The sequence below is a fragment of the Populus trichocarpa genome, chromosome 9, assembly GCF_000002775.5.
Source record: "Populus trichocarpa isolate Nisqually-1 chromosome 9, P.trichocarpa_v4.1, whole genome shotgun sequence".
NCBI classification, from domain to species: domain Eukaryota; kingdom Viridiplantae; phylum Streptophyta; class Magnoliopsida; order Malpighiales; family Salicaceae; genus Populus; species Populus trichocarpa.
Window position 1 is genome coordinate 4,079,139 of NC_037293.2, and position 71,525 is coordinate 4,150,663.

Below are 71,525 nucleotides of genomic sequence, written 5' to 3' on the forward strand. Positions count from 1 at the left end.
GTGTGAAACTTCACATCATCAAATTGCAGACTAAAAAGGAAGAAAAACAAAAACTAAGTTTCACCCATTGTTTCAAATACTATAGGGTATAACTAAGATTCAGGATCCATGTACCTGCCCTGTTGAAACAATGACAGGATCGTTCATCAATTCCAGGGATATTGGACAGCGGAAATCATCTGGTATAACTGGTGTCTTGTGACTTCCATCAGCAAAAGCTTGTCCACTGCCACTTGGGGGAAGATTCTTTTCTCTTGCTGGAGCATCCAAGTTTGGGTTTTCTGTTTGCACAAAATCTTTAATTTTCTTCAGAAGCATTGACATCTTCTCAATGTTCTCCCCGGGATCTCCACCAGTGGCAGCAACCATCTCATGCAAAGCTAGAGACTCTTGTGTAAGGTCAGCTATTCCCAACAACTGTAACTTCTCAGACAACCTTCTGAGGACAGCTAGATCTTTTGCTGAATCATCAGTCTTGTTGTAAAGGGACAAGAGATCTTCATACAGCTCAACATCAGTATCATCGGCCCTTCCTTTGGCTCTTCTAAATTGAGAAAGGACAAGCTCAACCTGAAATCAGTGTTCGTTTTTTAAAAAATAAAAAGTAAAAAGAGATGTACAATAAAACAAATACAATAACATGGATAAGTTAATGCAAGGAGCTGTTGGAACCACTCATATTCTTGTTAAACCACACATCCAAGACAAAAAGCAGGTGTAGTTTTGAAGTGTGATTGGATCATCTTAGGATCTTTTAAAACATACAAAATTTTGAAATGGTCAAGAAGAAAAACAGTGGTATCTAACTAAGCTCCTTTGATGTTTATGATACCCAAGAAATGACCTCAACTAAGCTCCTTTGACGTTAAGGACAGAATATTAAGTTGTTGAGTTCTGGGTTATCAACGTCCCCAAATAAAAACAAACACTAACAATTCTCTACCTGTTCCTTAACTTCATCAGATATGTCAAGGCTTTCGTAGGAAATTCCACTTAGAGCTTGCTCCAATTTAGCTGTCACCTCATGGTATTTATTCATAATTTGTTCCCTCTCTAGGACCTGAAAGCAAAATAAACACAGTGATTTTAGAAGGAAAAAAAGAAGAAGAAGAAAACTAGGCATCTTGATGGGACCATGAAAAACAAAAACACAAACTAAATAGCATTTTGGAGATGTTACCAAATTTTGCCTCTACTCTTTTGCAATAAGAATTACAAGAGAACTTTTGTCTAATAACACCTAGGCATGGTAACATTTAGCTAAAAGATATTAAACCATGCAAAAAAACACAAATGATATAGAATGTGCATTATAGGTTAGGAATGAGGAAGTGTATATGCACACTAGCATTGAGGAAGTGGACATATATGTAAGGATAAACCAAAAATTCCAATGCTTAAAACCATTCTATTAATGAACCACATCAGCTTATAAAATCTTTAGACACGTTTCTGCTGAATATTTTGATACATTGCAGTTGTCAATTGAAAAGAAACAGACACTACCATAAAACATTCCTATTTAGAAATGCCGCAGCGCTTTCTTTCATGGTTGACAACTTTCTAGCTCCCTTTTTCGATTTATTTATTTTTCCTGTAAGACAAATTGTCTATGAACCCCCATATCAAAGTTCCAGCGGCGACTGATTAGCGAAATGCTGGGCATAACCAGGTCCAACACAATAATTTGCCAAAAAAAAAAATCAATTCTGTACTCTGTAGTTTATGCAGTATCAGAAGATTCATCTGAGTTGTACTCATGATCAAAATCCAAAACCCCTATGAACCAGCTCCATAAAAAGAAATCAAGGTCACATCAATAGAGTCTCTAGAAAAACTGTCTAGCTACACAACAAGTTAATGTTTCTTTGTTGTTGTTGCAGTAGCCCATGAATCATCATGCATCCCTGCAACTTCCTCAACAGGTACAAAATCCATAAGGACAAGAAACATAAGAAGAGACAAAGTCAATGACTCAGACTCGAATAAATGCATCTCGATGGAATCTAAGAGAAACAAACATCAATGGGAACAAAAACAACAGACATCTAATTCCCAAATATCCAAAACACTTCTTTTTTTAAAAAAAAAAACCCGAACTAACTGTGTGGAGTCGTCAACCATACGGATCCGTTTTCGTCATTCCGCGCGATAATATACAAAATCCAGGTCAGTATCGATAGATTCTTCTACCCTATATATATATAGAAAATGAGAAGGAATCGTTAAGAAAAAAACAAACAAGAGGAGGGGGGTACAGACCATGTAAATCTTGCTTCCTTCGCTACCAAATTTAAGCAAATCTTTAGCGGAATCCAAAGCTTGTTTGAGCGAAACAAGAGCTTTGAGAGTTTGTTGAGGGATGATGGAGTCTTTGCTGTCTCTAATCTCTTCCAACATTGGTGTCAATAACTTCAACCTCCTAGCTAGATTGCAATACTGCTTCTTGACCGCGCATCTGTAATCTGAGATCGAAGCTATCTCGTTCACTGTCTCTATCAAACTTTGCACTACCAGTCCTCCGTTCTCCTCCTCCATTATTATAACCCAGATAACAAAACGAACCGGATCTCTCACTGCACGCACCGTACTACCAGACGATACTCCTTTGCCTTGCTCAACCGGATTACTGAAATATTAATAGACCAATACCCATAATCGTCAGTCAGTCTACATGAGAGAGAGAGAGGGAGGGAGGGAGGGAGGGAGACTTTTTTTTCTTTTGGAGCGGCTAGTGTGAGCTAAGCCGGGGTTGGGTTGGGTTGGGTTTATTTATTCGGAATTTGGCTTGGGTTTAATGGATTTGGTTGTGGTCTAATGTGGTGAGTGAGGCTTTTCTGGCTTGGCTAGTCAGCTTGAGCTGTACAGAGCTGGCGGCGTTTTTATTTTATTTTTCCATTTTCACCATAAAAAAAAAAAAAAAACGTCGGGGGTCTGGTTGATTCGGTTAAACAAACGCCAAGAGAAACACAAACAGGGTGGGAGAGGTGACAGTGACTGTTGTTTTATACGGCGGCTAGGTGAGATAAGAAAAGTTTTTTCACGATAATTTAATTTAATGCGATTTTTCAAAAAAGGAAATGCGAGGTGAGGTGGGGGGGAATTCCAGCTAATATTAGGGATGTAAGAAAAATTCGCCTAATCTATAATATTTATATTATTTAACCTGATTTGATTTAATTGGTTAAGATCAAATAATATAAATACTAATAAATTAAAAAAAATAATAAATAGATATTGCGAGTCGGATGCAGGTTGGAATTTTTAAAACCCACTTAACCCATCCTAATATATTTAACCTAAAATAAATAATCTAGTTTTCGGTATAAATAATTTGTTTTCTTCTCTCTTCATTTGTTTTATTTACCGTCTTCACACTCATAACCCTCGTAACCGACTCTCATTCTCTTTAATCTTTCCCTTCAATTCTCTCCTTTATACTACATGTACTTTTAATTAATTATCAATTTTTTGTCTCTTACTCATATAATTGATTTTCTTTGCGAGCAATAAACTTAAAGTTTCTTTTGAAGTTTGATATGAGAAGTGAAAATGTATTCTATAATTTCAGTTTTTTTTTATTAGTAACCAGAAAATCATGAGAAAACAAATAAAAATTTCAATAATCCCTATTGAACTTTTATTTTTTTAATCAAATCAAAAGCTTAAAAACACTTTTATAGTTTTTTTACTGCTAGTCTATCTTTATATCATATTACACCCTGTATGTTAATTGTTTAGGATTCAGAAGTGAAAGAAATCATTTTATCTATTAATAGTGGGCAAATTGGTGTATTACCTAATCATGCGCCTATTGCAACAGCCGTTGATATCGGTATTTTAAGAATACGCTTTAATGACCAATGGTTAACAATGGCTCTGATGGGCGGTTTTGTTAGAATAGGCAATGAGGTTACTGTTTGATAAAATGTTTGATTATAATTTTTATTTTTACAAGGTAACTATGGTAGTTTTTATATTATCCTTAATATATGCATTTCAAGATCTTATCTAGTTTTAGTAGTTACAACCTAATATTTTTTTAAAATCATAGAGGAATAAAGGAATTAATATGCTCAATTCGTGAATATTTTTAATATTAAAAAAAAATTAGCTTGACCCGATATATCCAACCCGCTCGGATACCAAAAAATTTTGAATTATATATATTTTTTATATTTTTTAAAAAATAAATAAAGAGAGAGAAAAGTTGGAAGAGGAGAAAAATTTATTCGAGAAAAAAACACATTTTTTAAAGTAAACAAACCACGCCATTGAAGATGATAAGACTAATTAAGGGATTATTTAATTAAATTTGATACTATAAAAATAATTAATTAATTTTGACAAATCACAATAGACTTAGTTCTTATCACTTTCCTTTTTTTTTTTTTTTTTGCCATATTGATAATTGTTTTCCTTTTATGTATTGCAAGTCTAAACACATAATAGAGAAACAATTACGTATATTTGGGATAACAGAAGATAAAACGTTGTTTTAATTTTGTCAATTAATTAAGTCTCCTAGTGCTAAAAACTAAGGCATGTATTGATATATTTTTAAAACTATTTTTCAATTAAAAATACATTAAAATAATATTTTGTATTTTATATTTATTTTTTAAAATTAAAACTATAAAAAACAATTAATTTAATATTTCTTCACACATAAAAAAATTTAAAAAACAAGTTGAACCTTGAAAATAAACACACTCCACAGCTAAAATACTTGACGTCGTGGTCGCTGACAAGTAAGCAAGTCTCAAGATAGACAAAGTGTGCACGACACAGCCTAGCCATCTACGACCCTTGGATTAAGCAATTTGCTGAAGATGCTGAGAAATGTCAATAACAGGACATGAAATGGCCTGACTTTTCACATCGTGAACTGATCAAAGTTCACACGTGAAGCACCGAAAGCTTCTGGCCCAGCAGATTTACCTCTGTCATCTAGATTCGAGCCTCAACGTGCATACCTGTCATCCCCGTAATGTCTTACCTGTCTACTGGGCTTATAGGGTATTCAGTGGGTCTGGAGATTAGTTGTGGTGCACGTAAACTAGCCCGGACATCCCGAATTACAAAAAAAAAAAAAGAGTTCACACGTGAAGATCCAAGGGCTATTTTTAATTCTTGAACACTTATAATTCTTAAAAAAAATATAATCTCACCAATCCGATTCCTGGAAAAGAAAGAAAGAAAGAAAAAAACCCTGATTAGTAGACTCGATGGCATGTTTTTTTTTATTATTAATGTGGGTGTCCGGACCAGTTTGCGTGTACCTCAACTAATCCTACGGACCCTGAAGTTAACGACCATATAAGCTTTCAATGGCCCTGAAATTTGTAAAACTCGAATTAATGACTTATAAATAGCAAATTTAGGGCTGACGCGATGACATATTATTTAATTGACTGCTAAAATAATTTAATTTTTTTTATAAAAATAGTAGGTGAAATAACATTATTCTAATCTTTAAGGCCACCCCATCAAGGAGAATTATAATAATGCCAATTGGTCCATATATCTTTAACACCAGAATAAAAGATTTAATGATCCCACATCGTGATCCATTATTTATTTATTTTTTCTGTCTTTTTTTCTAGAGGACTGTTCCATGGACAGGAATGGGTTCATGTGATGACCTGTCGCTATTATGAACTTTGAGCTTCTATGTAATAAGTCTTACATTTATATTTATTTTTTGGAAGCGATCACAGCCATAATTAAGCCATCCACTATGATATTATATAATTGCAAGAAATTCCTTTTAAAAAAATATTAATTTCTTTTTATATAATATTTATTATCTTATAGATTCATCGTTAGGTTGTATGAGCAACGCACTTAATACTTAACCAGGTAAATATTTACTCTTTAATTAAATATTTATAGCCATAATTAAGCCATCCACTATGATTATAAATATTCAAAATCATTTAAGAAAAGTATGATTATTCAAATGAAATAGGAGATTAATGAATTTTAATTTCAAAGAATTACTCTTTAATTATTATAATAGAATAACTTGCGAAACACTTCTAAACATTGTGACCCGACTCATGTCGAATAATATAAAACAAATGAATATCTGGAATCTAGAGAACGAATGAGAGAACATTGACAACCATGTGTATACGTGTGGGTGTGTGTGTGTGTGTGTGTGTGTGTGTGTAAATATAATATGCGCCGTCGCGTTCCTTTAGGGCCAGCACAATTTCAGCCGGCGCATGTGACCAGCGTCAAGAACAGCTAAGTGTATTTAAAAGTGTGTATTTAAAATTGTGATAGAGATGAGTTTTTAAAGTGTTTTTTATTTTAAAATATATTAAATAATAATTTATTTTTTTAAAAAAATTTATTTTTGATATTAATATATTAAAATAATTAAAAATTTGAATCTAAATTTTTTTAAAATATATAATTAAACAGCAATGCAAAATAAAATTTAAATAAAATTTTTGCCATTGTAATCATGTTTGGACCGCAATGAAAAAAAGGTATGAACAACCAACTATAGTTATAATAATATAAAGGAGGTATGATGACCATTAGAGGCTTACATGGTCGTTAACTTCAGGACCCGTGGGATTAGTCGAGGTGCGCGCAAGCTGGCCCGGACACCCACGTTAAACTAAAAAAATATATATATATATATATATATAAAGGAAGCAGACGACGTTTCACGCTGCGACTACATCTAATTTTAAAGTCAAGAAACGAATTATTGCATCGCGAAATGGACTTAGAACATGTTTGGGAACGCGGTGCAAACCGCGTTCCCAAAAAATTAAAATTTTTTTTTACTAAAATTTAATATGGTTTGTACGTTTTGGATCGTTTTGATGTGCTGATATCAAAAATAATTTTTAAAAAATAATTGGCATGCATTTCAGCAGAAAAAAATTATTTAAAAAACAACTATTACCACACTGTCAAGCTGAAAATAAAAGGATGCCTGGCTGCGTTATCTAAACAAGAAAAATTCATCAACACCCTTTATATTTAGCACTATGATCTTTTCCATTCAACACAACCAGTCTCGCTTTTCAAAAATCATGTTAAGGTTGATATTGAGAAACTTTTTTCTTTTTTTAATTATTTTTTGTATTTATCCCCATAAAATATTTCATCAAAAAAACTGCTCAAGGTTTCTTCATGTCAGACTTGAAAACTTAGCTGGATATATATAAAAGATATTTTTATTTATTTTCAACTAATATATTAGACTTCAATCATCATAACCAATTACCATAAACTAATTCGCGTGGCCAGACTATTGTAAAATAGGTGTGGATTATAACAGTAGATTTATATTTTTATCCTTAAAAAAAAAAAAACCAATTGAACTAGCTTAGAGGGATAGATTTGTATTTTCACATGATTTATTTGTAGTTGTTGAGGGGTATTTGTACAATAGGCCAAGGGCATTCTTGGTTTTTTAATTTTTTTAAAGCACAGACTCTATTGTCCTTGGAATCAAAATTCTCAAAGTATCTTTGTGAGGACAAATTCATCATTTCATAATGGTTTTTTAGCAATAATTATTTGTTCTCGATGGTGGTGTTGTCTTTTGATACATAAAACTAAAAAAAACAACAAGCTATTAACACGTGCTATTGTCGCCTTCAGGCAACATGTGTAGCTAACTCCGGCGGTGGAAAAAATTGTTTTGCCGTGTCATTTGATATATCTCGATGTTCTCTTTCTTCATAGACAACATGTGTATGGTGATTATATATGATTTGACATCGATTCAATTTTTTTTTCCTTTCATTTTTCTCTCCTCTACCTTGGTTTGCACACTTCTTATAAAAAAAATCACATCAGCCCTTAAATCTTTTTTCATTTTAGATTCAGTCCATATTCTTTTAATTGCAATCGTTTTATTTGAAAAACAATCACTTTAAATTGGAAGATTTTTTCAATTTTATCCTCCTTCAGTTTCTCACCTCTCAAATTCGATCCCATTCCTTTTCTTTTATTTTTTTTTCTTAAGATGACTTATAAATTTTATTTATTTCTTGCGATTTCATCCTCATTTTTTTTTTCATGTTTGATCCTTATTTTTTTTATTGCTATTTTTTAAATTTTATCCTTCAAAATTAAATTAGTTTGTAATTGGGCTCTTGCTTGAGCTCAAGTCTGGGACTTTACAGATTGCAAGATTAACCTTGATTTAGAGAATTTGTTTGGATTTACTTGGTTTTTCATGTTATTAAATTAGGATTGTTTTATTTTTGTATATATTATTAGATTAATCAAACTTATTAAACTCAATGATCCGGGTCTCAAATTTCTTTTGTTTATGTAGAAATCATAGTGTCGCCTTAACTATTTTTTTAGGATAAAAAATTTGTCCAACCCCAAGGCATTGCACCAACCACGTAACCACTAAAATAGGCTTATTAAAGTCATTTTTTTTTTGTTCTTTCAAATTAACTTTTTTTTAAAAAAACTTTTGACCTTCAATACGTGGTTTTTTATAATTGAGCTTTCTATTTTGTTTTGCTATGAGTTCCACGGTCACTATCCAATACCCACGTTGTGAGTTTCGTATAGTAACCATAGTTAATTCAAGTCAATTCAATGTGTCGTTATCTTAATATTTTTTAAAAAATATATTGTGCAATATGTCACAATTTAAGTATTTAAAAAGCTTTTTGGCTAGTACGAATCAAATTTTTGACTTTTTAATATTTTTATATTTTTTTAGGTTGAAAAAAAATAATTAAACTCGTGATCTAACACGGGTAAAAAAAAAATTAATTTTCACTAAAAGTAAATTATTACATGGAAACTAGAGCCTAGAAGACCCAAGATCCCTCGGAGTCTTTGCAAAGTCTCTGTAACATCGATTATTTTCATGATATTTCGTTCTATCTCTATATATTTTGAGTAGTGTTATATTAACAAAAATTTTATATGATTTCTCTGTATACAAACACATGTTACAGTCATTGTTTTATGAAAGATCAATTATTTCAATTAATAAGACTGACATTTTACCATTCATATGTTCAAACATAAGTTTATATAAATAAATTTAGTCTGAGAAAATATCTGTATATCACTTTTTCTATATTTCTCAATTTCATATATACCCTCCTAGTTCTTAAAGAAAAATAAATTGAGGCATTAGATTATGATGTCATGGGAGCTTTGATTGATGGAGTCTTGCTGCAAATAGAAGGTATGCGATGTGCTTTTCTTGCCCCAGTTAATTCATAGTTATTAAATCTAATTTAGGTTCAATTTGGTGCAAGGTCTAGAATACGTGTCAAATGTATTAATCTGATCAATAAAATTATTTATTTTTTTAAAAAAATATTATTTTTTTAAAAATATTATTTTTAAAAAATCAATGATTTTTAACCAGGTTATAGATTAACTCGTCAAGTCAACTACAAGTTGAACCTTTTTAAGACTCAGTTCATGATATTGATGAGTACACCGGGTGCTAAGTCAACTCACCAAGTTAGGGCTATTTTTAATAATAGTGGATTAAAATATTTTTTTGAATTTCAAATAATTATTTTTTTATAATTATCAATACAAGTAGAATAACTTGTTTTTTTTGTTATTTTATTTTAATTTCATCTTCAATTTTTTATTTAATCACTTTGTGGTTTAATTCTATGAGATAAATTTTTAAATTGTAGAGGAAAGATAAAATTAAAAGATAGAGGGATGCAATGCAAACCAAATAGAAAATGCATGGATAATCTCTAAGTTTTTACAATTTTTATTCGGATTCAAAATATTATTTTGTTTATTTGTTTAGCGGTTAAAGAAAGGAGAGGAAACTTGTCAGGAAATGATGAATGAGAAAGAAAGTTATTGGTTGACCACCAAATAAAAAATCTTTGTATCAATGATGAGAAAAGTTGAACGGTTTTGTTTGGTTTATTTTAGATTTTTAAAGTGATTTTTGGGTGTTCTGTGGATGTTAAGTTTTTTTTTTTTTGGTAAAACAAACTAAAATTGGGTTTTAGAATCCAAACACATGATTCTTGATGTTCCAATCACTAAATGTGACTGAAAAAAAAAAAAAAAAACAAGTAGGAAAGAGATTACTTGCAGTGGCAAGTGACATACCTTAAAAAATACAGGAAAGGACGACGTGTTGTTCACTCTTAATGGAAATAAAACCAAGCACAGACCTCAAGGTTATACAGGAAAGGACGACGTGTTGTTCACTCTTAATGGAAATAAAACCAAGCACAGACCTTGGTTTTTTTATCAAGGTTAGGCATTCGGGTTTTACTCATCAATATTTAACCTCTTTTATTTTTTGCTTTTTTAATATATTTTTACCCCTTTTCATTAACAGTTTCTATTTAAATATTAATTTTCTTATATTGCTTTTAAGTTGTATGGTATTTCAAAGACTTAGTTTGATTTGTATTAATTTCTTTCTTTTTATATTTTATAAGAAGTAATTGTATTTATATGAATTTTTTATAAAAATAAAAATCATTTGTTATTAACGACAATATTTAGCCGCTAAATAAATTAAATAAAAATATTTAAAATAAAACAATAGTTAATGTAAACATTGAATACACAACTATTTTTTATTTCTACTATAAATATCAACCTTTTACTTTAATATTTAATAAGTGTTAATAACTCCTTTTGGACTTATTCGTTCATATATTTATTAGTTTATTTATAAAGAATAAATAATATTTGTTTTTCAATTACAAAAATATAACACATGGAAGCATATCCATAATCTATTTTTTTTTCATGTTAAAAAATTTACTTGAAATCCTATTTGCAATGGAAATAGCATTTTGTGTGAAAAACATGTTTTTCTTTATGAATTTAAAAAAACACAAAATTTCTAAATAAATTTACAATATCAAAACATTTTTTATTACAAGCGAAATAACTTTGAATTGTATCTGCGGATATTGTTTTTAATAAAACTAGAATAAATACAACTACCTTGAATCAAATTCATTAGACAAAGTGAGCTTTTCATGTTTGAATGTTGTGAAAGTTATTTTTTAAAATATTTTTTATTTAATTTTTTAAATAAATTTAATTTTTATATTTATACATCAAAATAATTTAATAAATTTTTTTTTTAAATAAACATGGTTTTATACTCCATGGCCGCCGATCATATGGACAGCCACAGGCCCACAGCTTCAATGAAACCAGCAGCAAAAAGAATCAAAGAGTTAGGGGGGAAAAAGAGAAGGTAAAATAAATCAAGCAAAGCAGAAATGCAACAAATTCAGGATCAAAGAAAGAAGAAGGTGTTAGTAAGTTGCTTCAAACAAATTGGGCGATGTACAGTTTCGTGCATATTGGTTTTGTTAACTCAATTTGCTCTGACTTTAGTCCCCCACTTCTTCCCTGCTTCCTCTCTACTCGTCCAACTGACACTCTCAGGTCTCTCTCTTCACATATTTGGTATTGCATGAATTTTTTATTTTATTTTACTTGAAGACTTGAAACCTTGTTTGGTTTTTGACAGTTGTGGCGCTAGTGTTTGTTTTGGGATTAGGGAGATGGTGCAGGCGGATTGTTGGAGTGTATGCATCCGCTCCAGCTCTCGTTTTCTTTAATCTAATCTTTATTTGGGCTGTCTATATCTTCATTGTTAGACAAGGTGATTGCATTTTTACCTTTTCTTTGTTTCATTACTCGTTCATAATTTTCTGGGGTTTTGGGTTTTGAATTGTTGAAGCAAAATTTTTGTCGTGTTTGTGGGCTATATCCCTTCTATCTTTATAGTGAAAGAATTCATATCTGCACAGGCACAATTGTTATTAAATTTATCGAGTTTCATTACTTAGTTTTCGGGTTGAGGACAACTTGGAGAAATTGATTTTATGTCAAAAATTAATGTAGAGAGCTGAAGGATGGATTTAAAAAAAAAAGCTAAATGGTGTTGGAATGTGTAAGGGACTGGGGTTTATATGAGCTAAAGTTGGAATAGGTGTAATATCAGAACCATCAAGTTCTGGGGCGGTTCACAGCAGCAACTTTGGTAATGTCAGTAGCAAGTTTAGGGTTTTTAAAGGAAACTTTTCTAGAGTTTTTAGGATAGAAAATGTAATATAAATTCTAACAGGATTGTATTCAAGTTTTGGGGAAAAAAGGGAAACCCGTTAGGTTTCACAGTGAAGGATAGCTGAATGTTCCATTGGCACCATGGCTGGAGTTAGGATTGCACCGAAAATCCCAATTTAAGCCAAAAGCTTCAGACTTTCTTTTTTTAACTTCACTTCATCGAAGGAGGCTTTATAAGCCTACATAAATGTTCTGAACAATCTTGACACTATAAAGATTTGTATTCCAAAGTTTGACCACCTGACTATCTGGTGTGTTTAGGGAAAAAAATGCAAAGAATTTAGGGAGAAGGCAGGGATGCGGGGTTCAGGTTCATGCTTATGACTAAGCCTGCCATATGAAGTGCTACAAATGGGATAATTGATGTATATGAACTAATAGTGGTGATTGTGTGGGAATAAATCCAATTTTATATTTACTGAAACTAACTCTTAAAATTGTTAGCTGATTCTTGCAAGTTTATGACTTCCTTGTTTTCCTTGTTTTGCAGCCATTCCGTATTTCATCAGTATTGTGTTCAACATAGAGGTTACCCTGCTCATTCTTGGTGTATGTAGGTTGTTTTCTCTCTCTCTATCCCCCGCATAGTTTCACCTCTTATATTTATCTGGGACAGGGGAAGAAATTTTCTATCTGAAGTTTTTTCTGGTCATCTGATCATCAAGCCGTGTGTTCTTAATCGCAGTATCCTATCAAGTGATCCTGGTTTGGTAACTCATGGATCTTCAGATGCGAACAAGCTCATTGAAACTAAAGCTTTCGGAGTTGAAGCTCATAACGAGGTTATAAATTTTAACTGAACTACAAATGAAAGGAACTTCACCTGAGAGGAGATCATTTTTTTTTTAAACTTAGGAGGAGCTAGAGACTTAACCAAGGGGTATTGTATGGGCTACTTGCAATTTCATTTTATTTTATAATCTTGAATTCATCAAGATTTCTGTTACCATGTCTGTCTTAGCTACTCCTTTCCCGTTTTATTTTTTAGTTTCAATAACTCAAAAGGAGATGTGATAGCTTTGTGTTTTTTTATTTATTTATATTTGCCTCTCAATGCAGACAGAAACATGCTTTCAAGGAAATGTAATGGTTTGATAGGTCCAAGTAGCAGAAAGCTGGACAAAATGCTTTCAATATAATGTATCTTGATCATCAACAATTTAATGTTTCTTTTGGCTCCATACTAGTGTTGCTTTATATAAATCTGGAGCTCTCAGTTTCTCCATTAACATCCAATCACGCATTACTCAATTAGATTAAGCTGGTGGGCTTTTCTTTGTTTGAGCTTTTAAAGTATATTCCTTCACATTTACATGCCAGTATATTCTTTGGACTGTTATTGTTCATTGGCTTTTCTGACCCCTGGCTCTTATTTGGTCCTTCTTCTCTTCTTTTGTTCTTCTTTTCTCCCCTTCTCCCCTTCTTCTATTCTTCTTTTCTCCCTGACTCTTAACTTATTTCAAACTTTGATATTCAGTCACCACTTTCAAACTACTTCATGTTTCCAGCTCAATTCATGCATGTTTCCAGCTCAATTCATGCTTTACTGTTGCTTTGTAATGGGATGGTGCCTTTTCTATCACAGGGTTCTGCTCTACTCAAGAGGGTGAGGTATTGTAAGAGTTGCAAAGCATATATAAAAGGATTTGATCACCATTGTCCTGCTTTTGGTAACTGTATAGGTAATTCTTATCTGATCCACGCAATTTCCAATGTAACTTATCCATCATTTTGTTAAATGGATAAGAATACTGTGTCTCTCTTGTCAAATATCTGTTAGTTTATACACTTTGGAACTTTTTAATCCTTAATGTCACTACACTGTGCAGGACAGAATAATTATGTCCTCTTCATGATTCTTCTAGCTGGATTCCTTACCACCGAAGCTTCTTACATCGTTTGCTCGTCCCAGTGTAAGCTCATGCCTCCTTGATCTTGTATGGAATTGTACTTGTATTTCCTTTACATTTTATGTCTCAAATTATGACGATTACAGTTTTTCGACCGTCCCTAGGGATAGATCATGGGTCAATAATTCAGATAGATGAGCATGCTGGGTTTAGGGTGTAAACTCATCTAATCTGCTTATTTCCGTATCCCTTATTCAGTTTCCAGAGGATCCCAGATTCTAGGTGGAACTTGGTTTGAGGTAAGTCATCGTACAGCAGACGTTACTTTTACTGTTTATTGTCCTATGATTCTAAAGTTCTTTTAAGGAAGCCACTAGTGCCTCTTCTGTTTATGCATTTATGTATGTGATCCTTGGTAGACTGATCTAGCTGGCAGCTTGGTTGTTAGCACAATGTTATTCTCTCTTCTCCAAGTGATATGGCAGGTTTCCTACATGTTTCATCTAATTTTTCATTCTGTTATTTTCCTAAAGCTGTAGTAACAGAAAATGAAAAGAGCCGCTTCACATTTATAAATAATATTTTTTGTTTTGTAAATGTAGGGGGTGTTCTTCACATGGCATCTGTATTGTATATGCTTCAACATCAGGACTGACGAATGGGTAAGTTCATCTGTGATGCTATAAAAGAGAAAGTTCCTGATTTAAAAGTGCAACAATAGGACAGCAAATTGTGTCAGAGTTGTGTATCTGTGTGTGAAGGAAAGAATAGGGATTGAGTATTCAGCTCTATACTCTGTAGGTTTCTACATAAACAAGTTCTAATTGAGTTGCCCACCGCTCTGACTAACATATAGTTTGAAATAGAAAAAATAACCTGAGAGTAAATTGTTAGTTAAACACGTTCTGTTGAAGCTTCGCAATTTTCTGACTGATGTATGGAAATGCTTTCTAAAGTACACTGTTCATTTTGCAATATAGATATTTATGATTAATGCATCCTTCTTCAGATAAACTGGAAGAAATACCCAGAGTTTCAATTTGTCATTCAATCCCAACCAGGTATATATATTTCCCAATATTGTTACTGGTGATTAATATCTATAGCCTCGTGTGTAATTTGAGTTTTATCTTCCTGATCCAGGGGAAAGCTTTACTAGGGTTATGTTCAAAAATCCATATGATAATGGCTATCTTCAAAATGTGAAGGAGTTTTTATCAGTACACGGCTGATAGTGCATCGATGCGTGTTTTTCAATGTGGAGGGGTGCCCACTTCCTCCAATTGTTCTTAACTGAGATCCTGAGGTTTTGAACTCTAGTATTCATGCATATACTAGTTGTGAGACTGGAGGAGATACGGATTGGAGTTTCACTAATTAAAGTTCTTGGCTGCTAAGGGGAGATCAGTTTGCTTACATATTGAGTTGATATCCTTCAACCAATGCACAGACTGATGTAACACTAGAGTAGAACCTCCATGCATATGTTCCTTGAGAGAATTTAACAGAACGATGTCTTGACAAACCCTATATTGCTAAAGTATAATGTTATAAAAGTTCATATTTCTTTTTATCATATGTTCTATGATTAAATTTTTGCTTTAAAATTGATGACATAGCTTAGGGGATGCTACCCATGCCAATCTTTTATAAGTCTTCCTCGGGAATTATTTTCCTTGAATTCTTGAAGCGAATGTGGCCTTTAGCTAGAAATTTCAATGGCCTTGACCTCCGGCTGCTTTTCCTCCGTAGTAATGGTCACAGTAAGCACACCAGTCTCCATGCTGGCTTTCACCTGATCCATCTTTACTTTCTCAGGCAACCTGAACCTCCGTGAAAACTTGCCGCTGCTCCTCTCAATTCGATGCCAATTATCATTCCTTTCCTTCCTCCTGTTCTTTGCTCCTCTCTCCACCGATTTGCAGGATTCTAACTTCTTTCACCTCCACTTTCACCTCCTCGTTCTTTAACCCTGGAAGGGTCAGCTTTGAAAATGTGAGCTTCTGGAGTCTCTTTCCAATCGATTCTTGCATTGACAAAAGCTGATGTTTCTTGTGTTGAGGCAGGAACATTGGCCAATGGGGCCCTCGAAAGGATCCCAAATGTCTAAAGAAAACGGATCGAACACATTGGTCCTTTGGCTGCCGAAGAAGCTAGGAAAGAGGGATGCCATGCTTGAACTAGTGAGAAATTGTATGCTTTGCTTCGATCTGTTCACGACGAGAATGATTGGTTAGAACAAGCTATACATGTAGTGGGTGAGACGAGGCTTCTAGCTATATTAAAAAATCAAGAAAAAGAAAGAACATTCCTGTACTTCGTTGCTCTATCCTTGAATAATCACATGAGCTATAAATATTATAATCTACATCTATAGTAATAGACGGTCTCTTATTTTTATTCTCCAGTCTACTAATTTCTTAGGTGTAGCTACCTGATAATACAACCAAAAAAAAAAAAGAGAAAAAGAATAAGCAGCTGATTGGGCCTTGACCCAACCGAGTCCAACACGCTCGGTTGTGCCACGACTCCATCCTCTCCTTTTCTTTTTCATTTTTTGGTTAGAATAGTCTTATTTATTATTTATAAATAGTATTTAGTATGCAAAATTCATTCAGAATGAATCTCTGGCTTAATCGTACTATTTATGATTATTCATACTGAGTTCCACCTCCTCCTCCTCTCTCCTCACTTTCTCTCTCATCCCTTAACTTGATATAATCTTGTTTATTATTCATGAATAGTATTTATTATGCAAAGTTCATTCAAAATAAGTATCGAGTCCTCAGACACGATCAAATTATGCTCCACCCCTTCTCTCTTTCCCTCCTTTTTCTTCAGTAAAATAGAGAAAAGGTGGTGAAACTATTGATTACAAGCGAGTAATACCTTTTCAACTCATTTGAGTTACAAGGTAGATTCCTCCCTCCCCTCCCCTTCTCTCTTTTTCCTTGGCATTGTTTTAATATTCATAAATAGTATTTGATGAATAGTAATATTTACATGGTGCTATTAATTACTATCATGCGTAATATATTTTCAATATGTTTTCTAGATATTTTCAAAGCTATATATCTTTTTAATTTTGAGACGGGATAGATTTAAAAGATTATTCATTCAAAAACACTACACTTATCATCTATTCACTGCATAAAGAACACACATCTCTTCTTTACTCTTAAATTTCTACCTCCTTGTCACTTGATATAACAAAATCAAATGCTAACTTAAGCATCAGAGTATTTCTTATTCCATGAAAGACTTGTTTTACATGTACAACTATGGTCCAAATCTCATCAGTAAGGAAAAATCAATATTTTTCTATGAATTTTTTTTTTCTCTAAAGAAGCTAGTGATTGGAACTACTTTGGCATATAAAAAGGCCAAGAAAGTGGGAATGTTATTAAAGATGGTCGAGCTGACAGATCAACTTGGTGATTCCCAACCTAGAACCTAGTCCAGAATGAGTTTTAAATTAAACTAAATGGGAGTTAAAACGATCAAACTTGGTCAACTTGGCATGTCAATATGCATCATGGTCGACCTGATTAAAACTCGGTTTGACTTTTTTTTAAAAAAATCAAAATAAAGTTATTTTAACTTTTTTATTCTTTATACAACATTGTTTTAAATCCTGGTCAACCCGTGATCCGATCCTTGGATCGGGTCATGTATTTAACCAAATTTAATAAATTTGACTATATTATTCATATCCAAATTAATATATTTATAAGAAAATAAACTTCTTATAGCCAAATAAAACTTACATGAAAAACATAAATTTTGTACCAATTAATATTGAAAGTGATATATGACATCATCACTTATTATATAAATAAAATGATATCCTACGTAGGGTTTTCTTGTGATTTTTTTTTTCTTTTTTGTCTAGCCTTATAATATAATTGTATTGTTCGATTAAAGGAATATTTACCCCCCCCAAAAAAAAAAAAAAAAAAAACCCTTCCAGAAAAGAGATCCCTAAAAATTCAGAGAAGCATCATTTTGTATTCATTGCATCATTGATAATTCTGAAGATGAATTCAACTTAAATTAACTTCATATCTTTTGTTACTGTTCAATATCACCATAGAATCAATTCTCATTACTTCGTTGTCTAGTAATAAGACTTTTTCAAAGAAAAATGTCAACTAAAGGATCTCAAGAAAAAAAAGAAATTATAACAAGAATTTGTTATAAAATAAATAAATCAACTGCATATCATTCAACAGTTATGATATATTTAAATTCTAACTCTCTTTTTTTACACCTTTAACATGGACATCTATAACCACTTCCATTAATATTTTTTGAATTAAGCAATGACTAATTAATAAAACTCTCAATATCATTACAATAATTCATCCCGCGTAACACTTTGAGTGAAACTCAATACATTCAAGAACGATTATCCATTACTTATATGAAACCTATACAGAATATTGATGATAACAAGTATTAATTAATTATGTGAACTATACAGATTATCGATACCCAACTAATTAACTATCATTGGTTTAACTCAAATTTATTCAATCTATTTTATTAGTACCCTTAAATCATTATCGATTTTATACAAAAATATAAATTTCTCCATATTTACTAAAATTTTCAACTAAACAATAAAATTGACAAAATATAAAACGTACCTATTAAATAAGTCATTATTTATTTTATTAAAAAACATCTAAGTCACAAAATCGAACTTAATTTCATCAAATTACATACATAATTTTTTAAAATCTCAAATAAACTCTAACATGTACAAATTATATATTTATACAACAAATTTCTATTGGAAAAGGCTATAAAATAAGTAAACACAAACAAACTACATACACTACATCAAAATGCCAAGAAAATTAACATTTTAAAAATGATTTAAAAAAAAATGAATAGTTTTGCTTATATGATATGGGTAATCCTCAAAAGAATTTGATCTAGAAGAGGGATACTGACAGAATGAGTCTCAAGGTGGCCGAATTTATGAGGATGAGAGTTTGATTTGTGATAAAATAGGGAGGGGGGTTTACTGTTTTTTGCATAAAAAAAATAAAAGAAGAAGAAGAAGAAGAAATGAGGAAGAGAGATAGGGGGGTCGATTTCTAGGTTATAACTTAAAAAACTTTTGACGGATTCATCGATGAATATTAGCGACGAGTTCAATTCCTTGGTAATAATAACATGCTATTTTTTTTTTCATTTCATCATTTCCAACTGTAATTCCCTGGTATACACTAACAAAAACTTTCTGTTGATATATACCAAGAGACATAACAAGGAATTATTATGTTGGTAAATGTCACTTTAATTTATTGATGGTAAAAATTTCATCAGTATTTTTGTTTATATTTGTCAATTTTCTGATAGTGCTCATTCTCCTATGTAATAACCATTCACTATGCTAACTTTAACATGATCAATCTTTGCATTTTGTAGATATATAATGATGTGTTTTTAGAATTTAAATTGTAAAAATAACAATACTTTTTTGGTTTAATGTTATGATCTATTAGTAGTTTTAAGCAATAGGGTTTGAGTTTTTCTCATTATTCAATCCCTGTACTCTTTGAATGTTTTAACTGAAGTATTGCAAAATATATATATATATATATATATATATATATATTGACCGAGTCTCTTTACCTTTTATTTTGTTTTGTTTGAGCAAACCAAGAGGTGTAAAAGAATGAAAAGCCAAAAGTAAAAATATATTATTTTTAGCTCTTCAATCCTTGTTTTACATGCTACTAAACAAAATGTGAAAATACTCTTTCTCTTTTAAAAATATTATTCTTACATATCTTAAAAAAAAGTCAAAACCAACAAAGAGAAGCCAACAAAAAATATAAACTAATTAAATGCAACCATGTGAAAAAAAAAAACATCAAACTCTTTGAAAAAAAAAACACTTATTTTTTCCATTCCAATACAATTAGCTTTTCAAACGACTTTTTCTCATTGAAATATATATAAAAATAAAAATTATATTTATACTATTCATCAAAATGCCATGAATTTAGCTATTCAAAATACATCTACCTTTAGCATCCTTCCATTGTAAGAAATTAGTTTATGAGATGACATGGTATATGTACTCTTGAATGTGTGACACATGTCATATACGTGACCTAATCGATACAACTAAAAATCGATAAAAAATTAAAAAAAAAGTAACATTATGCTTAATAGTAAAAACCGGGTACCCATTAATTAAAAAAAATAAAAATAAAAAGAGAAATATAGTAACGTCCCTAGTTTATGATCTAATTCACAATAATCAGAGAAAAAGACACGTCAAAGAATAATTAAAAAGAACATCACGTCGCTTTAACCCCCAAACTGCAGAAGCCAAACCCTTCACGAAGGATTGATGATCGCTCAGGAAGGACCCATGCATGAATGCCAAGCTTGTCGAATTCTTAATTAGGTGAAGTATGCTGCTAAACATTATGCTCTCTGCAATTAACAAGACAAAGGAGGCAAGTTGTCTCTCGAGAGTAATAAATTGATCGACACACGTCTGATTCCAGGCGTCATTAACATCCATGGGTCCATGGAAATGGCGTACAAACCATTTCTTCTACAAGCTTACTTATTGTATTCGTAAAATTGGACTTGGTAGTTTCATCACTTTATTTTCCTGTGAAAGCTAAGGCATAAATATCTGTGATCTACCAATAAATTGCTGTCCGATTAATGAAGTTTTATATATACGTGGGCTAGCTCTTGATGGAATCCATCTTGGAATCTTCAAAGTTGAAGCAGAAGCTTGCTAATAACGTACAAGCTACTACCACCCTCGTACGTGTTCACGTCATTATTTAAGTTTAATATTGTAGTGTTTCTTTCCTTCTTGTACTTTTTTTTTTTATCAAAGATATTAATTTAGTTTTGATTAATATATATATAAATTAATCCAGGGATATTCATGTTATCGAATTCGAGGATGTATTAAACATCTTTGTAGTTTTTCTAGTCTGAGGATATTGAAAATAATTAATATTCTCATCTTTCATGATTTTCATAATATACATTTTACAACCTATATTAATTAGCATCTATTTTTTCACCATACACTATGTGTTCTTAATCTGTAATCTTGGCTCCTTTTAAGAAAATTTCCTGGCTCCATGCCTAAATTTCTATGTGATTAGGCATGTAAGAGATGTTTAGAAGTTTGATAACGGTTATTTATCAAAGTTTTTTTATTTAAAAAGTATATTATAATAATATTTTTTAAAAAATTATTTTTAACAAGACCTAGATCCAAAAGAAACTAATTAAACGAACTCAGCTAATCCTCATCCTAAATGATAAAAGCAATACTTAACTTGAGAGACTAACATAAATTAACTTGATGCGCTAATATTAATTAATTACCAAATCACTTTATAGAAGTTCCATTATGCTAAAAACTAAACTTATATAACAATATATATGGCGTTTTATTCTTGTGTTTCATTTACAAGTAAATTGAGAAGAAGCTTTCCAGAAAGTATGATACTGTCTTCTTCAGTGCTTTCGTGCATGTATGGTTATATATATACTTATCATTTGTAGAAAAAATGGTTGGACAAATTCGTAATAAAGCCATTTCTTTTTCTGGTTGATTTTTCTTTTCTTCTACTGAATATTGGCACGTCTTTATTTTTCTGGTAAATAGTTCTTCTAATGCTTGTAGGGGAAACCCATTTGTTATGAAACTTTTTGCTTGTATTCCAAAATTCAACGGTTTTTTTCTTGTAGTTCACTTCTGTTTTGATGTCCCATTCCATCTCTAGGGTTTGCCTACTGTTTAAGAATTCAGTATAAATCGAAGACCCGATAAGAAGATGATTTGGTGATAATTAAACGAAGTCTCCATAATCACAAGAAGAAGTGCTATGCTTCCATGGTTATTATATTATAAATGGGAGGCCAATGTTGCAAATTCTATGTTTGTGATGTTTGGTATTGTGATCTAATCGTATTTTTAAAAAATTATGATTTATTTTAGTTTTAAATTAATTTTTTTATATGTTTTTTACTGTTTGATATATTAATATAAAAAATAAATTTTAAAAATAAAAAATATTATTTTAATATATTTTCAAATATAAAATACTTGAAACTTGATCTCCACCAATAAAAACTTATTCTTTGCTTTGGTTTGGAAACCGCAGCTTTAAAAGTAGGTTCCGATTGTTTGTTGATTTAAAAGTCAAGGTGTCGATGAAGTGATTCTAAAGAGAAATGCTTTTGTGTGGGAACTGATTTGCTCTCCTACAAACTGTTGCTTTCAAGATTCACATGAATGGCTTTCCATGATCACTTTCCTTACGATTTACGAGATAAAAATTCAATATTTGATAACTCCTTTTTTTGACAATTTTTTCTTAAATAGCTCCATTGCTTTCGGTGAAAAGAAAAGGAATAAAACCCATACATACGAGCATATGAACTTCTTTCTCCCTGCTAGCTCGTTTTATATTAATCATCAGGTTTCGGTAGTAAGAATTTGAGATTAAAAGATTTATTTTTTCTGTAATTTTAGATTTGAGCCTTGTGGTTGCTAATATGATAGTCACTAGAATCTTACATGGTCGTTAACTTCAGGATTCGTGAGATTAGTCGAGGTGCGCGCAAGCTGGCCCGGACACTCACGTTAATAATAATAATAAAAAAGAATATAAGATCTAACATGCAAGTGCATATCTCTATTTTTATCTCAATGTTGCAGACATTTATTTATTTATAAAAATAAATCTAGCACTGTTTGAAAAAAAAAAAGACAAAACAAGTTGAATAAGATTTTTTTGATGAAATAACACATTTTGATAAATATCATGGTTAAGAATAATATATTTTAAAAAGTCATGGTTGAAAGTAATGGTATTTTTTTGAAAAAAATAGTTAAAATAAATTGATACATAATGAAAAGAAAAAAAAGAAGGAGACATAAAAAATCCACCAAACTCCAATAATAATAATACTATAATATCATAAGAATTACAAAAATAAAATCTAACAACACAAAAATTAAAAAAAATCATCAAGTATAATCGGTGTAAATCAGTCACGCCGTCCAAAAACAAAGAAATCTCTACATGTTAGAAAAGTATCAGGCGAGGATAAAAAAAAACACTTCGAGTGGTCATTTTATTACACATGTATCCGACCAATGAGGTTTTGTGCAGAAATCTAGCCAAAAGATACTACTTCTACTACACTCGGAATCCTAAGTTATTTGTCCAGCACTCTCCCTCTCTATACATTACGTGTCTGTCTGTCTGTCTGTCTGTCTGTGTGAGATTTATCATTTCAAATTATAATTTTTTTTAGTTTAATATAGTGTCTGGCCAGCTTGCACACATCTCGACTAATCTCACGAGCCTTGAAATTAACGACCATGTAAGCCTCTAGTGACCATCATATAAGCAATCATAAGGTTTCAACCTGAGACCAAGAGAAAATAAACATTTTAATCCCAATCAAATTATGAACTTTTAAACAAATGGATCTATGGAGGCACAAAAGATGAGTTTTATATATATATATATATAAAACATCATCATCGTTTCTAGAATAAAGTTTTTGGCATTTCTTCTAAGAAATATGTCGCCATCCTCGTACAGCATTGGCGGGATCATCTACTGCGTTATCATTCATTGTCTTTGGTAAAGAATGATATGCGTTTTTTTTTTTTTTTACTTTAGAAAATGTTGGTTTAATTTTATAACTTGATATATTTATTGAATGAATAACTTTATTTTCAGAATTGATTTAAAAAATTGAATGATAAAAAAAAGTAAATCTCTTTATTACTAAAACTTTGTTCTGTTTTGAGTGCAACTTCAATCTACATTTAGGATGAAAAAAACATTATAAAAAAGGTTTTTAAATGACGTCCCATGTAAGCTTTATTTAAAAATCATCGTAATTGTTTTTTAAAATATTTTTTATTTAAAAATATATTAAATTATATTTTTATTTTTAAAAAATTATTTTTAATATTAACACACGTCAAAATAATATAAAAATAAAATAATAAAAAAATTTAAAGTAAAGGAAAAAATAAAAAAAATAATTTTTTTAAAATATTTTTAATCACGGAAACAAATGGACTCTAAATATATTTAATAATATATTATATATTATTTTTTAAAAGTATTTTTTAATTTTAATTTTAACATTACAATATTAAAAAAATATTATTTTAATATCTTTTTAAATAAAAATTACTTAAAAAATAACCGTATGGAAATATAATAAAAATGATGGGAGCTTATTTATTGGCCACCAATACTAAACAACTGCTTCTCTGGCTGCCTGCTAACAATCCAACGGACAAAAGGAAACCACAGCGGGACTGAATGGCTGAGATGAGTCCGAGACTAAGATGTTTAGTCAAGAAAAGGACTCTTTCAAAGGAGAGAAGGACCAGGGAGCCAAAATTTACTGTTTATGGAATCTATCAATCAAACTGCCCGAACAAATATCTAACTGCTGCCCACACTCTCACTTACACACTCTCTCTCTCTCTGACACGGTCAGCTTCCGGGCAGCTCCAAACTCCAATACAAGGACTCTCTCTCTCTAGAAACAAATATAATAAAAATACTATTCGTACGACTACACCTCACTTTCTCTCTCTCTCTAGACTTGCTTAAAGAGTCCAACTTTTGTTTTGTTGCCCAATAACTACTTTTAAGCAAAACTGAGATAGAGCGGAGAGAGGGAGAGAGAGCTGCTTCTCGTCAGAGAAGGTGGCGGTTAGGTAGTGGTGCAGCTGCTCTCCGGTGAGCGGAGGGTGAAGTTCGCGCCTTTTTTTTTTATTTATATAGAGAGATATATATCATCATGGGTCAGGGACTGAGTTGTGCAGCGAGTCAAGAGCATGCGTTCTTCACTGCTGTGCAGTTGGGTGAATTCGACACCGTAAATGCTATGCTTGAGAGAGACCCATCTCTCCTTCATCAAACTACTTATGATCGCCAGTATCCGCTACATATTGCTGCTGCCAATGGCCAGATCGAGGTCCCTTTCTTGCTTTTCTTCTTAACCATTGATTTTGGTTTTTTGATACTGGTTACTACTCTTCTGGGCTTTTTATTTTGCGGTCTGAACTTTTAACATTTCTCTTGGTGAAAGTCTTTGCGTTTTGCTGAATGCTGATAAGAATGGATTTTGTGACATCTGTTGTAGATTTTAACAATGCTTCTGGAGCGATCTGTGGATCCTGATATGGTGAATCGTCACAAGCAGGTAATATTTTGGTAATCTTGTGTGAATGGGAATTCTCTTTTTTCTTGATCTTGTGGTATAGCTAGCACCTTTTGCTTTGTAGTGATCTTGATTTGTTGATTGTGAATGGTGATAGACTCCGCTTATGTTGGCTGCAATGCATGGCAAAATCTCATGTTTGAAAAAGCTCATCGAAGCAGGGGCAAATGTATGTCAAAGTTCAAAATCTCCGTCTCCTTTTTATTTTAGAGATCAGCTTATTCTTATTTGAAACTGTGAATTAGCATATACTGATAAGGTTATCTGTTTGGTTTTTATCAGATTTTGAAGTTTGATTCACTTAATGGAAGAACTTGCTTGCACTATGCTGCTTACTATGGCCATTCGGATTGCCTTCAAGCTATTATTTCTGCTGCTCAATCAAGCCCTGTTGCTGTTTCTTGGTAACTACATGTTTCATTCTGAAGATTTATTTGGTTTTTTATTGTTCTTTTCTTTTCTTCTCTTTTGATGATTTTGCCTTTTAGTTTTTATGATAATAGCTTCTGTGGAAATTGAAATCTAGGGGATATGCACGGTTTGTCAATATCAGAGATGGTAGAGGAGCAACACCATTGCATTTAGCAGCCCGTCAAAGACGGCCTGGATGTGTACATATCTTGTTAGGCAATGGTGCTCTTGTTTGTTCTTCGACAGGAGGATATGGGTAATAATTGTATTGATTTTCTCACTCATTTCATGCCTTTGATATGATTTGTTGTTTTAATTTTTGTTGATGTATTGCTGCTTACAGTTCCCCGGGGAGCACTCCTCTTCATTTGGCAGCCAGAGGGGGATCTCTTGATTGTATCCGTGCATTGCTGGCGTGGGGGGCAGATCGTCTTCAAAGAGATGCATCTGGGTATTACTTGATTCTATCCTTCGTTAGTTTAGAAGCTATAACACATTCATAATGTAATAATACTGGGTAACAAAGCATGTGGTTTTCATGTTCTCTGATGTATTCTAGAAATTGTTTTCCAATGATTTCAAATAGGCACATAGCATTGGGGACCTTAATGTTATAACAGCTGTTGCTTTATTTTTAATTAAGAGCTGGGATAGCCATCATATCTCTTGATCTAGGTCTTTTTTATAGCTTGAATGTTTTCTTATTTTTATATGGTCATCCAAATGCAGGAGAATACCCTATGTAGTTGCTTTGAAGCACAAAAATGGAATGTGTGCAGCCCTTCTTAATCCTTCATCAGCAGAGCCTCTTGTCTGGCCATCACCATTGAAGTTCATCAGTGAGCTGAATCAAGAGGCAAAAGCTCTACTGGAGTGTGCCTTGATGGAGGCCAACAGGGAGAGGGAAAAGAATATATTGATGGAGGCCAACAGGGAGAGGGAAAAGAACATATTGAAGGGATCTGGGCATTCACTTCCATCTCCATCACATTCTGCTGATGGGACAGATTACAATATATCTGAGGTAATTTCGATGCTTATCTGTACTTATGGAATCAATATATTTTTTTTTTCACTTCTTATCTGCTGATGGGACAGATCTGGGCATTCACTTCTTATTTTTTTTCCCTGCAATTTCCTGCGTTGGCCAAACTAGGAACAAGGGTAGCAGATGGCTTGACATTGTAACTGACGTGTCTATTTGGTAACATATATAATGCAGGCAAGCGATACAGAGGTGTGCTGCATATGCTTTGAGCAGGTTTGTACAATTGAAGTTCAAGACTGTGGCCATCAGATGTGTGCACAATGCACACTAGCTCTCTGCTGCCATAACAAACCCAACCCTACAACCGCATGCCTTAACCCTCCAGTTTGTCCATTCTGTCGAAGCACCATTGTCCGTCTAGTGGTTGCTAAAATCAAGAACTGTAATGATGCTGATCAAGACATTGGGGAAATTGGTTCACCAAAACTGAGAAAGTCCAGGAAGTCACGGAACTTCAGCGAGGGAAGCAGTAGTTTCAAGGGGTTATCAGCAACATTTGGAAAAATGGGTGGCCGTGGCTCAGGAAGGATTGCTGCAGAAAATGAGTGGATGGATAAGCCTTGACGATACTTGGTAGCATTTGGTAATCGAAGATTCCATTTGGCAATCAAGGATTCCTTGTAATCCCAAACAAGGGCAAAAATATCGAGGAATCAGTGTCGGTGCTGGACATAATCGGGTATATATATATATTATATATATTGAGAGAGAAAGAGAGAGAGAGAGAGAGAGAGATGGCCCCCTTTGGCAATGTAGATGTAAAAACTAAGCGAAGACGTGACTTTCAGGGTTTGGATTGGTAAGTTTGGTAATGTGATTGCCGTGGGTCATATTGTTGTAGTCTTTGTTTTACTTGAGATTGAAGTAGCATTCGTTATTATTTTGAGGGTCGGTCTGTTCTGTTCAATATCTGAATTGATAAAAGAAAGATTTCCTTTCTTCTTGGAAAGTAAAACCTCCTTTTTCTTGAATCACTGCTCCTTTACGTGTTCTGAACAAAAATCCAAGTGAAGCCTCAATTATGGGCTCTGTAAACCAAGGAAATATTATAGAAAAACTCTGTAAACTACTGGTAGCCGTCGTAATAAAAAAAATGATGTTTGGTTGGTGAAACCAGATGGTTATGTGTGAATCTGTGATAATGTCCGCGTTGGTCAAACACTCTTGGCAGGAGAAAACTCCGATGATATAAAGATAAATACAAAAAAAAATTCACGCAAGTCAGGGTGGTGGGGCAAAAGGGTAGGGACCCGATGAACATGATCTGACATGAGTATAGGTATGTGGACAGGATTCTGGGCCTATGAGAGTGAGAGAAGCCACAAGAAATTCACACACAGCTAACTTGCATTAAGGGACCCATAAATGGCTGTTTTTAATTATATTCTACTTGGTATATGTGATGATGACTCTTCAGACATGTACACACTACGAAGTACCTCATTTCTGCAGAAGCATTAACTATTAACTAATAGCAGGAGTTTTTTACCCCCTCCTGACAAAAACACTGTTAATTATAGCAGTATATTACTTCTATTTTTTTTCAATTATTTTTTTATTTTTAAACCTCAAAAATAAAATTTAAAGAGTTAAACTATTATTTCTTGTATTTTATTTTAATTTTATTATACATCACTAGGTTAGATTGAGAATTAAATTTCATAAATTATTTTGATTACTTTTTATAACGATATCTCGGTCTTATGATTGAGATCGCTGATTTTGATATCTTAACTATGGTTAAATTGGGTTGTTTTTTATTTTCTTTTCAAGAGATTATCTCAGACTCATGACTCGGGTCATGAGTCATTCAACATTGGATTTTATTTTGAATGGGTTGTTTCCGTCTCATGACACAAGTTGCGGTTTGACGAGTTAACCTAATTGACCCAGCTTTTTTTTAATTGATTTTTTTCTCTTAATTTTATCATTTAATATTATGTTTGATTAGAAATTAAATTTCATGATTTGTTTTGGTTTGCTTTTTATTAAGTTATCCCGGCCTTATGACCTGAAAATAATGCTTAACAAATTAACTTGGGTTGACTTGGCTTAATTTTTGTGTCATTGTTTTAGTTAAAATTTTTATAAATTTTATAATTCAACATTGAGTCTGATTGCGGAAAGAGAGAAACGGGGGGAAGAAAGGGGTTTTGGGTATTAATTTTGAATAAACTATAGATGTCATTTGCGATTCACGTGTCGCAGATGACAACTGTGAAATAAGTGTCGTAGATGGTATCTACGACTCGCATATCGCAAATAACAAACTTAATTTGTAAAACCGTGCTATTTTCTCAAATATTTTATTCATTTTATTACTTTATCAATTATTTTTCATTGTGCTAAAACCCCAAAAAACTCGGCTACCAACTTGCCTCCCGGATCCCTAATTCTTTCTTTTTCCTTGGTCCCAAAAACTTTTGGGATGGTTAAATGAGTAAATGCCCCGGTTTACACTCCTTCTACCGATGAGTAATATTTAAATAAATGATCTGCCTTTAATTAGATTACAAAGGTACGTTAATTTTAATGAGGATAATTAGATTACAAAGGTACGTTAATTACCTAAGGAGAAAACATGCCCCTCTAGGTTTGCATGTGGACTTCCATTATAGTATCGAAGCTTGTACAGTTAATGATATTCTTTTAATTATAATATAACCGATAAATCATGATATTCTAGCTTGTAGACTTTCCTTCCTTGCATATTTTCCAAGCTTGGGAAGGATAAGCAGGCATTGATATAGCTAGTTTGCCCTAACCCTAGCTAGCTGCCGATGAAGACGATAATTCTCAAAATTATCATTATAAATCAGTGCTTCTTTTACCCGGCAAATGTTGTTTTGTCTTGTCGTTTTTCTCACCAAACACGCAATATCTTCATTGGTTCTCTTTAAGCGTAAGAGGATGTTCTTGTTTGCTGTCAATCAGTCAAAAAGATCCACTAATTAATATCTGTCTTTTCTCTAACAAGTATTATCTTATGACCTTTGAGCAAGATTAGCAAAGAAATTGGGAGCTCCATTTGATTAGTAAAAGAAGAACAGAGTAAATTGTAGACCGAAGTTTCCAATCAAAGTAGCTGAAAGTTATGTTCACATGGTTCTGGGAACGTGTTGTTTACGCACATTAAGAACTAAATAGCAGCCAGTTACTGGTGGAATCCGCAATCAGATTAGTCTCGGCAGGGCGGCCATCAAGAATTAGACCAGTTAATTTCTGTTTATCAATTCTTCCACAAACTTAAAAAATACTCGGTGCCGTCGTAGAAAAGAAAAGACGTTCTTTTCTCACGCAGGCTGCCGGCATTCAAGCCATTGGTTAAAAAAAATATATATATTTCAAAGTAAAACTATTCTCTACAAGTTATCTAATAGTTTAAATTTTTTATTTAAAATAATTTTTTATATAATATTAGAGATTAATTAACCAATTAATTATAGGTTTAAATTTTATTATTTTCATTTCAATTAATAAAAATAACGTAAACTTATACAAGTATATAAGTTTTTGAATTAAGATAATTTTATAAAATTTTCATCATAGAAATAGTTCCTCTATGACTATGCTTTATGGCCATGCTTTTGGTAGGACGTTGATTAAACTCTTTTGGGTCAACAATGGAATATTATAGTATCCCCCCGAAGTCCCATGTTGATTAATTTCTTTAAAGAAAAGTAGCTGGCTTGACTTTTGTTTGGTCTTCTTGCAACTTTTATTTATTTATTACTTTCATGTTGTATTGTCGTATTTATTATGTTACTGCATAAATCTTGGTATATATATGGAAGGTCCCTTACACACAAGATGAGTAAATTAGCTATGGTTATCGTATCTTTGGCTATGAATACTTCGAAGGTGGAAATTAACCATTTCATGGCAAATGTATTTTACCTATAAGATATTATAAGATCATAGCTCGTATATATTTTTTTCTTAATGTTTTTATTTAGTTTGTTATTGAATTTTTTAAACAAAAATATTGTTAGATGCATGAAATTAGAAATTAGCCAATTTCCCTATAGGATTCTTTATTATTATCAGTAAGAATGAACTCAAGGTTATCAATTTTATTCTGGTTAATGATATATTTTGATTTTAGAGTATTTCATCATGTTATTTCGAGGTTGTATTGTTTAATATATATATATATATATATATATATATATATATAATTCAATATATATAGTTCCAATTCAAATTTAAAGATGAATTAACTTGAAATTATACAATTTAAATTTTAAACACAATGTCAAATATCTAAACATAATTTCAAAATCTAAATATTCCTATTAGTAACTACTAAATGGTTGACTCGTGCTACACTGCGGGTTGGATTAGATTTTTTATCATAGAAAAAAAATCCAAGCATAGCTAATGTTTTTTCTACTAGAAAAAGAAATTTAAACCTTGTGAGTTGACCATTTTAAGCTGATTTTCTAGTAGCTAATTTGTTTTCTAGCTAATCTGACCTGATTAACTCAACAGGTTCAAAGATAATCTAAATAATTGATAACATCATAGTTTGACTTAAAAAAAATTAAGATGACATTTAAAAAAAAATATTGAGAAGATAACATAATGGATCGAATCGGGTTAACCTTTTAAATTCATGATTCTGATTATGAAATCATGATAACCCTAAATAAAGCAAATCAAAATAATTATTATGCTTAATTTCCAATAGATTCATTCTTAAATGATGAAATTTAGAAAAAAAATAATCTAAAAAAAAACACAATAAAACGATTTAAGTCTACTTTAGTTAACGCGTAAAACTCATGACCCAAGTCATAAGACTGAGATGAAATTATAGAAAACAAACCAAAAAATGACAGTCTAATCATAATCAACCAAATGTTGAAAAAGTTGAATGATAAAATTGAAAAACCAAATGTCAATAGAAAAAACTCAAGTCAACTAGGTTAACCCGTCAAACTCGTGACATGAATCACGAGACAGAGACAACTATAAAGAAAGTAAACCAAAACAAATTATAAAGTCCAATCTCTAATAAACAAAGTGTTGAAAGATAAAATTAGAGAGAAACATAGATTTTTTTTTAAATAAAGCAAGAAGACAGTATTCATGGAACATAATTGACATAATGAATCTGGAACATCTCAGTTGGAATTTGGCTAAAAATTTTAGAATGAAATGAAATTCAAAGCAAGATGAAATTTATTCCAGGTTGTTTTGTTTTTTAAAATATTACAAGATATATGAGCCATTTCAAATAAAATATGGCATAATTAAAAACCTTGAGTACAATAATCTAAAACAAAACAACATTTCATTGTTCACATACTTTGTGTACACACTTGCAGTCACTTTTCATAACACACTATTCATAGGATAGTGAATAAACTTCTTTAATATTATGGTATATGTTGTTTCCATCATTTATTATTCGATTATGAAATTTTATTTCTTTCATGTGTTAGTATTGTTCACAGTTCACACACTTACAATTCATTGTTCATCATACTATTCATTGAATATTAAAGGAGATTTCTTCACACCTTAGTCCTTTTAGTTTTCAACATTTGCATTTTGGTCATGAAACTTTATTTTTTATATTTTAGTTCATAGATATTGAAATAAGAAAGAGAGAGTCATTAAAAAGAAAGAGATGTGAGAATTTTTTTTGCTAACCACATTGCGACAACAAAAGAACTAATCTTAATGTCAATGAATTCTTAATGAATATGAGAGTACAATGGAGGTGACTTGGACCTTTAATCATGAGAGAAAATAAATTAGAATCCGTTTTGTTTTGAATTTAAATTTTTAGACTAATTAAATTGTGTTTTAAAGTTGGAAATATAGTTAAAGCTCATAAAATATTTTGATGGTTTTAGATGAAAACATATTGAAATTTGAGTTGCCAGAAAACTCAAAACTAGAATTTTCAGTTATTCATGGTGATCGGAAATTGTTGTAATGGATGACACATTATTTGGCCAAGCATACAAAGTGTCGTCCACTGCCTTCTTTCTTTTTTTTTTGGCCCTTTAATTTTTTTTTAAAAAATTAAAACAAAACTCTCTTTAATAAAAAAATATTTACAATGATATTTTAAAAATCGATGATGTTATATTTTTCACATAAGATTAGAATTTTTATGGTAATATTAATAATTAACTTATAAATAATTATATATGAACCAAATATGCAAAGTTTTTAAAAATATTTCTCATGAATATTCAATGAGAATAAAATATTTATTTTTTTAAAAAATAATTTTCTCAAATTATTTTTTTTCATACGTGTCACATACGAATTACCAAGATATTATTTTTATTTTTGAATGACAAATCTTGATATGTTTTTATTTTAAAATCACACTACTAATAAAAAAGATATATTTTTTTCAAAATAAAAAAAATGGATAATAAAAAAGAAGTTTTGGATAACAATACATTTTTTCTAATGAATTTAAATTATTAAATTCTTATGAGTTTTAACTTTAATAACCATGAAATTATTTTGGATAAACAAATACATTTTTCTCTCTTAAATTTAAACTATAAAAATTCTTATAAATATTTATTTTAATTATCATAAAATAAAATAGAAATTATTTTACAAAATGACCCCCGCATTATGTTGTCATACTATCTAGTGATTTCTAAACCATTAATAAAACACTTAAAGAGATGGAAATTATATTGTTCATTCCCCCACAAAACACTATTCATTTTAATAATGTTTGTTTTTTTTTTAAATCTATATATATTTTTTAAATTTCAACTTCATCCTCTAACTTATGGTTTATTAAGGATTAAATTTCATATTTTTTTTTCAATTTAGTTTTTATTGAGTTATACCAGTCTAATCATCTAGATTACAGGGTTAACCCGATTAACTCAATTTTTTATTTTTTATTGATGTATTTTTTCAATTCTATTATTCAATATTTTTATTGATTGTGAATTAGGTTTCATGATTTGTTTTGAATTATTTTTTTCAGGGTTATCCCGATCTCATGACTCAAGTCAAGGGTTTAACGGGTTAATCCGAGTTGACTCGAATAAGTTTTTAGTCCTTTTTAATTTTAATTTTTTATTTTTTCCTTCAACATTGAGTTGATTGAGAATTGTGTTTCATAACTTGTTTTAATTTGTTTTCTATGAGGTTATCCTAGTCTCATGATCAAGGTCGTGGGTTTGGTAGGTTAATCTCGGGTTGACTCGGGTCATTTTTTTGTTTGTTTTTTTGTTTGCTTTCTATAAGACTATCTTGGTCTCAAGACCTAGGTCACAGGTTTGGTGTGTTAACACAGGTTAACTCGAATATTTTTTTTCTTTTTTTAATTGATTTTTTTAAAATTTCATCATTTTACATTTGGTTGATAAGGAATTGAGTTTCGTAATTTGTCTCGATTTACTTTTTATGAGATTATCTTAATCCCATGACCCGAGTCGCGGGTTTGTCAAGTTAACTCGGGTTAAATCATGTTATTTTTCTCATCCTTTTTTAATTAAGTTCTTTTCTAGTTTTATTCTTCAACATTTGATTAATTAGAAATTATACTTCATAATTTGTTTTGATTTACTTCTTGGTGGTTTATCATGGTTTTATGATCGTGGTTGTAGATTTGATAAGTTAACCCGAGATGACCCAATATGTTGTAATCTAAATATTTTTTTTAAAAAAAGATGTCTTGATTTTTTAATAAAATTATATTTTTATCAGTTGTCTGGAATGTATTTGTGTCTACCAAGTTGACAAAATCACATTGGATCAATACAAGCATGATTTTTTTCTACTAAAAAAAACTTTAACAATATCTAAATACTTTTTTATATTCAATTTTGTTTTAATAACTCGCAATGGAGCACGCTGCCAATCATGTAGTTTATGACGATAAGCACATGGCCCATGGCTTCAGCCGGAGGACAAGTTGGGCTGCTTAATTCGTGGGACCAGAGAACCAACTACTGTCCATGTACGGACAAGGCAGAAACCGGAGACACGGATGCATCTCCAATCCAGGACCATTGCACAGCAATCTCCTTGACACTCTCAATCCTGCCTTGTAGTCCCGCAAATTGGGAGCCTCACTCTAGTTATTATGCTCTTGTAAAAGTATCATAAGATAGCAGTAGCGCAGGTCAAGGCCTCTAGATTCATCCACTAATCGGTTGGTCTTGATATAAAAATAGAAAAACACACCTTAACAAGGTCTTACATTGCATTAATGGTGGCAGAACTATCATGGTCACGAGGAGATTGACATATTATAATCTCATGAAATCTCTGTATTTGTTGTTCAACACCAAGCAAGAGACCACCCTATAGAGAGAGATCAAGTGCATAGACGTGAAATTGATTTCTTTTAGCCTGAAACCAATAAAAATTACAAGCTCCTTTTTAGTTTTCTACATAGGACATGAAATTCAATCATCAATAGTGACAACAGGAGAAGGATTTTTTTTGTTTTTTTTTTGGTGTGTAGAAGGTGATTCAAAGAGAGGGTTGTCCACACATGCATGAAAATAGAACTGGTACTGCATATTCACCACAGTGCTCTAGTTCTTCATTTCCTCTCCTTTCAGCTTCGGCACTGCAGCTTTGACTTGGTCTAGGAGGAGCAACATGGTCATTAACAAATAGTGAGTTGGGTTCCGTAACAGGCTGAGCAAGTTCAAGCTCATCATGAGGTCCATGAATAATTGGGTCGTGATTCCTTCTACATTCACTAGATGCTCTTCTCTCCACAGCAAGAAAATGGCCAAGAGATGGAGTATTATTCACAACTTCGGCATCAGTAGTGTCTCTTGAACATAAAGAGAAAATCCATGTTTTGGATTTGCAGCTCTTCTTGTCTTCAACTACTTCAACTTTCCTTGCCCTTGTTGATTTTCTAGAGAGCTCTAGTATGTTGGAAACACCTATAAGACTCCCCAGTGTAATGCTCTTGTCATGGAAGAAAGATCCTGTAGACTGGAATCAATCATGAATAGATGAGCAATATTAACTCTAGATTGACAAGACATTCAGTTTATCTATTTAATTACACGGCCAAGTCAAAAGATTGAAAAACTGCAAACCAGGTAGCAGCTTCTACAGAAGAGGTCCATTAAGGACTGCAAAGCTAGGCAGCTGGGTTTTGGTTCAGATGGACATGTACAAGGTGATTGAATCCTTTCTTAGGAGTCTCTTATTCTATTTTTTATACTGTATTTTCTGCACTTTATTTCTCCTATTAGCAAAAAATTCAAGCTTTGATCCTAAAAATGGAATACTACATAGGATCTGAAATTGATGTTAACACAAATAGGACAACGGAAATCAATTGGCAGGCGTTGATTTGTGCCCTCTTCTGTAATATATATCACAAGGGATGCCTGATATGACAATTATGAAGTGCTGGTGCATTGAACTGACCACTGATTATGAAAGGTACCTAATTGTTAGTCATTGCACCCTATAAAAAGAAAGGAAAAGGCACTTCGAGAGCGAATTAACAAACAAGATTGATGAACAAGGTCACCAACCCTAACCACTACCATACTTTCTGGTATGGAGGAAAGAGATTTTCAATGCTGCATTATTACTCATTCAAAGAAAATGTCGAAGGAAACACTAACCAGTCTTCATTCAAATCAATGACATTGTTCATTAAGGTCACTTGCTATATTTCAAAATGGAGAAGAAAAATCAGGACACCAAAATCTCCTTGTCAAACCCCATAATTACCAAGAAAATTAAGGTATGTGAACAAACCAAACTGAAAAGAAAAGGGGAAAAAAATACGTACATTTTTATAGAAAAGACTATGAAAAAACGTACTGAAGAAAAATTTCACAGTAAAGTCTTGTCATTTTACTGACCTCGGTGTCTAAATCTGATGAGGAATCTGTTGAGGAACCAGTGAGTAAAGTGTTGAATGATATTGATCCAGAAAAATCACCATTTCTAGCTATCCCAACTCTCACATTCAGGGGGTGCAAACCCAGAGGCCAACCTTCTTCCTGCAATCAAATCAGCCAGTGAAATTATTCGAAACCGTTCAACCTCAACATCATGTACACAAAAAAAATAAAGAAGATAATTGTACTTTAATCAAGAACAAGAACAACTTGACAAAGAAAAGGTAGACCCTTTAATCAGGTAAATGATAGGAAAAGAACACACGCCCTCATCGGAAAATCAGAGAAACATGAAAATCTAAGAGACAATCCATGTGGGATCATCCAAGAAGTGAAAAGGAAGACAAAGCTATACCTGCTGAGCCATATCTGCCAAGAGTAATTGTGATAATTGTATAAATATGGTGATCGAAGTAAAAGAAAGTCACAGTGAGGAGGTCATTTCCTTTGTGTTTTCTACCCTCCAAGACAAGATAAGACAACTCACGAGGTGTGATTGATTATGAGAAGTTTAGAAAGTTAATTCCAAAATAGATGTACTTCACTTATACAGTAGTGCAAGAACCAATGGTTAATAATTATTAACATGCTTAAGTAGTCGGGTCTCGGGTCAAACGGGTTGACCCGGTTTAACCCGAAAAAATTTAAAAAAATATTTAAAATTTTAATATTTCAGATGAAAATTTTTTGAGATAATACATGTGAATATAAACTATAAAAAAAATATGAGTCATGCAGTGTAATATAGTTATCATATATCTAAAAGTTAAGAAATAATTAATGTGAATGTAGACTATAAAAAGAAATGTGAAGTGTAATAGAATTATCCCACATAAAAAAAAAAGAAGAAACAATGTAGCCATATATAGTTTTCTCACATCAAAAAATTAAAAAAACAATGTAGCTATATATAGTTTTCTCACATCAAAAAATTAAAAAAACAATGCATATAGATATAAGCTATAAAAAAAAATGTGAGGCATTAAGTGTAATATTGCTATCCTATGTAGATTATATAGAGTTATTCCATCGAAAAATTAGGAAAACATTTCATGTGGTTATAGGCTATATATAACTACCTCATGTAAAAAAAGTTAAGAAATATTTTGTGGATGTAGGCTATAAAAAAAAATGAGGTTAAATATTCATAGATTAATTTTATATTTTTAATTTTATTTAAAAAAATTAAGTCTCACTCGGGTTCTGAATTTTCCAGGACTAATTATTATAAGCTCGAGTTTTTTTATTTAGAACTTGGTCAAGATCCTGGATCACTCAATTCCAAGGTTCGGGCCGGTTTTCTTAACACTGCATTGGTTCCGTGTGGGAGGGTAAAAAACAAGTAGAAGAGGGTCAAAAGGAAAAATGACTTCTCATTTGTATGATTTCTTTTCTTCGCTTTAATGAAATTTTGTTGACTAGAAAGAGGAAACAAAATCATATTGTACCAATAAAAAAGATTAAAGAGAACCCACAATTTGGCTGATGTTCATTGCAAGATCAGATATTGTGCACGGGAAAATCACAGAACTAGCCCTCCATTCGATGTCCATGGCAAGATTGAATGTCGATATCTTCAATTAACTTTGTTCCAAGTACTGTTTTAGGTGAAATAATTTATTATAAACCTCTTGGTTTAAAATACCCCATAGTAAATCCCTGTGTTAATTTTCACATATTTTTATAATTTAGTCTTTCAATTTATTAGTTTTTTTCCCCCCTTCATGTCCTTATAACGACAACGTATTGGTGTTTTGAGACCTCACAATCCCTTCCTAATAATTGGAGCATCCAAGCGTTGCCTTCATATATTCTCCTATCAAAATGGGAGGGAGGGGGGCATATGTACTGAAAAGACATCATGGCCATCTGAGAAAAAGGACTTGGAAAATATAGACATCCACAAAGATTTCATGGCTATTCATTTCATCATGAGACCTGTTTTCTAAGGAGGATCCAATGAAGATCACTGCGGAAAAAAGGACGACACTCCCTTAGGATTTGGTGGACGACATGTATAACGTGGTGACAACTGTGTTCCTTTTGGTTTTCTATAGAAAAAAAAAACCATCTTTGTTTACGTGAATTGAGTGTGCTGATATGCAATCAGATAGTCATGGTTTAATTGATTATTTATATAATATAAAATATAGTTTTGATCATAATTTCTCCCTTGTTTCTTTCAATTATACATACAAAAGATGCTACTGTTCTATGTAATTCTATTTCAAAATTCTTTTTAAGGGACATGAGCAACTATCAAGGCGCATCATCCCTTACAAAATAGAGATCAACTACAATGTGTTTCACGCATGAATGCATGATGAGGTTAAGAATGAGATGGGTGGCACCCACGTATCATAAGCAAAAGTGATTTGACCATGTGATTAATTTGTTTTTGTATTTTAAAAGTATCTAAAAAAAATTGAATTTTTTTATTTTTATTTGCTTCAAATTAATATTTTTTTGATGTTTTCAAATCATTTTGATGTGATATGTCAAAATTAATTTTCAAAAAATAAAAAATATTATTTTAATGCATTTTCGAGCAAAAAATACTTTAAAAAACAACCGTTACCACACTCCTAAAATCCTCTTTTAAACCAAGAAATATAAGATAAGTAGTAGTTGACATCTGATCACCATGGTTACCTGCCCAGTTAGTGTCTAAATAGGCACGAAAATGTATATGGGATGATCAACGATAAAGAAAGGTACTATGGTGAAAGGAGTTTAAGTAATGTAGAAGTCGTTTACTGGCTTGCCAGTAAGTGAAACTCGAGTTATGTATGAACTTCGTCAATTTATTCATTGAAAAAATTATGTCAAGTCTTGTAAATGAAGATAGTGCAGACACCAATCACTTTGTCAAATTTAGTGCAGTCAACAGAAGGAGATCAATATGCAAGATGCAATTTAACACTTGTTGACAGGGGTATAAACAATTTTAGCTCCTTCCATACGTGTATGATCAAGAAGGGTTATTTATCATGGTTTACCACTCATTAAAAGGTTATTTATCCCTTATTAATATTATCAAGATAAAATTACACTCCAGCCCCTCCACTCAAATGAAAGGACAAGATTCATGGGCTATAAATACCCTATGAATCACCCAGGTAAAATGTTCCCAATCTATTCATTCATAATATTTTTAGCATATATATATATATATATATATATATATATATATATATATTCAGAGCCTATCTCTCTAAAATATCATTATATTTTCTCTCTCTACAAAGTTACTAACTAAAGCATCTAAAAGTCCTTACATCCATTAAAAATGATCTTTTGTAGGTATTTGAGTTCCCACATCAAGCTACCAATTAGCAGCCACATTGGCTTCCCATATCAAGCTATCAGCCACCAGCTACCCTGGCCTGGGAGAATGAGTCATTGAAAAAACTAAATGATCAACTTATTATCCAACTATATAAACCTTATTCTTAAGCACTTTAGTTTTTTTAATATCATCAATTGGCATTGTTAGTGAAAAACTAATTAAAAAACCATCAGTTTCTTCTTAGAACTTATTTATGACATTTTTTAGGTCATCCTATAATAGACAACCAAGACACATCTGGGTCAGAACACCTAACGGATTTATCGATCACTAGAGGCACTTCTACCCAATTGGATTTTTAACAACTCATCAATCAGGTGCAAGTCCTTACTAGGATCGTGTTGGCAACTCAAGTACAAAACCAGGTCTTACCATCCTAACAAGTCTTAGCACCCTTAGCAATATACAATGCCTAGTGCCATCATCCTCGACCGCTCTTAGCGCCCGTAAACAATTGCACTATCTAGAGGTGTTTGGGCAAAATAACATCCAGAAAAGTATTTTGCCTCGATGTTTCCTAAATCCCTCAAAGTAGGCACTCTAGACGCACTCTCACTCCTACTAGACATTAATTAAACTTGTCATTCCACGCCAAACTCTTTGGGCTACCTAGAGCTCAACAAACAAAGGATTGTGAGACGATATGTATTTGAACACCCCTAACAAAATGTCTATAACCCCTATCAAGTGTGATGCTCTTCTTTGTCCTTATGAGTTTTGAATACTCGAATCTCCTAGGACTATATTTCCATAAAAATAAGCCTGAACAACTATGATGGCCTCGCCGACCTGATGAGGCATATGTAAAATATATGTAGTAGCTTGGAGCTGGTCATCCAAGGTAATGACTCAATGTGTAAGATCTTTTTGATAATCTTCAGATGGTCTATGCGTTCCTGGTACAACAATTTAGAGTCATACTCTATTGGAGGGTTTAGTGACCTCTACGCCAAGATAGTAATGTATTTTAGCACGAGAATACCCGCTAAAAAAAGCTTCACGAAGCTATTTAGTATTACTCAGTTAGAGGGTCATTCCACGAGGGCATACTTAAATAGGTTTAACAAGGAGATATACAAGGTAAAAGAGTTGATTGAAACAATGGCCTCAAAGGCCTTGATAAGTGAGGTAAGAGAACGTGCTCTATGGAGAAAGCTTTATGTTTTACCAGATAAAAGCTTGTTCAAGGTGAAGCAAGTAATGAAAAATTATATACGGGTGGAAAAGGCAAGAGTGCTACTGTATGAGTCTTTTTTTTTTTTTTTACAGTGATAGCCAATATGAAGAACCTTTGAAGCGAAATCATTATCCTGATGGGAATGAAATCTCAAGGAAAAACCAAGAGGGACCAGTTCATGAGCGTTTGGTGTATCCTAAAGGTTTGCTACACCCTTGAGTTAAAGTGGTATGACTTATTTAAAGTTATCGAAACAATCAAGATAACACCTACCATCTCTAAAATAAAAAAGGAAAAAATCTCTCTCACACTTAGCACTTAGATCACCTCTAGATATATTATCCTTGATAGGAATGTAAGGTTATTTCTAAAATAAAAATATTTTATCTTTGATATGCATTTCCTAACTTCCACTCTCTAATGCAGTCTCGAACTGACACGATTCTCCAGTAGAGCTTCCGAGCCTCATGCTATCTTCAGGGATTGATATTGATCTCCCGCTCTTTAGTATAGTCTCGGACTGACAGGCCTCCCACTATAGTGTGATCATTGATTAGAAGGCCATAAACCTCCCTCTCTCCAGTATAATTTTGGATTGGTACGGGGATTTCAAGCCTCATGCCATCGCCAAAGCTTACCCTTTATGGGTTTCTCTCAACCTCTTAAAATTTTTCTAAGTATGAGCTTCCTCTCCATGGGTTCCCTCAACCTTTTAGAATTGTTTTTCAAGTATAGGCTCCTTATTATTGGGTTACCCTTACCCTCATAGAGAATTTTCTAATTATGGTTTTCTTCTTGTTTCCCTCTACATACTTAGAAATTATTTTCATCATGGTGCACACCTCTACACACAGGGTTTTCAATAAATAACCCCAAGGTTTCCACCATTCTTTTCATATAAAGAAAAAATCAACGAATACATCATAATAACCAAGCATTTTTATAAAGTATTTGCGTATCAATATTATAAAAATTCAGGGGGCTACTGATGGGTCAAGATTTATTTGTAGTTTCAAAAACAAATTTTTTAATAAATCTTGAGTCTAGATTTAATGGGCCTAAGAACCCACAGGTCCAAACAACTTGCTTGAGACCAATCGCCTATCGGCTCAACCTTGGAGAGCCCAACACCCATGGACTCTATGTAGAGAAAGAGTCCAACTTTCATGGGTTCATCATTGGGGAAAAACCTAACACCTATAGAGTTAGCCTATAGAAAGAGCCCAACCTCCATGGGCTCAACCTTGGAGAAGAGCCCAGCCCTCATGGGCTCATCCTAAGGGAATAGCCTAACATGTTTGGTCATAGAGCCCATCATTTTTTAGCTCAGGTGATGCATCTTTTTTTTGGTTACCTCTTAGGCTTAACCACGTGACCCGAGCCCAACCCTATAAGCCTGATTTCTTGGGACCCGCATGGACCTTGGAGATTTTTTACTAACCCAATACATTTTGGATCTTATTCTCTTTACACCCCTAGGTATATAAAAACCTCTCGTGGCCTACCACTTTTTCATCTCATTAATTTTTATGTAAGAGATATTTATCTCACATTAATGCATATGTAAATGATATTTATCCCTTATTAATGTTATCAAGATAAAATTACACTCTAGTCCCTCCACATAAACAAAAAGATAATATTTATGGGTTATAAATACCACATGAATAACTCATGTAAAAGGTTTACAATCTCTTCATTCTCAATATTTTTAGCATATTTATTTTCAAAGTCATTGTATTTTCATTGTATTTTCTCATATTAATATCATTGTATTTTCTCTCTAAAATATCATTGTATTTTCTCTCTATAGAGTTGCTAACTTAAGTATCTGAAAGTCCTCATATTCATTAAAGAAGACTTTTTGTATGTATTTGGCTTCACATCAAGTTATCATTTACCAACCAACTTGGCTAGGAAGAATAAATCAAATTGCAAGAATTAAATGATCAACATATTATCCAACCACATAAATCTTATTCTTAATCACTTGATTTTTTTAACATCATCAATTATATATATGAATATTTATTTAGTTAAGTAATTAAATATTATGTAAAACTTGAGATAATATATATATATATATATATATATATATATATATAAAGTATTTAGAAACATAATACTGAAATAAGCAAGTATCAAAATATTTTATATAAATAAAAAATATCCAAGATAACTACTGAAACAATAATTAGAATGTTGTTAATACCTTTCATATCTTTCTAAGACACTAACAAAATGTCTATATATAACATCCATTCTATAAAGCCTCGCTCTCATTGAATGCGTACCTTTTTTCCCTTAGTTCTACTTCATGATTGTCGTCGTGATTTTGTGGTCATTCGGGAATGTGATCAACCACATGGTTGGCCGCGTTACCAAATGAAACCTTTGCCAGAGACATTAGTCACAGGTCCAGAGAAAATTAAAGACTTTCACCGTATCCTTCTTCCCTCATTTTTTGTGCTTCTTATTTTATTAGTATTTACTTGTTTATAAGGCCTTTCAAATAAAAAATTGAATGTAAAAAAAGAAAGTATTTAGGTCGTAGAGAACTATTTGAAATTGTTATTAAACTTAGTTTAAAGGGTCAACCTTAAAACCTCTTAACCCAACTTCTTGCCTACTATGAGTTTAAAATTAAATCATGTAGGAGTTATCCCAACATGATCCAATTGACTTGGTGGGTCCCAATACAATTCGGATAACTGGTAAAAAAAATGGTTTGGCTTTAAAAAGAAACAAGATGACCTTTTTTTTATATTGAGACGCAATATATTGGATCTACCTGAGTTTCGTGGCTTAACCCTTTAAATCCATAATCCAAGTTATAGACTCCACTAGGTTTAAGAACTTTATTTTTTAAACTATTTTTTACTTAATTGTAAATAATAAAAATAGAAGCTCATAAAACCAAGTATAAACTAATTGTCAGGATGTTTGTTTGAGATTGCGATAACGTCATTAAAAGCAAACCAAAACAATTTATAAAATCAAAATCAAAATCAAGCAAATATTAAAAGATAAAATTGAAAAATGAAAAAAAAATGGGGGAATTTAAAAAAAAAAAAAGAGAAAGGAGGGAGATGGAAAAAAAAAGAGTCACTTTCTTCACTATTCATATAAATAATGTAAGAAGTGAGTCGGCATCCCATCTCGGCTAAACTTAGTAATTAATGCTTTGATCTAATTGACTCAAGTCCTTGTGTTATTTTCATGATTATGAAATGCCCAGGACAGATTTTTGTGATCCCATAGCTTTGTTGATAATTTATTCTTTCAGAAATGCTGTTGATAAATATATAATAATATATTTGTCTATTATTTATTAGATATACAAGTCCATACCATGATAAAATATTGATCAAAGAAATATCATGATGATTTTTCAAGAGTAATGGCAGGTGCCTAGATTTCTTTAATAATACTATGGCAACTCCTCCACAATTATAATGCAGCATTAAAGGTGACAGCATTCAAATGCGATGATTTCAACTTTTCCACAGCATAATAATATTCTTTTTGTATATTATTTTCCTGTAGTGGGAAATCAGAACTTTGTTTTTGGGAGAATGGGGAAAGCAGAAGAATTGGTAAAAGTTAATCGATGGCTCAGAGCCATCACCCAGAAGAAGAAGCCGCCTGCTAGAGAGAAACGACCCTTCGCGATTTTGGAACGCCCCAGGACCGAGAGTGGCTCGTGGCTCGTGGGAGAATTAAAGCTAACAATTAGCCCATTGAGAATTTCAAATGGTTAAGCCCAATTCAGATGGACCACGGCAGGTATGGAGTTCAAGGGCCAGAGATTCTTATGTGGCCCATGATCATCATCATAATGCTAGAACATGAGTTTAAAAAACTCCGAGAAGATTGAATTTATTATTTAAACGTGTTTTTTTGCATGAAATTGAATGAGAGTGGGTATAAGCCATTATTTGTCTCGGTTTGTATGTGGTTTTGTAGTTTGGATATTGAACTTGTATAAAAAAAAAAAGTTGAACATTATCAATTAAAAAAAAAACAAAGAACAAAAAGATTCTCAAATTGCTCCAAAATACCCTGCTCAAAGGTAAAACTTCAATCAAGAAAGCTTTTACACCGTTTCAGAAAGTGGTGCAAACCGTGTTTTTAAAAATTTAAATTTTTTTTGTTAAAAATTAATTTTTTTGTGTGTTTTGGATTTGTTTTGATTCGTTGATCTTAAAAATAATTTTTAAAAAATAAAAAAATATCATTTTGATGTATTTCGACATGAAAAACATTTTAAAAAGTAACCGCAACCATACTCTCAAACAGCAAGCAATGATGTATAAAGAAGCCAATTTAAAGACATTCCAAGATGAAAAAAAGGTGTTCAAAGCAGAAGCAAACTAGAACGATATATAAAGAAGCTAGCATGCATATATTAATAAGGTGATAAGAACCTGTAGGCTAGCGCATGGAACATTTTCCTTTCCAGTATCATCAGCCCATTGAATGCTGCCTAACAAATATCACAGATCTGGATACAATTGCAATCAATGTGAAGTTCGAATTTCTAATTTCTTCTCCAGAGCCAAACAAACGAAAGGAAAGTGTTAATTAGGTTTTGATTATAAATACAAATCAAGAATTTTTCTATCTTAAAAATTTTATTTTTCAAAATAAGGTATCTTTAAGTTTATTTACCATAATTAATATGAAGTGGAAAAAAATAATTGTTTCCTAAAAGGGTGTTTTTTTTTTGTTAAATTCAAGATTTTCTAATTAGAAAACTAGAAAGTAGGGTGATCATTTTCGGTTCGATCCGGTTTTTACCTATAAAAACAACTAAACCGAAATTTTATAAAATACAAAAAATAAAACCGAAACCAGTTCCAACTGACCGGTTTCGGTTTAGTTCAGTTATTTTATATCAAAAATCAAAACCCAAATGATTGGTTTCAGTTCTGTTTGGATTGGTTCGATTCGATTATTTTATATTAAAAACCAAAAAATATATATTTTTTGGGATCTGTTTGGACTTTTTGATAGGTTTCGGTTTCAGTTTGGTTCGTTTTTCAGTTCAGTTGAGGTTTTTTTGATTTCAAACTTATGAAACCAAAATTGAACCGAACCAAATATTTTTTTAAATATTCTAATCGGTTCAATAAGTTTTTTTTCATGGTTCGGTTTTTTTAGGGTTTTTTTTGGTTTTCTTGGTTTGTTGGTTTTTTTACCCCTACTAGAAAAGGCTTGTTTTGAACTTCTTACGTTTGTCTTTTTGACTAAGAGAACATACTAGACGTTGACATGCCCTATGCATAGGGTTGAATTATTATTTTTTTGCAAAAAATATATTTGAAAAAAGATTAAAATGTTTTTTTTAAAAATGACACCATAAGAATAGTTGAGTCAGTCAGCTAAACTCGTGATTTAGGTCATAAAATTAGAATTAGGGGTGTGTATTTTCAGTTCGGTCAGGTTTTCACCCAAAAAAATAACCATACCAATTTATTTTTTTGTTTAAATCAAAACTGAAACCGGTTCAAACTGACCAGTTTCGGTTCGGTTTGGTTAATTGAAAGGAAAAATCAGAAAAAAACCGATTTCATCTTGGCCAAACATATCGAGCAGGTTTTTCTGAAATTGAAAATAAAGAAGCCAGAAAGAACAAGTATCAGACGAAGATTTGGAAAAAATAATTCTCATTTCTCACAACATCTATGACAGTAGTCGCAACATACTATGGCAAACCAGTAACCTCGTAAATAAATATGGGAAATGAATATATAATAGATCGACAGAAATTAGAAGAAAAGTTAGTAATTGCTTTGGATAATCTGATAAGTCTCCCTTTTGTTAAGAGAGATCTCAGTGACGAGAAGATTTTGTGTGCCACTTCTGATGATGCATTGGGGACAAGTATATGTCAGTTCAGTATATCAATGCTTTCAAGAACTCCTATGTGATTTGTCACCATGCAGCACATCCGCAAATGCCATGAAAATTGATAGGGGGGCTCCAGGGCTACTGTTTGGATGTTTAATCCATCTAAAGATGAGAAAGGGACAGAAAGAATGAGAGATGAAGATTGAAGAGGGGGGATCCAGGGCTACTGTTTGATTGTTTAATTCATGGGCTCTCCTCTTTAGCAGTCGGCTATGCAAGGGGGGCGGCTGGGGCTTGCTATGGTTAAAAGAAGAAACTAAAAAGTAGATGGGAGATCAAAAAGGTATTTCTAGTACCACTGGGGTTTGGGTTTTTTATTTACCTATGAACCGATTTGGTTTGGTCCGGTTTATTCGGTTTCAGTCTTTTAAAACCAAACCGAACCGAATTGTTGTTTAATTTTTCTAATCAGTTTTTTTTTCACCATTCGGTTTTTTTTGTTATTTATTTCAGTTTTCTCGGTTTAATCAATTTTTTAGTTTATTTGCTCACCCCTAATTAGAATAACCTAGTAGAAAAGCAAACAAAAAAACCATGAAGCCCCTTTCAAAAAAATATCGAATGATAAAGTTGAAAAATGAAATAATTAAAACAAAAAGAAATGTCAAACTATATTAACTTGCCAAACATGTATTCCGGATCATTAGACCCGAAACACCCCACCTAGAAAATCATGAAGCCCAATCCCCAACTAATTAAATGTTAAAGGATAAAATTAAAAAATATATATACAAAAGGATCCAAAATAAAAAATAGCAATTAAAAGAATGAGGATCAACATTAAAATAAAAAATAAATTAGAAAACAACTAAAATTTTAAATTAAATAGTGAAGTTGAACCAATTAAATGTTGAAAGATAAAATTAAAAAAAAAATTATACAAGAGGATCCAAAATAAAAAAAATAAAAAATAAAAATCAACATGAAAATATAAAATAAAATAAAGAACCGTCACTAATATTTTATTGAAAAGTGAAATTGATGTAAAGTATAATCTTTTAAAAGTATCAAGAAAAAAAAAATTAAAATATAGAATACTGTGTGTAATTAACCAACATTATTATTTAATTTAGGGGAACTAATGTTGGGCACGATTACATATAATTAGATAAAGCCTGCGGCCATCTTTCAGCTCCGATGATCTATGGTTATGTCATCTCAAGCAATGAAAGCCAGGATGACATGAAGGCATTCCAGGACAGTCTTCAATCAATTGCTGCTCTGAATCTCTGATGTCTTCTGTCACACGAGGGAATATATTTCTCCCTTGGGTTTGCTTCACCTTGCTGGCATCCATTGTGGAGCATATTTGTTTACCTCGGGAAAGTCAACGCATTAACCCTTCGCTTAAAAAAGATGTCAATGAAATTATTATATCTATGCTTCCGAGAAATTCAGAGATTTTTTTTTTCATTAAACTAATTCCTGGAAACAAAACCCTTCTTCTTCTTCTTCTTCTTCTTCTTCTTCTTAACAGATATAAAATCAATATTCAAGAAACAACATATAACTACTTGGATGGGTTTGTTCAAATAAAGAAAATAAAATAACTCGAGGGGTCCAGTAAATTAGCACCAGAATCCTACGAGTAATTAAGTCAATAAGAAGCTGTATGAGTAGATCGGTCATAAGCGATCATTTGGCATTAATCTTTTGCACACAACGAGTTACAGATTTCAGAATCCATGCCTATGCAAGAACCAAGAAAGAGGGGTTGAAAGAGATGAAACATGAACCTGCCTTGTAAAGAAAGAAATGATATGAATCTGAGATACAGCGTTGATGATATGAGGTTCCTGGATATGGTTTTGCTAGTAAAAAAAATTTGGTAAATTAAAAAAAAAAAGAAAAAAGAGAGAGATAAGATTAAGAAAAATGTAACTACAAATTTTACTTCTCGAAAGTACATAATTATATATAGAACCTCTTATTTACTTGGTGTCATTGCCTTGTCTAACTTTCTTAATCTTGCCACCAAGATCCCCAGCAAGAGCTGGAGGAAACAAGGATTCGATCTCATTGGACAGATCAAGTAAGACTCTCCGTTGAGGCGATTTTCGTTTGGCTGATGGGAGTGATTTAGGTTTTCTGGGTGCGGGCGGACATTGAAAAATGACAGGAATTTTGCGATCCAAAGAAGTTGGAGTCTTGAACCCATCATCATCGTCATCTTTATCATCTTCAATTTGGAATGCTTCTACAGACGGCAGTTTTATCTTCAAAGTAGGCACCGATATCTCGCATTCGTCTTCTTGCTTTTCTTCTTTTTCAAGTACTTCTTTTTCCTGATGAAGATCTTGGGGTACAATTTCACAGTCATCTCCAAGTTCTAATGCAGATCTCACAAGGAAATTGAATTCCATGGGATTCAGATCTTTCTCAGAGAAAAACATCTCAGAGTTGGAAAACCCCATTAACGAAAATGATTTCAATTCGGAGAACATGACAAAAGATCTCTCTTGATTAATAAAGCAAACAAAGGACAAACACAGTTGAAATGTAGAGCTAGATTTTGAGAAACCTAGCAAGCTAGCAGGGAAAAGGGAAAAGAATGAAACAAAAACAAGCAAGCAAGGACAACCACAAAACGTTTATGGCTAGAGTGCAGTAGTACGTAGTAGTGGCTCAGAATACAACCATATAAAATGGCCACCTTTAGTTAATGTCTATGAGCTTGTTTGGATTTTAGCTATGGAAATGTTCTTGAAGGGGGAGGAGAGAGAGAATGTAGGAAACTTAGAAACACACTTGGGCGAAGGATCCGATGCCACATATATAGATCCAGGCATTGACATAAACTCACTCTCTCTATCAAGAAGAAAAAAAGCCCCTCGCTTTCTCGCTTAAAAAATGAGGGAGCTGAGCTTGACAATGGCGTCTTTTTCAGTCTTTATCGGGTCAGCCACATATATAGATCCAGGAATTGACATAAACTCACTAACTACTATAAACTCTGTGGCTTAAGCAAAGCGATCGCTTTTTCTTTGATTTCTACGAACTTTGAGGCACCTATGCACGTGCTTTACTACAGCAAAAACACATCTCGTGTTAACCACCGTTTTATTTAACTCTTCTCGCAACCTCACTGTCGTTTCTCGCCATACTTTTTATGACTGTGCAAACAACTTCTCGTCTCTCCATCGATGTTTTTTCAAATTGGTGTTGTTTTATTGTATAAAATATGCAAACAACAAGAAAAAACATTGATAAAAATACTCGATTGAGAAATGTTTAAATCTTAACTAATCAATTATATAGATTTGAGATGCTACTATATAGATATATTGGTTAGGCATTAAATTGGATTTTTCCTTTTGTATAGATTCCTAATGAATACATACTCATGCATGAGAATACAATAAAAAAACAAACTCAGTTTTGAATGTGAGTCTGATCAGAAAACTCTCTAAAATTAGATTTATAATTTGTTAAAAATAAATTCATGTATAATATTACTTTAATTATAAGTTAAAAAAAAAAAAAAAAAAAACACTTAACATGCAGCTGTTAGATAGATGATGGTCCAAGAAACAGTTTTACTTATACTTTCTAAACTTACAGTTGTGAGATTGTCAACTTAATATTTTGGTTTGTCAGTTTTTTTTTTATTTGTTTCATTTTATTTTTTTATAACATGGTGTTTCGGATGAGGATATATTATTTAGCATGTACTAGTTTATAGAGCATGCTCTTGCTTCAGCTTGAATCAATTTTTTTAGCGTAAAAAAATAATATCTAGATTGTCGGAACATTATCATGCATGAAATTCGGTACACCAATATAAATTTTAAAAATCATGACCTAACTATTTTCCTAGCTTAAGTATTAAATTAAGTTGTGTGGGAGTTACCTCGCGTGACTTTGTTCACTTGGTAGGTTCAAAGAAAAAAAATCTAATCAATACCGCATGATAAAATTAAATAAAAACATTGTATTAAATGATGAAATTGAAGAATATATATAAAACATAGTTACATTGTTGGGAAATAAACTTATATTTATAGATTGTTTATTGTTGTTTAAGTCTTCAAGGGACTAGATTGCAAAATATAGGGGTGATATATATTTTTTATATCTATAAGTATTTATTAATTGTCATCATCAAAAAGGGAGGATTGTTGACTTTTGGATCACGTAATAATATTTTATATATTTTGATGATAACAATTAAATAAAAATAGACTAATAATATGTTTGGATGAGATTAACTTTAAACAGGTCTATATGAAGATCACATCAACAAGCATAAGCAATTGAATGAAAAAATTCATCAACAAGTTCAAGATGTAAAGTAAGTGAAGACTTAGTTCTTAAAAATTTATTTTAATGCTTATCGTTAAATCTTCATATCTTACTCAATAGCAAGCTAAAATGAATTCACACACTTCACATTGTATGCATAAATAGGATTGATATATATTTTATCGGTTTAAGTTTCACCAGGTTTGAAACTGCAAAAAATAGTTTTTAAGTTGAATCGGTCCACCGTTGTTCATCCCGTGATGAACACTTGAGAATTTTATATGAACTGATCGACTGAATGATATGATCATTTGAACCGGTCGACCGCTTTAATCGTCAAAGACATTCTAATGGCTATAAATAATTAGTTTCTTTTGGAAACATATATATAGCTCTCTTTTATGCAAAATTAAAAAGAGATTCTAACATACATGGTACAGAAGCTGTTTCAAAAGAAAAATCAATTGGAAATCATTAATCCTAATATATTCTAAGTTGTGCTAGATTAAATCTTTATATTCTAACACAAGAGTATAAAATCTCACATTCAATACATTTACATACCTTTAATCATCATAAGTGCTATTGAGTGAGTTATAGAGATTATAGTTTTTAATTATACAATCTACTCTTTTAGAGAGTGAATCTTGTTGTAAACAAGTCATAATTATAAATACTCAAAAGTTTGGATAAACTCTTGGCATTAGTGAGATATTGTTACTAAGAAAATTTTTTTGAGGAGGGAACATCTTCAAGTAGTGTAATTGCTTGATGTGGATTTATCAAGGGCATCGTATCTTTCACTTTGAGTAATAAAATAGTACAATATTCAATTACAGTTGGTACTTAAGGTATAGATGTAGACTTGTCGAACCACGTTAAAAATATAGTTTGTAATCTCTCTTCCTATCTCTTTACTTTAAACACTTTAATTATATTGTTGGTTATTGTGTTATATATGCTTGTTGTGCTTATTTGTATTATTTGACATAATTAATGAAACATCTAATTCACCTCCTTTTAGGTGTTATTGTTACTTTAATTTTAGAACAATAGTTTATTGTTCATATGAACAATTAAACCAACCTAAACTTTTTTAATTATTAATGTAATTCGATAATGTGGTATAGATATTTCTATAAAAGTGCATTTGGACTAAAAATATATTTATTTGATTTTTTAAGTAATTCTTAATATTTTTTACTTCAGTATATAAAAACTATCTAAAATTATATAAAAAAAATTGATATTTTTTCAATTTAAATACATTTTAAAAAACATTTTTAAACACAATGAAAATGTACTCCCAGACACGGCAAATAAAAATTGAAAGGTGACATAATGTATAACTAAAGAATAGAAAGTTAGAGGTTTTATAGGCCTCAAAATTATAATTAAATTGTATAGAAAACTCTGATTTGATAAAATATGAATATGAATAATAATATTCTTAAACTTTTTTGAAAAATAATTTAGATAACATTATTTATAATAGCTGTACGTATAATTAACTAATTAAATCCATATAGAAAAACTGATCATTTATTAAAAATTACATGGCTAGTAAAATTCATCTAGTATTAAAGTTATCAAACTAAATAAATCCTAAAAAAAATTAACAATTAAAAAAATAACATGCCAAGAATTAAATATTGTACGCTTCACATCAAACTCTCCCGGTTGAAAGAAAAAAAAAACTTGTCCTCAAATTAATTACAATCAGAAATTGAATTGGACTAAGTAAAAAAATATTTTTAATAAAACAACAGAAGCAACTTCATCACACCATAGCTTATTTCATTAAATTTATTTGTATTATTAAATTTAATATCACCCATATCAACTCTAATTAGAAATACCTCCTATCAAGATAACAATTAATGTCATCCAAGCAATGGCTCTTCCGTTCACCAAAGGGGGTGTTTGGGAGCTTTAACAGCAGGCCCTTGCTTTCTCAAAAGTTTGTTCCTAATGATTAGAGGCGGAGCCTCCTTCTCTACGTCCTCTGAAACTATTATAATTCTGTCAGTGAAAAGAATTAGGGTTTCGATAACTCTAAGTGTCAATAATAAAAATAAGTCACTAGTCTTAACTATAAATTCTTTTAATGTATTTAGCATTAAAATTTCTAAACTAAATAAATCCAATAAAATCTCAAGAATTAAAGAATTCACAAAATAAAAATAATTATTTCAAAAAATTAATCTCATGCCAAGGGAATTAGCTGGGAAAATAGCTATGACCCACAACTTTTCACTCTGAAGTGGCAATTTTGGCATTTAAAATTTAAAAGGTATTTGAGATTATAATAACAGTTTTTTTAAAAGAAATTTTTAATTAAAAATATATTAAAATAATATTTTTATATTTTATATTCCTCAGCCCCAATAGAAAAAGAAAACTGGTCGGTTGTGGCTCGAAAATGATGTTTTCTTCCCTTCCCACTAGCTAAGCAATGTTGTGGGTGCTTATGCTGCTGTCTCTCAAATTGGGTGCGAAACGACAGATTGTCCGATGTTTGATGGGATCCGCGTTGAGCATGTTGGATCTGATCTCTTGGCGAAGCAACAAGGTCACCTGCGACGAAACCCAAATTATTTGACAACATTAATGTCATGTCACGGAAAGAGATAACAGGATCTTTTGATAAGCAATTGTTTTGGTGTCAAAATACTTAAGATATTGTGTTTTGTGATCTTCTTCCATTTTCATATTAATAAGAAAATAAGATTAAATATGTGAGATTTAATTAATTATTCGGATTTACCCACCAGTTTTTATGATTAACAATCTGATTATGAGTTAAATGGCACGCTGCGCCGCTCGAGAATTACCCAGGTCCCATCGCCATGTGATTTTCTTTATGGGCACCATATCCAGAGAGAAGTACGAAGGCTAATCTTCCTAGGGAATACCAAAACAAATATGCAGTTTTTTCACAAAGACGTTTTGAAAGTGTTTTTTTAAGATATATTTAAACTAAAAATATACTAATTTAGTATTTTTATTGAGAAATTTTGATGTAGTAATATTAAAAAAATTAGAAATTTCAAGAATCTTTAAACCTTCAAACAAATGAACCCGTATCCACTGTCGCTGCATCAGAAAGCTGCCTCGGCGTCGGCGGTATTAGAACGGCGGTACTCACGTGGGTCCCAAATAAAGGGTAATTAATTTCATGATGCAGGTCCCACCAATCTTTTGGCTGTAGGCCCTGCATGCTCATGGACTTTGGATTCCTTCCTGCTGCTATAGATATCGGGATTATTCTCAGCACTTTTATTAAACTCCCATCTTAACTCAACGGTTGATTTTGGACCGGCTCGTCCACTTCCTGACCAAGCTCATTGTAAGAATAAGTTTAACTTGGAAATAACTTTATTTGATTTAATTTACTTGAAAAATCAACTTATAAGCATAGTTATTAAATGCGGACTGGCCCAACAGGTTACCCCAAGCGCTAATCGATCTAGTGGCTAGACCGATCCAAGTAAGATAAAAGACCGGGATAAAAAAACCCGGCAAAACCTGGTTGACCTGTTGGGTTGACTCATGACCCGAGCGACCCTGCAAAACCCGGTTGAGATCCAGTTTTTTTTTTTTTTCAAATATGTTTTTTCTCCTAGCCAAAGACCTATTTTTTTTAATATTTTTTAGTTGGTTATTAACCTTTTTCAAAGTTCAATATATAAATACTAGAAAAATGTTTTATTTTTACAATATGAGATTTGAAGCCTTTTAGTATATATACGTTATGTTCACAAGAAAAAAGTTATGTTTTTTCAATGTAGGATAAAAAAAAATTTTAGTTTGAATACTTCAACTTAAAATGATAATATACTAACATAGTATCTTTTCAATGTGAGATAAAAAATCTTTTAAAATAATCTTTTAAACTTTATTATTTATAACATGTCTAGCCTATATTTACATGGATTATTTCTTAATTTTTTCATATGAAATATTAAAACTTAATTTTTTTTTAAATTTTTCCGGGTTGACTCGGTTTGACCCATGTAACCCAGGACATAGCTCCTTAATCGGATCAATATCCGGGTCGGGTTTGATAATTATACTTATAAGTCAGTTCAACATTATTAATTTTTTAAAAACAACATAATTTTAATTTTTTTAAAAAAAAATTATTAACTCCGATTATAATTATAGATCTGAACTCTATGTCGAAACAACATGAATGTCCTTAATAACTATGATTTTTAGAGTTTGACTGTCTAACTATATTTTTTAAAATTTATAATTTTTTTGTTTTAAATTATTTATTTTATATTTTTAAAATATTTTAATATAAAAAATAAATTATATATAAAAAAATATACAAACACTACCGCGGGATGAAATGTTGATCATCTATATCCCTTCAAACGATAAATTGACGGTATATGATCACTTGAATTGTCTCTCTCCAGCGGAAAGTGGGGGCCCCGATTGGATTGCTTGGATTTCATCACATCATAGACATGATAAAGGGTCTGCTTAATTTGAGGCGGGCCCCCTCATGTCTCCCTTCTGTCTTCTCTTTCTGTGATTTTAATTTCACCCCTTAACCTCAGAGTTCATTAAGAAATCCAAATCACAGCAGCTCTTGGAAGATTGCTTAAATAATTTCGTATATAATGGTTATTCGATAGTGCTCTGAAAATAGTAGAAGAATTGAATTGATCTGATTTTTGAAATTGAAAATAAATAAATAAAAAGTGACTAAGGTGATAGCTTGGAAGTCAAATTGCAAAGATAAAGGGGAAGGAATGGAAATACACCAAAACACAGGGCTACAGTAACAAAACCTCCCGGCAGCCCAGCGACCTTGGTTTCATTAAATATTATTATCATATAAGATTGTTTACTGCATGCTTAGAGGCTTAATCATGTTGCATATTGTGATTAGGAGTGGAAATAGTTATGATAACGTGGGGTACGATACTTAAAATGAAAAGGGGCCTGTACACACACACACTCTCATGGCACATAATTGCATCTCATGCTCATGCCTAATGATTCTGCTTCCCATCTCCGATCATCATGTCCCATCCCCGGCAATCATCTCTCCCCATTTTCCTACCCTTCGTCTTCCTACTTTCCGGATATCTTGTCTTCCCATATGATGAAAAGAGGGGTTGCCTTTCATTACATAATCAGGTCACTACAAATGATCTCTTGATGAACAGAAGAAAAACAAAATTCCTCACACTTGTAGTAGTATATCTGATAGTTCATTAATTTGATCTGATAATTTCGTGGAGAATATTGCTGAGAAATAGACTCAACTGATCCAAAAATGTGTACTTTTCCTTGTGTCTGTGGACAATGTAATCTAGTTTCATGTATTGGCTATATGTAAAGCAAAACTGCTCGGAGTTAATGGAGTTTTCGTTTCTATATTTGCCTCGGTAACAAAAATCCTTAATTTGGAAATTCAAACAAATTTTTTTTTTATAGTTCTGGTCAAGCAAGGGGCCGGCAGGGCATGGTCATTTTATCTTGGTTTCCACCAAGAACCATGCCCTGCCGGCCCTTGTTTGACTATAAGATGCCGAGTGGACAGCCTTTGTTCTTTTTCTTTCGATAGGAAATCTATAGGAGTACTCTTGTCTGCTTGATCATGAAGGAAATTTGGATCAATTAATTCTTATGTAATCATATTATTCCGTCCACAGGGCATAGATGACGACATATATATAAAGTCAAGAGAAATTTGTGAACGATTTTATTTTTGCAAATTAATGAATCAATCAAATTGGTAATTTTTGTGTCGACATAGACTATTTGTATCTTTAAGTACAAATATGAAACACTTAAAGCAATTAGCAATGACCCACAAAATATTATTTAGCCAAGTGTACAATTAATCCTCCTAATTCTCCGATTACTTCTTGATCATACGAACATAAACTGCTTAATTCATAATTTATATATAACTTTTTGGGGTATAGATTACTGAAAACCATATGTGAAAAATGCCAAGAAGTAGTAGGAACCTTACCCGACTTGTGCTTCCATACAGTGGCAGAAATTATACAATATATTAAAAGGACTCAATGTCTCTATTACTGTTTATCTAGACTTAAAGCACTGTAGATTGAAGCAGTGTAATGGTAGTTTAGTCCTTGCCACAAAGAGTTGCAAGGGCAGCAGGGGAGGGTTGGGGTTGTCTTTTCACTGGAATGCATTTGGCATTGAATGGATGGATGAGAAGAAAATGGTCACTTCAAGTTTTGGTGAGGCTGCCCTGGGCGTCAGCCAGGTCGGCGCCCCCACGTGACGACACCTGGTGATTGGGCTGACCTGCCCTTGCGCTGGGCAGACCTGAGCGCCACGTGGCATTGGGGCTGGGTGCCCTTGCCCTGAGCGGTAGCCAGCCTGCGCTCTCATATGGGACACCTAGCGTCTGGGCTGCTTGTCCTTGCACTGGGTTAGACCGAGTGCCACGTGTCGAGACTTGGAGCTTGAGCTGTCTGCCCTTGCGCTGGGTCAGACCCGAGCGCCACGTGGCGCTGGGGCTGGCTTTCCTTGCCCTGGGCGGGAGCCAGACCCGCGCCCCCATGTGGGGACACCTAGCGCTTGGGCTGTCTGCCCTTGCGCAAGGTCAGACTCGCGCGCCACGTGGCGCTGAGGTATTTGCCCCGCTCCCAGGGTTAATGGGTCCTGCATCAGGACCTAATTTTCTTAGGTCCTTTGTCAGGACCCAAAGCTATTAGGTTTGAGTTTCTAAATATAATTTTTTCCCACATAAACATTATTATTTTTATTATAGTTGAAAGTATTAATATCAAACATATCATAATTTGTGTTCTTAATATTATTTGTTCAATTGAAATAAAAATAATAATATTTATACCCCAAAAATAGTATTGTTGATATTAATACTTTGAATTATAATAAAAATCATAATATTCAGAAGACAAATAATAATATTTTTAATATTAATACTTTCAATTATAACAATAAAAAAAATATTTATACAACAAATAATAATATTTATATCACAAATAATACTATTTTTAGTAGTAATACTTTTAATGATAATAAAAATAATAATCTTTGTATCACAAATAAAAATATTTTTTATATTAATACTTTGAACTCCAATACAAATAAATATCAATACTTTCAATTATAATAAAAATAAAAATATTTGTACCGCAAATCAATTCATACCACAAATAATAATATTTTTTATATTCATGCTTTGAACTATAATAGAAATATTAATATTTATAACACAAATAATAGTATTTTTAATATTAATACCTTCAAGTATAATAAAAATAATAATATTTATGGCGTTTGGGTTGCCCTGCCCTTGCACTAAGTCAGACCTAAGCTCTATGGGGCGCTGGGGCTGGCTTGCCTTGCCCTGGGCGCGAGCCAGACCCGCACCCCCACGTGGAACACCTGGCACCTGGGCTTCCCGTTGGGTGCCTTTGCCGTGGGCATGAGCCAGCGCCCGCGCCGCCACGCGGGGACATCTGACACCTGGGCTGCCTGCCCTTGCGTTGGGTTTGACCCGAGCACCACGTGGCGTTGGGGCTGTCTGGCCAAGGGCGCACAACCAGACCCGCACGCCACGTGGTGAGACCTAGCGCTTGGGCTGCCCTGCCTGTGCCAGGACCCAATGGTAATGAGTCATTGTCAAGACCCTATTCGCTTGGGTCCTGCGCCAAGACCCAATGGTAATGGGTCCTGCGGTGGACCCAATATAGTTGGTCCACCGCAGGGCCAAATGGCAATGGGTCCTGCACATGACCCAAGTCTAATGGATCCTGTCTCATAACCCAATTCGCTTGGGTTTTCGCCAGAACCCAAATAGTTTGTGTTATAAATGTTCTTCAATTTTTTTAATATAATAATGTGTTATAAATATTATTATTTCTTTTATAATTTAAATTGTTCATATTTTTTAATATTACTATTTGTGTTATAAATATTATTATTTGTGTTGCAATCATCTTTGAAATTCTTAATATAATTATTTATGTTATAAATATAATTATTTTTATTATAATTAATATTATTAATAAAATAATTAATAAATTTGAAAATAAAAGTATTATTAATATTAAAAATATATTATTTTTTATATTATAAATTTTTACAATATTTTTTATAAAAATAAAAAATAAAAAATAAATCCGCCACGTAGCCCAGCTATCCACATAGTTAACATTAAAAGAGAGCACGGTAAACCTGCTCCTTCAGCATACGGGGATGACAAAACCACGCCATTTTTTCAAAAAATAAACGTGACTTGTTTTTTAAGGCATTTACTTACATTTTAGGCGCTTGTAGCCCAGCCCAGGAACACAGACCTGGCATGCCAGCCCACCCTCACGAGCCTGGAACGAGCTGACCTGCTCCCTTTTTAATTTTATTGTTTACTGAACTATTTGTTTATTCAGTTTTTTTTTTTGGGAAAATAATAAAATTTATTTATCTTTGTTCCTGATTTTAATTAATAACTATTTTAAAAAAGAAATAAAGATGATTTCCTTAAATTTTGTTGGTTCTCATTCAAAAAAGGACATGATATTATAAAATTTTTAATTTGAATTAAATTTGTTTCAATAAAAATAGCTACTCATTAGATTATAAGGTAAAAAAAGAAGAAATATTTATAGGAAAATCTTATGGTTTATTTTATATCTTTAGAGTTAATTATAAATTAGTCCCTATTGTAATTAATAATTTTAATATCCAGTTTTAATTAACTTTTAAAAAATATTATTGAAAATAAAAAATTCAGTATTACTTACAAGAATTTATAAAACTACGTTATGATTTCTTTTATTTTCTATAAAAAACATATATACATATATAATTTATTATTTCTTAATACCCTGACTTCATATTATACATTTGTACTTGAAGTAGAAAAATGAAACATATGAATGAAACAAAATCTTTTTCCTTAATATTAACTTGAAATTAGCAAATTAAGCATCAGTAGTAAGTAAAAAGAATATAATTTATAAGATAAATGTTATTATTTTAGGGCATCCCTGTTTCTGAGCAGGGTGGTCTAATCACTTTTCAAGCAGAGAATACATGGGTCCGTACACGGATTAGGGCCGGAAAGAGTTGACTGTAATCTCCTTTCGTTGTTTAGGGCTCTAATCTCCCCTAATTGTGATTTGGGCAAAGATCAGGGCTTCCCCTTTTGGGCCTGTACTCTATTTGTTCTAGATAGCAGATTGGACTTTGTGCTTATTTATTGATAAAATCCTTTTATTTTTCAATAAAAACACATGTCTTTTAACATTTTGCTAGCCTAATATTTCATCTTTATTTCTCAACTTCAAAGTGAAAAAACCCTGTACAATCGTTTACTATGTGTACATGACAACAATATTTGACTATGATAAGGTTATCTTGCCATTAAAAAACCACATACGAGTATTCATCCACGAGTGGGCAAGGTATAGAATATTTTACCTTACTAAATGATTTCCTGATCATATAAATAATAGGGTGATTGGGTCTAGTTAAACTTGATTGATTTGGGCTGAGATTACCATGTTTGAGTTTAGTGGGAGTGCTCTTGTATGCAGTTATAAGATTCAATTTTAGGTTAGGTGGCGAGTAAGTAAGTTGATCTAGATGAATCTAAGTTTTCTTAAAATTTAAAATGATATTATTTTATTTTAAAAAAATTTACAATATCCAATTGAGGATTTTAATTGACCCAACCAATATCAAGCAGTAAATCATTGAGTTGAATAATCAAGTTGAGCCTGGTCTTATAAGTATGCCCTTCTAATATTAGCATTGTGCCTAATCTATCCTAGGCTCTATCTTATTAAAATTATGTTGGTTTAGGGTGTGTTTTGATATTATGATAGCGGTTGTGGTTATGGTTGTGGGTGAAAGTGTTTTTCGTTTAGAAATGTATTAAAATAATGTTTTTTTTAAAAAATAATTTTTGACATTAGCACATTAAAATGATCTGAAAAACATAAAAAAAAAATTAAAAAAAAAATTTAAATTTTAGTGGAACACGATTTGAACCATATTTCCAAGCAAGGTAAAATAATATTGTAACTTGGTTGATGCTAAGTGTTCAAAGGTGAGATTGGGTGAGCCAAGTAAGCTCGAGACAATCCGATGACAAGTTAGTTACTTATGTAATAACTTAACTCCTAGGCACCTCATTTATTATTATTTTTTTTATGATGATAACATCATTTTCTAGATTTTTATTTCGGTATTATTTTAAGGTTGTATTTGAAAACGTGGTTGAAATTATATTTTTTTAATTTTTTAAAAAGATATTTTTTTATTTTAAGATTATTTTAATATGTTAATATAAAAAATAATTTTTGAAAATTAAAAAAATATTATTTTAATATATTAAAAAAAGAACATTTAAAACTATATTCAGTATAGTAATTTCAAACACTAAACGGAAGACGATTCAATTCCATTACAATAGTTGATACAATACCCCAAACATGTGATGACGTACTCTCATGCCACGCATTCTCTTCAGTTTACTACTCAAAAGTATTCTACACGTGCCCTCTCTCTCTCTCTAATCCTGCTAGTGGCTCATCCCCCCTTCTTGCATCCTCTATCTCCACTAAAAGTCAACACAAATGTCCAACGTACTCTACCCTCATTTCTTGGAAACCGACAAACACTGAACACCCCCCTTCCCCCAAATAAATAAATAAAGAATTATAATATTCCAATCCCACAAAATCACACTTTTGATTTGCTCCTCTTACCAAATCCTGCGACTCATTCGAAGAAATACCAGATTCTCTCTCTAGCTTCTCCAACAAGATGGAGCTCCTACACCCCGCCCACCCGCCCCATCACAACCCGAACCCAAAATCACATTCTTCGGGGTTAGTGGTCGGGCCTGACCGGATGTTGAGCTCTGATCAGTTGCTGGACATTGTTGAAGAAGTTAGCAACGAAAGAGTGTATGTGGCTGTGGGGAATTCTTTAGAGAAAGCTTTGAGCTTGCTCAACTGGGTTTTCAATATCTTTGGAACCAGACAAATTTGTTTGCTTCACGTTCACCGTCCTTCTCCTCTGATACCTACTTCCTGTAAATTCTCTCTCTTGCTTTTTTTTTTTGGTCTGTATACTGTACTCCAATCTTGAAATGTTTGTCGAGTTCAATTTCTATCTTCTTTTTTTCTTCGATTCTTGTTCTTTGTTGGGTTATTCTTAGAAAGTTTCTTGAATCCAAGATGGGGTTTTTCTTTATTCTTTAATTATTGTTAATTTTGTTGTTGCTGGGATTTTTATTGTAGTGGGGAAACTGCCCGCAAGTCAAGCAAATGCTGAAGTAGTGTCAGCATTTCGAAGGGAGGAGAATGAGCAGACAAAGAAACTTATAGATTATTATCTGATCATTTGTAGTAGAGCAAAGGTGCGTTGTCTCCCAGATTATCTCTCTGTACATGTAGGGGAATGATATTTTAATGTTGCCTGGGAAGTGATTTTCATGTCACTTGACTTTAAGATAGGGTGGTACTCTTCCTGGTCTAATTCTGCTCTTAAAAAATGCAACTTTGCCTTTGACACTGCTGCCAAGCTCTCTAGGGACTTTTTAAAATAAAAAATTTAATGGCAACTTGATTTAGTTATAGTATTACTTTAATGCATTTGCATGTAGAGTAACCAGTTGAATGATTCTTCATTACAGGCATTTATTTTCTTTGCTAATCACTGGGAAAATGCTCACTTTGCAGGTTGAAGCAACTATTATTATAATTGAAAACGACCAAGTCCATAAGGGGATTGTAGAATTGGTGAACAGACATGGTGTGAGGAAGCTTGTTATGGGGGCTGTAACAGAAAAGTAAGTAGATCACCAGTATTATCTCAATCACTTATATGAGTTTTGGGGTGATCGCCATGAAGTGTCTCGTAAGTGAAAATGCTTTTGTTGATTCTAGCGGTGCAGCACCTGTCTTTGTGCACTGCATAGTTTCATGTTTTTCAAACCTGTAAGCCATGCACCGATAGATTAATCTCTTAAGACAAATATACATTCTCAGTCAAAGACTCTACTCACTTTTTGAGTGTTTAAGTCAGCTTCAGAACAGGATAGTAATACCTTTTATCATCTTGCCCCTGAAGCAAATTTTCAACAGCAGACTTGTATTTTCCCGGCAAACTTTGTTTTCCTGTTACTGTTTTGCATACTGGATGCGTTGTGCTCTACTTGGAGCCTTATATGTTCTTTTGTTTTTATTCACCCATCTATATTTTTGTTGTTTTCAATCGAAATGGTTCGATGCAGTTGTTTGAAGGTTAAAAAGAGCTCCAGCAAAGAAAACTATGCAGCAAAATATGCTCCTTTGTTCTGTGAGATATGGTTTATCAACAAAGGGAAACATGTGTGGACGAGAGAAGCTTCTGAAAATTCAAATCCTCTACCAAAATGTGATCATGCTGAGAATATGAGTTTTGAAACTCTAAGATCTGAATCTTTGCGATATAGCAAGAGTAACTTGCCATTCCAAAAAAATAATCTTCGATCAAACTCTGCTGCAAGAATATCTTGTGCCAGAATTAGCAGTTTTGTTCAGAATGAATCAGTGTGTGCAGAATCAGTGTTGCCAACTATATATAGTTCTTATAGTTCATGGTCCTGCCATCCTCTCCAGAGTTCAAGTAGCAGCTGTGCTCCAGGATGCACTTCCACTGAAAGAAGAGTTTCTTCAGGTTCTGATTCAAAATTGGAGGAAGAAAGCTCACATTCTCATGTCGAAGAAGTGCGTTTAGAAACAGAAGCATTGGGGAATGAATCATTTGAAGATTTTTTGAAGAGCAAAATGCTGGAAGCTATCAGCAAGGTAACTGCACTTCAATATTCCTGGTTTATTTCCGAATTTAGTTTGCAGATAATGTGGCTGTATTTATGACTCCTTGGAGCATATACTTTGGAGGAGACTATAAATTAGCGGTCAACTTACTTTGTCCCTAGCATGTTCTGAATATTCTTGGTAGAAATATCAAAATTTTTGTGCCCCTCACACCAGAGGTCTGTACTTGCATATTGAATCAATTGTAAAGAGAAAAGGTCAACAAGAAAAGAAAACTTGGGATGCACGACACTTTTTTTCACATTTATCTTGTGAAATTACAAAATTATTTTCTTTGCTTATGTTAAAAAATCATCTCAATTCAAAATCTTAAGCTATTAATTGAGACTCTAAGATATGATGTATATTATTATTTAATACACCTTCTCAAGTGAAATCTCTTTGGGCTTGAAACTTGTACATACCTGCTACCTTGTGTTTAATTTTATTAAATAAAATGGGGGTGGTGAGATTCAAATTCATGATCGCTTGATCAACAAGGCTCCGATACCGTGTCAAAAAACCATCCCAATCCAAAAACTTAAACTATTAGATGAGACTTCAAGATATGATTTATATTATTCTCTAACAGTTTATGGGCAATAATCAAATGAAAAAAATTGCTTAAAAACAGACATTAACGTTTCATTAATCGTTTTTAATGTATTTGGACAACTTGCCTTTTCAAATTAGTCGTGGTAACTAATACAAATTCACATCATGGAATCTATCAAGTAGTCCCAAATATATTCTCTCTTTTTTTCTCTGAAATATTTATATGGAAGGTTAAGTTAGGGGAGTGTGCTAGATATTTTAAGATTTAAGAAACATGTGAAATAAAAGAAGGCTACTCTCAATCATTTCCTTGAGGCTAACTTTTGTATATGCTGTACTTGTTTTTCATTGGAGAGAAAATCTAATGCCTCTCTTCTCATCAGGTCAAAATCTTTGAATCTGCCCATGCACATGAAGTTAAACTTAGAAAAGAAGCTGAAGATGCACTCAATAATACAATAATGGAGCAAGAAAAGCTATTGGAAGAGAAAGATGAAGCAACTAGAAAGCTAGAGAGGACCATGAGAAATGTTGCTCTTCTAGACAGTCGTGCACAGGAAGCAAATCGCAGGTCTGAGGAAGCTGCTGGAGAATTGAAACTCATTCAAACATCCATTTCATCTCTGAGGCAGGAAAAGCAGAGGATTCGACAGCAGAAAATCGAAGCTGTACATTGGCTTGAGCGGTGGAGAAGCCATGGGCAGGCAGGAGCTTCAAACTGCAATGGAATTCTTGGAATTACTGAAGAGTTGCCTGAATTAGCGGAATTTTCTTTGTCTGATTTGCAAACTGCAACATGCAACTTCTCTGAGAGCTTCAAACTGGGTCAGGGAGGTTGTGGTTGTGTTTACAAAGGTGAAATGTTGGGTAGAACTGTTGCTATAAAAAGGCTGCATCCAAATAACACGCAAGGGCAATTAGAGTTTCAAAAGGAGGTTAGAGATCTCCCTCCCTCTCTCTTTCTATCTATGTAGAGAGAGAGCATGTTGTTCTTCACTGGAGCTTCTTGTAGTCATGACTTGAAAATATCACTATTAATCCTTTAAATTGTTTACATACATGCCTCGGGTGTCCCTGGTTACTTGACAATTATTTGGACAAATCCACAGTTAGATATGATCTTCATAGTATTATGATGTTTGAGACGATCAGAAAACAATGGGCATATTTAGCAATCTGATTCAGAATAATGTTGTCATCCGTGAGATGCATAATAAACCATCTGATTCAGAATCTAGAATGCTAAAATTGAATTGCTTTGGCTTAATTTCCCAGCACCTTTTATATCACATCATATGTCTGAAATAACATGCAGTTTTTATTTAACCAGGTCCAAGTTCTGGGCAAACTGCAGCATCCTCATCTGGTGACTTTGCTTGGTGCATGTCCAGAAGCATGGTCTCTTGTATACGAGTACTTGCCCAATGGGAGCCTCCAAGATCGCCTTTTCCAGAAAAGCAACATTTCCCCTTTGACATGGAAGATCCGAACACGCATTATAGCTGAAATCTCTAGTACCCTTTGCTTCTTGCACTCTTCCAAACCTGAAAAGATTGTCCATGGTGATCTTAAACCACAAAACATCCTCCTGAATTCTGAACTTAGCTGCAAGATATGTGAGTTTGGAATTTGCAGGCTGGTAACTGAGGACAGTCTTTATTGCCCAAGTATTCATAGGAGCAATGAGCCAAAAGGTTCCTTTCCGTATACAGATCCGGAGTTCCAAAGAATTGGAGTTTTGACACCGAAGTCTGACATCTATGCCTTTGGAGTGATCATTCTGCAGCTACTCACTGGGAAGCCACCTGTTGGATTAGTAGGTAAGGTACGTAGAACACACTCATGTGGGAAATTAGCCTCAATTCTGGATCCATCAGCTGGAGAATGGCCAATGTTTGTGGCAAGGCAATTGGTGGATTTGAGCCTGCAGTTCTGTGAATTACGCAGCAGGGATAGACCAGACTTAACTCCTACACTGGTGAGGGAATTGGAACAGTTGCATGTTTCAGAGGAGAGACCGGTACCATCTATCTTCTTGTGCCCCATTCTCCAGGTAAAGATAGCACACGTGTACAATGAAATTGAGAGTAACATGATTGTACACTACAGACACGCCCTTTCTCCCTCTTCCCCACACCTCTTTCCTGCAATTATTTCATTTTCTAGGTATGCATATGCATAGGCTTGGCTTTATCAGTACGTAAAGGCTCATTGTCATATTGAAGTTGAAAAAGCATTCCTCCAAAATGCAATTTTTGCCACATGCTGATTACCCTAGAGCAGAGGTGTCATATTTTGCTCAAGTTGGCTTACATATCAAATGGTTTTCTTTCAGGAAATAATGCACGACCCTCAGGTGGCAGCTGATGGGTTCACATATGAAGGAGAAGCCTTGCGTGAATGGCTGGCAAATGGCCGTGAAACATCACCAATGACCAATTTGAGATTAAGTCACTTGCTTCTTACTCCCAACCATGCTTTGCGTCTTGCCATACAAGACTGGCTTTGCCAAACTTAAAATTACATGCATTCAGTTACATGGCATGTTCATCATGTTCGTATAGATTGCATTTTAGGCTATCCTTGCTTCACCGTGTATATAATGGAAATCACTGCATGTAAAATAGCGGGTAGTATTTCAAACGCTGCGATAAAATTCCGCTGTGTTTGATTATTTGTACAGAATTGGTCCCGGCAAAGTGAATTAAACCTGAAAACCATTGTTATACAAGCTAGGTGTGTATAGATGTCTAAGAAATTTGAAGCTTCTGACTAGAAATGGCAAACTTTGATGCAATCATATTAAGCCATGGAGCTAGGAGTCTGTACGGGAACTATTTCATTTCTCTAGCTAGGATCAATATCTTGATCAAAAGCAAAGGCAGTTGATAAGCATTTCAAAAGGTGCTAAACAAACCCGTCTTATCTCATTATACATTAACATAACAGAAATTCAATGCACGCCTGATTCTTCTGTGGGGCATATAATTATCAAACCCGCAACAAGTATGATAAGAAAAAACCTTGGCCACTGACTAATTGTACGAAGAAATTCGCAGACGTGTTGTTTACTAGATTGAAATCCTAACATCCTTGCAATATTCCATCTCTAGCTGAAAGGAGGGAAGCAGTAGTTTGGTTCTCAGCATCACTGAAGGGATGATCTTCCTCAACGATCCTTGGTTCATCTCTCCTACCAGCCAAAAGTGGAGTAGCCTCCCTTGTGTCGTTCCATAGATGTACTTCCTTTTTAGGAGCCAAGTTTTCTTTGAGATTTGTTCCAGGTTTCTCGAGCACCTGCCAATTGTTGACACTATCCCAAGAATCCAGATTCACCCTTTTCTGGCCAGACTCATAATTTGCGCCATTTCGGCTCTTTTGAAATGTTTGGATCGAATTTTCTTCTTTCGGGGACAAGAGTTTATTTTCCCATGAATCATTCTGAGAATTACTTCTTGCAAATGTTCCATTAGAAGATTCCTGTAGAATGCCTCGCGCTGATGAAGAACTGTGGCAGAAGCTACCAAATCCCTGAATCCCTCTAGTCACCTTTCTAGCTCGCTCTCTTTCTTCTTTGAGAAGAGGTCCTTTTTCAAGCAGGTTCAAGATTCTCTCTGATTTCTTTCTAACAGCGAGACCCCAGTTGAATCTGCACATATTTTTCATTTTTTGTGACGACAAAGCCAAAAATGCTTATAACGCATCTATATAAATCCAAAGATCATCAGAATAACAGAAATATATATGAATACAAGTAAAAAAAGAATCACAGACCCTTTCACATCTATACACTGAAAGCTTTCCATCTCCCTAATAACATCTTTGTCAATCTGAAACTCCCCTGCCACACTCTCTGGTCCATGAGTCAACAAGTGTTCAAGTATAATAAGGGAATTGTAAGAGGGCCTCCAGTTCTTTCTCTCAAATCTCAAGAATCTGATTTGGCCGAAAGATTCAAACATACAATGTAGGTATCAAGATCATGCAATTCATGAGAAAAGGAATGATTTTAAAGAGAAAAAGACCATGGAACCAGAAATGAAAACCTCTTGTGTAGGATCTCCACAATTCTCCAATAATCATCAACTTCAAAAGCAGCCCTTGAAATGGATCCAAGGGTAAGACTGTCTGGAGCCCATGAATTCCCATTCGTAGCTTCTTCAGTCAACCTTCCAAATATTATTCAAGCACCATCAAGAAAACACATATAACCCATATCAAAAAGACATAATAATACACCCAAAATCAAGTCAAATCCTAGTTGAAATGAATCACTACTGGTGTTTAAAAGGTTAACCCATAAATAACAAATGCCTTACAGTTGTGCTGGTGTGACATCAGTGAGAGCTAATCTAGCACTCTTGATCTTTTCCTTGAAGAAGAAAGAGGTTTGCTTCTTAACTTCATGGAATGACAGCGTCCCTATATTGTTGTTGCCATTGCTTTTGCTTAAGATAGACATGATTCAGGATTCAGAATCAGCCAAGAAAAGGAAAATCGTAAGAGTTATTTTTACATCAGGGCTACCCTCACTAATAAAAACTTAAATTCTTAGAGTGGACAGATTCAAAATAATATTTAATTCAAGGGACGGAAATTATGTTAATAGCGATTGTTTCAAGGTAAAGTAAAATAGTGAAAAGGATGTCTAGGTTTTTTTATACGAATAATGGACGTCATGCCAACATGTCCACAGTAAACATTATGGACAGAGGGTTCCCAGTTTGAATTTCAACTTCGTGTCTGTAACAAAATGTTTTTGTCCTCTTCTCCATCTTCCTGCAGAAATTATGCCCTTGGAAGGAGCGGGGTGATTTTGACAGTTTGGAGGTTTATTTTGAATAAATTACCAGTCCCTGTAATTCTACAAAATTAATTAATTGGTTATTCTAGTCTTAAAAATAATTAATTAGTCTTTTGCTTATTGAGTAGTGTAAGAAAATTTAATTTTAATTTATAAATTATCCAGATAATATATTTGGTATTAAAAACGAACAAACAAAATAATGCGCCTCAGGGATATCATCAAAAAGAAAAGTGTTGCTCGCTAGTCGCTAATACCCCGGCTGGCTACTACTGCTCGCCGGTCTCCGTTGCCCCCAAAAACTCCCGATTTTTTTTAAAAATAGCACATTAATAAAAAAACATTTAGAGTAATAATACCATTTGAAATTTTTTTAGTAAAATATTATATTTTTACATTGTTGCACGATATTTAAAAAATATTATTATTTTCAAACCATGACAAGATAATTATTGCGTTAAAAAAATATTATTATTTTGTTGTTATGTTAATTCAAATATTTTCATTTATTTCCATGCCAATTTTTCCAAACACTCAATCACAAAGCATGTCTCCAGACAAAAATTGCATGTATTACCGATCAATCAAACATCAATGTTTAACATTAACATTGACAGTAAAATATAATTTTTTTTCACATCAATATTATATTTTTACCACATCTAACTAAATGGTATGTACAATTAAAAAAAGAAGAACCTAAATTCCCTTTGAAAATCATTGTTCACCAAATCCATTTGCATTGTTCATTATGATTTTATCAAAAATTTTAACACTAACTTTTAAGATATTAAAATCTTTTCACATGGCTTATTAATTATTATCATATTGACAAGGGACAAATAAGTATTTTTCTCATTTCCATTGCATGCACAATAAAAAAAAATTAAAATACCCTTGGAAGGAAAAAAAAATTGGCGTCAAAGGGATATTTTTGTATTTTCACAATGATTTTGATCAAATATAAAAAATGATTAAAAATTACAGTGAAATGACTAAAATACCCTTAAAAGCAAAAAGTTTAAAACTTGTGTCAATTGGTTTGTCCTTCCACAATAGTTTTTTTTTTATTATTATTTTCAAGTCAACTTAGGGGAAATTCGATATCTGATCAAATATATAAAAATAAACAAAAAGGTGAGGCGAGTATGGAAGGCGTCAGCACCCTTTGGGCGATATGTATGGCGCACTCCCTAGCATGTCGGAGGCACGCACGCCTTTTGGGCGGTGAGTGCATCTCCTCCCAACGTTCACAAATTCCTTTTTGTCGTATCGTTGAGAGTGGCACCACGTCCTCTTCTTGCTGAAGCGACGTATGTCAATGGTGGTGGTTTGATTTGTTGCTGACATGTTTTTTTTCCTTCTTTTCTCTCTCCCCCTGAATATTATAGTTTGACCCTCTTTGTTATTGGTATTTCAATTTCAATTTCAATCCTTTTTCTTTTGATTTCTATTTTTTGTTCATTTTTTTTTGTAGAAGTTTTATTTTTTTTAATTTCATCTTTCCATCCTAATTTGCTATATATTATTTTTTTTCCCAGTCCTCATTATTTTGATTATTTTTTAGGCCTTTTGTTGAATTGATTTTTCTTTTCAACTTCACACTTCAATCAAAAATAAATTTTATTTTGTATTTTAATTTTGATCCCTATTATTTCAATTTTCATTTTTTGTTTTGGTCCTTTTGTGTAATTGATATTCTTTTTCCAAGTGAATCCTTCAACATTTAATTGGTTAGGAATTAAACTTTGTGGTTTTTCCAAACAGACTGTTTCTGGTATAATGCACCGGGTCACGGGTTTAAAAAATTAACCGGGGTTGACATTATTATTTTTTTTCCTTATTTTCTTTTCAGCTTTGTGATTTTTTTATGTTTTTTTCTACCGGATTATCCTGACCTCGTGACCTAGGTTGCAGGTTTGGCAGGTTAGCTTGAGTTGGCTCGTTCCTCATTCCCTGAATTACATGTTTGTCATGTTAACTCGGATTACTCGATCAGGGTTTTTTTGTCCTTTCTATTACCCAATTTTATCCTTTCATATTTAATGGGTTGAGAACTAAATTGCATCATATGTCCCCATTTACAAAAATATTTATTTCT

The 71,525-nt window shown here is 32.6% G+C and overlaps 7 protein-coding genes and 1 pseudogene across 11 annotated transcripts in view; 3 read left to right on the forward strand and 5 right to left on the reverse strand.

The window, feature by feature from the left end:
• Positions 1–2,740, reverse strand: part of LOC7488126 (U-box domain-containing protein 13) — a 4,671-nt gene extending 1,931 nt beyond the window's left edge. The window contains exons 1-3 of the mRNA XM_002313404.4: positions 2,263–2,740; positions 944–1,060; positions 115–570 (exon numbers count right to left, since the gene is read on the reverse strand). Of these exons, the coding sequence (XP_002313440.1) occupies positions 115–570; positions 944–1,060; positions 2,263–2,538 (849 nt within the window). The 5' untranslated portion in view covers positions 2,539–2,740. The remainder of the gene's footprint in view (positions 1–114; positions 571–943; positions 1,061–2,262) is intronic.
• Positions 2,741–11,119: 8,379 nt separating this feature from the next.
• LOC7481541 (uncharacterized) lies at positions 11,120–15,516 on the forward strand. 3 transcript variants are annotated; one of them, XM_006378951.3, is made up of 11 exons: positions 11,120–11,406; positions 11,492–11,626; positions 12,581–12,647; positions 12,776–12,872; positions 13,676–13,772; positions 13,920–14,003; positions 14,199–14,239; positions 14,360–14,425; positions 14,543–14,602; positions 14,950–15,001; positions 15,084–15,516. In XM_006378951.3, the coding sequence occupies exons 1-11, from the start codon at positions 11,238–11,240 to the stop codon at positions 15,170–15,172; spliced, it is 957 nt and encodes a 318-aa protein (XP_006379013.3). In that variant the 5' UTR covers positions 11,120–11,237; the 3' UTR covers positions 15,173–15,516. The 3 variants fall into 3 exon arrangements, with proteins under 3 accessions (XP_006379013.3, XP_024463922.1, XP_024463921.2); XM_024608154.2 differs by having other exon boundaries at positions 14,360–14,421; positions 15,084–15,180; XM_024608153.2 differs by lacking the exon at positions 14,360–14,425.
• A 126-nt stretch (positions 15,517–15,642) lies between these two features.
• Positions 15,643–16,113, reverse strand: LOC18102000 (18.2 kDa class I heat shock protein-like; annotated as a pseudogene).
• Positions 16,114–24,592: 8,479 nt separating this feature from the next.
• Positions 24,593–27,635, forward strand: LOC7481540 (putative E3 ubiquitin-protein ligase XBAT31). Its single transcript, XM_024609127.2, has 8 exons — positions 24,593–24,959; positions 25,128–25,187; positions 25,303–25,374; positions 25,488–25,609; positions 25,732–25,872; positions 25,960–26,067; positions 26,346–26,640; positions 26,839–27,635. The coding sequence occupies exons 1-8, from the start codon at positions 24,783–24,785 to the stop codon at positions 27,226–27,228; spliced, it is 1,365 nt and encodes a 454-aa protein (XP_024464895.1). The 5' UTR covers positions 24,593–24,782; the 3' UTR covers positions 27,229–27,635.
• Positions 27,636–34,902: 7,267 nt separating this feature from the next.
• On the reverse strand, positions 34,903–37,060 carry LOC7481539 (uncharacterized protein At3g17950). Of its 3 annotated transcripts, none has more exons than XR_002983693.2 (3): positions 36,776–36,891; positions 36,507–36,647; positions 34,903–35,616 (listed from the first exon to the last, which is right to left on the reverse strand). XR_002983693.2 is itself a non-coding variant. In XM_002313403.4 (3 exons), exons 1-3 carry the CDS (start codon positions 36,910–36,912, stop codon positions 35,137–35,139), a joined length of 633 nt encoding a protein of 210 aa, XP_002313439.4. In that variant the 5' UTR covers positions 36,913–37,060; the 3' UTR covers positions 34,903–35,136. The 3 variants fall into 3 exon arrangements, 1 of the variants encoding a protein (XP_002313439.4); XR_002983691.2 differs by having other exon boundaries at positions 36,734–36,862; XM_002313403.4 differs by lacking the exon at positions 36,776–36,891 and adding an exon at positions 36,901–37,060.
• Positions 37,061–48,597: 11,537 nt separating this feature from the next.
• LOC7488123 (cyclin-dependent protein kinase inhibitor SMR3) lies at positions 48,598–49,939 on the reverse strand. Its single transcript, XM_024608486.2, has one exon. The coding sequence runs from the start codon at positions 49,426–49,428 to the stop codon at positions 48,916–48,918; it is 513 nt and encodes a 170-aa protein (XP_024464254.1). The 5' UTR covers positions 49,429–49,939; the 3' UTR covers positions 48,598–48,915.
• Positions 49,940–61,810: 11,871 nt separating this feature from the next.
• On the forward strand, positions 61,811–67,351 carry LOC7481538 (U-box domain-containing protein 33). Its single transcript, XM_002314148.4, has 7 exons — positions 61,811–62,297; positions 62,506–62,624; positions 62,947–63,056; positions 63,501–64,056; positions 65,004–65,555; positions 65,951–66,673; positions 66,956–67,351. The coding sequence occupies exons 1-7, from the start codon at positions 62,027–62,029 to the stop codon at positions 67,136–67,138; spliced, it is 2,514 nt and encodes an 837-aa protein (XP_002314184.4). The 5' UTR covers positions 61,811–62,026; the 3' UTR covers positions 67,139–67,351.
• Positions 67,352–67,485: 134 nt separating this feature from the next.
• LOC7481537 (uncharacterized) lies at positions 67,486–69,316 on the reverse strand. Its single transcript, XM_002313401.4, has 4 exons — positions 68,940–69,316; positions 68,667–68,789; positions 68,395–68,556; positions 67,486–68,269 (listed from the first exon to the last, which is right to left on the reverse strand). Exons 1-4 carry the CDS (start codon positions 69,080–69,082, stop codon positions 67,705–67,707), a joined length of 993 nt encoding a protein of 330 aa, XP_002313437.4. The 5' UTR covers positions 69,083–69,316; the 3' UTR covers positions 67,486–67,704.
• Positions 69,317–71,525: the final 2,209 nt, after the last annotated feature.

Coding starts and splice junctions, on each gene's coding strand:
- LOC7481537 (XM_002313401.4), bottom strand. CDS start 69,082: ATGTCTATCTTAAGCAAAAGCAATGGCAACAACAATATAGGGACGCTG. Junction 68,790..68,939: donor GATGTCACACCAGCACAACT/GTAAGGCATTTG, acceptor AATATTTGGAAG/GTTGACTGAAGAAGCTACGA. Junction 68,270..68,394: donor CAGTGTATAGATGTGAAAGG/GTCTGTGATTCT, acceptor AAATATGTGCAG/ATTCAACTGGGGTCTCGCTG.
- LOC7481540 (XM_024609127.2), top strand. CDS start 24,783: ATGGGTCAGGGACTGAGTTGTGCAGCGAGTCAAGAGCATGCGTTCTTC. Junction 25,375..25,487: donor TCATCGAAGCAGGGGCAAAT/GTATGTCAAAGT, acceptor GGTTTTTATCAG/ATTTTGAAGTTTGATTCACT. Junction 26,641..26,838: donor CAGATTACAATATATCTGAG/GTAATTTCGATG, acceptor TATATAATGCAG/GCAAGCGATACAGAGGTGTG.
- LOC7481539 (XM_002313403.4), bottom strand. Junction 35,617..36,506: donor CATCAGATTTAGACACCGAG/GTCAGTAAAATG, acceptor GATTGATTCCAG/TCTACAGGATCTTTCTTCCA.
- LOC7488123 (XM_024608486.2), bottom strand. CDS start 49,428: ATGTTCTCCGAATTGAAATCATTTTCGTTAATGGGGTTTTCCAACTCT.
- LOC7481538 (XM_002314148.4), top strand. CDS start 62,027: ATGGAGCTCCTACACCCCGCCCACCCGCCCCATCACAACCCGAACCCA. Junction 62,298..62,505: donor TCCTCTGATACCTACTTCCT/GTAAATTCTCTC, acceptor TTTTTATTGTAG/TGGGGAAACTGCCCGCAAGT. Junction 66,674..66,955: donor TCTTGTGCCCCATTCTCCAG/GTAAAGATAGCA, acceptor GTTTTCTTTCAG/GAAATAATGCACGACCCTCA.
- LOC7481541 (XM_006378951.3), top strand. CDS start 11,238: ATGCAACAAATTCAGGATCAAAGAAAGAAGAAGGTGTTAGTAAGTTGC. Junction 11,407..11,491: donor CGTCCAACTGACACTCTCAG/GTCTCTCTCTTC, acceptor GGTTTTTGACAG/TTGTGGCGCTAGTGTTTGTT. Junction 14,004..14,198: donor CATCGTTTGCTCGTCCCAGT/GTAAGCTCATGC, acceptor TCCCTTATTCAG/TTTCCAGAGGATCCCAGATT.